Source organism: Momordica charantia, assembly GCF_013281855.1.
Source record: "Momordica charantia cultivar OHB3-1 chromosome 9 unlocalized genomic scaffold, Mcharantia_2.0 BLBB01000009.1, whole genome shotgun sequence".
Classification (NCBI taxonomy): domain Eukaryota; kingdom Viridiplantae; phylum Streptophyta; class Magnoliopsida; order Cucurbitales; family Cucurbitaceae; genus Momordica; species Momordica charantia.
The window spans coordinates 19,658,368-19,711,820 of record NW_028275167.1 but is presented as its reverse complement, the minus strand read 5'-3'; the positions used below and the strand labels follow the sequence as shown (position 1 = coordinate 19,711,820).

The 53,453-nt window shown below is 34.7% G+C and overlaps 1 long non-coding RNA gene and 1 other non-coding gene across 3 annotated transcripts; one reads left to right on the top strand and one right to left on the bottom strand.

The window, feature by feature from the left end:
- Positions 1 to 25,045: 25,045 nt before the first annotated feature.
- On the top strand, positions 25,046 to 30,648 carry LOC111023710 (uncharacterized). Its single transcript, XR_015787091.1, has 5 exons — positions 25,046 to 25,141; positions 26,941 to 29,416; positions 29,486 to 29,590; positions 29,678 to 30,321; positions 30,415 to 30,648. It is a non-coding gene; the product is annotated as an uncharacterized LOC111023710 (transcript).
- Positions 30,649 to 44,455: 13,807 nt separating this feature from the next.
- On the bottom strand, positions 44,456 to 46,116 carry LOC111023712 (uncharacterized). 2 transcript variants are annotated; one of them, XR_015787346.1, is made up of 3 exons: positions 45,901 to 46,116; positions 45,556 to 45,628; positions 44,456 to 44,772 (listed from the first exon to the last, which is right to left on the bottom strand). It is a non-coding gene; the product is annotated as an uncharacterized LOC111023712 (long non-coding RNA). The 2 variants fall into 2 exon arrangements; XR_002603188.2 differs by having other exon boundaries at positions 45,915 to 46,116.
- Positions 46,117 to 53,453: the final 7,337 nt, after the last annotated feature.

Genomic DNA, 53,453 nt, shown 5'->3' with positions numbered 1-53,453 from the left:
ATAATTACTTGAAAAATAGAGCTACTAATAATATGTTGCATGATGATTGTTGTGATGAAAAACATGCTTTGAATAGTGAAATGATTAAATCTCTTGAAAAAGAAAATGGAGATCTCAAATCTTTAACATGTGAATTAAAAATTGAATTAAATGATTTGAGAAATAAAAATGAGAAAATTGAATCTCTTTCTTCATAATTAAAAGATAAAATTGCTAGTTTGAAAAGTGAAATTGTTATTTTGGAAACTAGTAATATGTCTTTAGAAAAAGAGAAAATTTCTTGCATTGACAAAATTAAATTTCTTGAGTTTGATATTTGTGAGAAGAATGATCTTTTGCATATCGTTAAAGAAAAAGAAATGTTTGTCATTAAAGAGCTTGAAATTGCAAAAAAATCTATTAAGAAGTTGACAATAGGTACTCAAAGATTAGATAAAATAATTGAAGTAGGTAAAACTTTTGGTGATAAGAGAGGTTTAGACTACATAGATGAATGTTCTACCCCTTCAAGTTCTAAAATTATATTTGTTAAAGCATCTCCTATTGTGTTTAAGCTTAATATGTCTAGTGTTGTTTTCTAAGAATGCTAAAATTAATTTTGTGCTTATATGTCATCATTGTGATATTGAATGTCATATTAGACCTAAGTGCTTTAAATTGAAATATGCAGAAACTATTTCTTCGGGAAGAAATTTTTCTCAAAGAGCAAAGTCTCATAATGCTTCAAAAGAAAAATTCACATAGAAAAGTAGAGCGCATAAATTTGTTGAAAGGAATAAATCATTGCATAATGTTGTTTGTTCTTCATGTAGCAAGTATGGACATAAAACTTATTTTTGTTACTTGTCTAAATCCAATGCTTCAAATGTCATGTTAGGCCTAATTGTTTTAAATTGAAAAATTTTCCAAGAAAGAATTTCTCCATGAAACATAGTGTGCAAAATCAAATTGTTAAGAAGAAATTCTTGTCTAATGATTGTGGCAAAATTGATTATAATTTTGATATTTGTTTGCAAAAAATGAACACTAAAAATATTGGAAATAATTTGAAATGGATTCCAAAATCCTTGTTCACTAACAATGAAGGACCCACGAGATAGGTACCAAAATCTTTTGGTTGAGTTTTTTTTTTTTTTCTAGATGTGATTTCAATGAAGCAAATGGTTGCTTGGACTTCAAATTGAAAATTAATTCAAATGATGCAACATTATGGCTTGCTTGAACCTAACAAAAGGAAAATTACCTATTTGGTAACCTTTATTTTTTTTAGATTATTATGCTATTGATATAATTTAATGGAATAATTATATCTTCTTGATAGGTTAGAGAAGTTTGAATTTGTCTCTTGAACTTTATTATTGATTAGATCAAATGCCTTTGACTAAATTGAGAATATGTTTGGCACTTATGTATATTGATTGATTATCTATGGATTAGTGGATTAATGCTATTGAGTAAATTGCAAATATGTTTTTTTGGCATTAATCTTAATTGCTTGATTATTTTTCTTGAAAATATGTGGTAGATTTTGTTTAGATTTATCCATAATCTTTGTTGCTTATTATTTGAAATATTGGATTAATATGACATGAAGAAATTATTGAATATCTATTTTTAGCATGATATCGTGGAAATTGAGATTTGTGAAATATTGTTCTTGTTAGTTGAGATATATTGTCTATGTCTCTTGAGAAGAATTGTGCTTGCTTCTTTGATAAATTTAAAGTCTTGAATTTTTTGTCAATTAGAGGATTGTTATTTTGACAATTATGGTAATTGATAGTTTGATATATTTAATTTGAACAAGTTTGTTTTGTTGAGTTTTATGTCTTTTACATAAGAATCTTCTTTGGATGAGATTGACAAAATTTTGATTGAATTCTTTTTAGCCGTAATCTATGTGCTCTCTATGAAAATTAATTTCAAAATTTTGTTCATTGTTGAAAATTATTTGTTCTGAAATTTTGTTTGAAAAGAGTTGTTGAATGCATTTTCATAAGGGAGCATTTATGAAATATGTTTTTCCAAAACTTTTGTTAGGTTATTGCTCAAAAGTGTTTGATTGATTCTTGTGATTTTCTTTGTCTATATTTGATTTAACTCTTTTGTAGAGACATAAGTCAAATTAGACCTATAATCAAGTATAATTGGTATTTTTAATTAATCTTTTTATGATGTTATTTGCCTTTGTTTGTTTGAAATTTGTTTTCGTGGTAAAAATGGTGATATTATTGCTGTGTTATTAATGTTTGGTTGTTCTTTATTTTGTGCTTACTTTCTAACATTTGATATTTTTGTATCATGATGGTGTTTTAAATCTTGCATGGATTTGCTGTTAATTAATTTTTTTTTTTTTTGCTAGATAAGTTGATAAGTTCTATTGAGAGTACATTTATATATGAAAATTGTTGAGGTCAATCGTGAGAATTAAATTGCTCTATTGGAATTATACTTGTCTTATGCCATTTTTTCTTGTATGAAAATTTTGTGGAATATTTTGATAATTTGTTTAAGATAGATTGATATTCCATCATTTGTTTTTTATATATCTATCTTGTGCAAATTGTTGGGATAATTTTTGTTTGTATCCTTTTATCTCCTTGATATTTATTGATATGTCTTTTTAATAGGAGAATGCATAACTTTAGGTGGAGTTATAATACTTCATTTATGAATTTGATGAAATTGTTTCTACATATTGCTTTTTATTGTTTATGTGATTTTTTAAGAATATGTATAGTAATGGGAGTACTTACTCAAATTATTTAACTTCAATAAAGTTAAATTGCAAAAACTCTTATGAATACCTCCACATAAGCTTGACAAAAACTCTTATACATATTGTTTATCTTTTAGGTGGAGTAATTATCTTTGGAGTAATTATCTTAATAATTGATGCATCTTGATTTTCTTGTTAATTTTTTTTAAATGCATCTTGATAGGGAGAGATTTGTAAAATCTTGTGCTAAATGTTTTTTTTTTCCCTTATTAAGAGGAAGTGTTAAATTGCTTTATAAATGATGAGCTTGCATATCTTTATATATTTTTCTTACTTATTCCTTTTTTATTGATTCCAAAAGGGGGAGAGGTAATAAAAAAAATGAATAAATTTAAGAGAAATTAATTTTTGAATGAATTTCAAGTACGATTTTTATAGTGAGATGTTGGACTTAATGTTGTTATTATTTTATTGTCTATGCATTTTTCGTTACTAGTTTGTCATCATAGGGGAGATTGTTGGCTTTTTGGTCCTTAATCTCAAATTAATTAATTTTAATTAATTAATTAATTAATTTTTTGATGATAACATACTTAATTTTGTTATTTGACAATTTTTAGTATTTTAAAGTGTCCACATCATATAGTTCGATGCAATGATTCCAACGAATGTTGAATCACCCAAATTGAAGCTCAAATGAATAAATTATGGACATAAAAAGTTGGAAGGAAAAATACTCGGATGGATGTTGTGGCGGACGTGGACCAGTGAAATGTGACGTTGAAAATAAAAGGTTAAAAAAATAAAGAATTGAAAAAAAAAATAAAGAGAGAGAGAAGTGAAATGAAATGGAAAAACAACGTGAAAAAAAAAGTCGTTGTAAAAGGGAAAAAAAAAAGAAAAGAAAATCCCTGCATAGGCGTTGCCATGAGATTGGAATTAAAAAAAAAAAAGAAAAAAAAGTGGGCATGTAACCGTTTGAGAGAGAATTTTTTTAATTTATCATTATTATTTTATTCAATTATATAACAAGGTTTGATTTTTAATCATTTCAAATCTAATGGTCCAAATTTAATTTTGGATTTCAAATCCCAACTTTTCCTCCTCTATTTAAATCTCAATTCTCTCAAAAAATTTTAACAACATTTTCTCTCGCAATTTTCTCTCAAATTCATCTATTGTTCATTTTTCAAAAAGTTTCAATTTTCCTTTAAATTTGTTGTGGGAGATTTTATTTGAGAGATATTTGTGCTTCTAATTTTATTTCTTTTAGTCAAATTGAGGGTCTTATTTGTAAGAATTTTTCTTACAAATTTGTGAGCAAAAAATTTGTATATCTACTCTTTGAGAGAGTTTGTAAGTTCGTTCTTCAAATTTCAAATTTTTGTAAGAGTTGCTCTTGAGCCCGAAAAAGAGTGTTGTAACGGTTTGATCCTAAACCGTGGAAATGATCGGGTTTCTTCTTGCTCCCGAAAAAAAGAAGGCTTTGTACCGGTTTGACTCCTACCGTGGAAAGAGTCAAGTTTCTTAATCGAATACCCAAGAGGCGCTTGGGGAGTGGAGCAGGCCAATTGTTGCCGAACCACTATAAATTTCCGTTGTCATTTTCTCTAACCCTCCTTTATTTAATTTTTGCAATTAATTTTCTTTATTATAAATTGCAAGAAATTAATTGTTAGAATTTGTTATTCATGTTTATGGTCAATATTTATATTTGAATTATTTGGATGGTGAAATTAATTAAGGGTGTTAGTATTTTTAGTTTGTTGTTTAATTTTTGTGTTAAAATTACGTGTTCGTAAAAAGTTTACTTATTTGTTTAAATTGGGCCTACCGTGTTAAAAAGTTTATAAAGTTTCATTAAATCCTATTCACCCCCCTCTAGGATTTCATACCGATCCAACAGAAGAAGAGGATGGCAAGCCAGTTTGTAGGCATAGTTCGAATTGGTATCTCAAATTGGGGTCTGCGTGCGGTCAATCATTCCTCTGAACTCTGAAAATTGGTCAGATGTCAACCAAGACGATAAAAATGATATCATAAATAGACTTCAAGTAAGTTTCATTTAGTGGCATTTTTTAAAATTTCGTTTATATTGTGATTATCATTAACACGTCGTCTTTTTGTTGTTTATTGTTTGAACCAATTCATTATTGATCTCAATGATCCAATTGATTATCGTTATTTGGAGCATGAGATGAGTAGTAGGCATATAGATTTCCGATACAGGTTGCACAAACACTACATGCAATATTCTTGAGAAGAAGCACGAAATCACAAACATAAAGATATTGCATGAGATGAAGATTGGCGTCGCTTATGCAATCGCTGGGAAACAGAGAAGTTTAAGGTATGTATTGTAGATATGAATTAATTTTATTCTAAGTATTTTGCTACTATTTATTATATATATTTCAGAAAATTTCTGAAACAAACACTAGATCTTGAACGTCTGTAGCGTACGATCATACAGGAACGATCGCATTTTTACGTCACAGAGAAAACATTGTATGTATCTCTTTTCTTGTTATAATTTCAAAAATATTTCACTACTCATAACTTTGTTTGAATTATGTAGAAAACAAAGAGGGACGAGAGGTAGATAATATTGAACTTTTCGAAATAACACACAAAAGAGCGAACAACGAGTGGGTGAGCCCAGTGGCTAGTAAAAAACATGTAGGTAAAGCTGCTTATTTGATCTTCGTATTCTTTTATGTGTACTAATATTATTTATGGACATTGTAGGAACAAATTGTTGAACTGAAAAATGCACCAGTGGAAGAAGGTGCAAAACCTCCTTCAGCCCGATAAATCAGTGTTCAAGTACTAGGCAAGAGAGATGCACTTGGATGGGGACCACCGACGTCAACGGCTCAGAATGAACGAAGTTCTTGAAGAAATAGAGAGTCAAGATCAAATTGCTCAATTACAATCCGTTGTACAAACGCAATAAAGCCTACTTGAATCAGCAATGACTCAATTGAGTCAGTTGCAAGAAACTGTAAACAGGCTAAGCAATGTTGGAGAAGGATCATCACAAGGAGCCAATTCTCAAACGTCGAATGATGCTTAAAAAGGTATTCATACATATTGTCCATAGTGGATGAGTATTTAAGTAGATGATACTTTATAATAGATATTGGAATTGATGTGCTTTGAAGTGTTGTGACTATCCTGCAATTATGGTAGTCAAAGCTTATGTTATATCCATATGAATTTGTTAGTATATTCACATGTTAGGAGCACTTGAGTTGTTCATGATGTTAATACAAGTGTAGTTAGATATCTTATGCATGTACTTATGAAATACTGGTTTTGACGTAGTTAAGTGTTGTGGCTATCCTGCAGTTATGATAGTCATAACTTATATTGGGGTTTGTTAGTAAATTCAAATTTTAGGAACATTTGAGTTGTTTAAGATGTTAATAGAAGCATAACTAGATATTTGATGCATATACTTATAAATATTGATTTTGATGTAGTTGAAATGTCGTGATCTTGCAGTTATGGTAGTCATCACTTGTGTTGTATATATATACATATGAGTTTATTAGTATTTTATGAAGTTAGGAGCATTTGGGTTGTTTATAGGCTTGGATCTATATTGGTTTTGATGTCTGACTATTTCTCTTGTAGTGTTGGAACTTTGTTTGTTTTAAAATGATTTAGTAATTATTTCGTCTTATAGTCAATTTCGATTATGGATTTGAGGCTTGGATTTTGGAGTTCCAATAGACTACCTTTTGTTTATAAGGTTTAGTATTGTTCACTTTGTTTTTAATTATTTAGTAAGTTGATGTGTATATTGATAATATTTTCATGTTAAATAATTTGTGTTGTTAATTTTCATGAAGTTATGTTTAATTTTTTTACAGGATATAATTATGTCACCAAGAGCAGCTGTGCTAGATCATTCAGAAGAAGAACTTTGTGCACTGTTTTATTTTGTTATTTGTAATTGGACCAAATATACTACATAAGTTAAATTCTTATTTATAGTCAGATAATGCTTTTTTGTTATAACAGGTGTTACACATTTAGAGAACCTTATGTATTTTTTAATATTAAAAATACTTTTCAGTAACGTTCTATATATGTGTCATTTTAAATCACAGAAAATGAACAAAATTGAAGGTGAAGTTGGAACAAAGGCTGGAAAACAAGTATATATGGGGTCTCTAGAACCAATTTTTAGCGACATCATTGGATGTCGCTAAATATTATTTTCAGCGACATTGTCTTCTGTCGCTGGAAATTGTTTCAGTGACATCTGTCGTTGTCACTAAAAGAAAGTTTCAGCGACAAATCGGAGATGTGGCTGAAACTTTAAACGATGTGTTATCTACGACATTCTCGACGACGAACCAGCTATTGTCGCTGAAAGTTTTAGCGACATTTTTTGCGCGTCTCTGAACTCCTTTTTGTTGTAGTGATTGCTTTAGAGCACAACATTGTTGATCCATTTACAAAGTCTCTCACGGGTAAAGTGTTTGAGGGTCATCTAGATGAAGGGATGTGAATCTCAGAGCGGAAACAGATCTTCGTTGCTGATTTTCGGGATACAAAATCGAACTTTAAAGAAGAAAAATACAGGGGAAACCAAATACCTTTGAAGAACTTTTCTTCTACGGTTTCCCACGAACACCACCACTACGTCTTCCTCGCTATCCTCTTGGGTCTCGGGATCGTGCTTGTGGTAGCACCTTGATCGAAGAGAGGGAGAGATTGAGAGAGTTTTGAAAGAAATTGGATGGGAGATTTTCCTTGGTTCTGTTCTGTAACACCTTCTTCTCTTCTCGAACACCCTTGAAGAAGAAGAAGATGGATGACGTGCGGTAACTCCCCACGTCACAAAACCTCCTACTCCCCTGCAATTTTGCAGGGGAGTTAATATTAATATTAATATTAATATATATATATATATATATATAATAATAATAATAATTAAAAAATATATATAATAATATATATAATAATTAATATATATATATATATATAATTAATCAAATTAATTAATATAATTAATTATTAATCCAATTAATAATTAATAAATATATATACACATAAATAATTAACACTTAATTATTTATTATAAAATTAGAATCATATTCTAAAACATTTCTATCGTATAACCTATAGTTTAATGTACATCTTATACACATTATTTTTAACCTATAGTTTTAATATGAATCTTATTCATATTAATTTTATTTGAATCTCATTCAAATAATATCTCTCATAATATATAGTTTTAATTTACAATTAACTATATATTATAATGTATCAATATACATATAATCCCTTAAGTAATTTGAACAATTCAAATTCTTCCAAAAACTTGATCCTCGTTTTACCCGTTATGAACTAGCAAGGGGACCTAACGGACCTACAGATCCGAAGCTCCAACGATGCAAGATTAATCGGTCAAACTCATTGACCGAGTTAATCTAGATTCGTTAACTACGGGTCATTCCACTAAAGACCCGCAATTGCACTCTTCTCACTGCAGAATGTTTTCGTGTCCATGGATATACGACCATTAATGACGAGTCAATCCTTCACGAGTGTTCGTAACTGAAGTTGGGTCAAATTACCGTTTTACCCCTGAGTTACATCTTACTCCTTAAACATCACTGCTCCTCTAATGAACAACCCGGTTATGGTCCAACTAATAACCGGAAGTCCCTCTCGGCCAATGAGAGGGTGGGGCCCCTTGCTCAAGTCTCGGAGTCAGCATTTAAGGGAACACTCATCCACTCCCCTAAAGTCGGGGAGGAGTGAATTCCATCTTGTGAAGTTATGTTCCCAGCTCCCCACTCGGTCTTGTCCCCAAAATGGTAGGAATGTTGAGTCGGCGACTCAGGCCACTCTCACCCATACAGATCAAAGAACGAGCCCTCACGGGCAGGAGTCCATAACTCACTCAGGATTGAGAATGAGTTGCCTGGTCATCCTAAGAAATGGCAATCTATTAGTTAACGGTATTACAACTAAAGAATGCCTATTTCGTGGTCCGGTCTTATACAAACTCATTGTATAGGATACCCCCACTCGCATGTCTCCACACGAACGACCTGAATCGAGTCCTCTGTAACCTTTACAGAGTGGGCCGTATCCATAGTGTTGCCAGGATAAGGTACCCTGCCTTATCCATATACTACAATAGACCCTTTAGGTTATTCACAGGACATTATCCATTCATATATCAGGGGTATATCAAATATATACCCCGTATATCAACTATATACCCAGTATATATATTGTCCCGATTACATCATAAATAACCTTGGATGTTTAGTTTATTGGATTTTGGACAATGCAAAGCTATGATTCAACAACAAAATTTTTTAAAACTTTATTAAATAGACATTTGTTTTTACAAAATACAAACTACGAGTTTAGGGCAACACACCCAACACTAGAGAGTCTAGGTCTACGAGATATGCATCACCTTGTCTAAGGAAAGTGGGAGATGTGTTACTGAGTATAGTATATGCCCTAGTGATATGAACCAATGAGCTACCTTTGTTATGCCTCATGGACCGATTACAAGATCGAGAGCTAGGAAACTTCAACAAGCTTTGCTATTTCGTGTCGAAGCGTTCTTGAACTCGACAAGAGAAAAAAAGGAAGATGTGCAAGAAGTTGGAACTATGCACTTCAATTTGGTGCAAGTTATGCATTTTTAAGTGTTTTTAAGGCAAGTCAAAGTCCACTTGGTCAAGGTCAAAGTCAACTCCATCAAGCAAGTCAAAGTCAACTCATTCAATTCAAAAACCAAGTCAAACACTCACATCCCTCATTATGGACGGCATAACACTTATTTTGGTTGGCTTTCCATGTTCTTAACCTTTTCATTTGCTTGTCTTTCCATTTATTGAAGTTATGTCTTTTCATTTGCAAGCCTTTTCATTTCTTGTAAGTTATGTTTTTTCATTTACAAGTCTTTTCATTTCTTGTAAGTTACAAGTCTTTTCATTTGCTTAAGACTTTTCATATGGCTTGCTAGGATGATTATATATAGCCTTGAGATGTCTTGTTGTAAACACAATTTGAAGGTTAATGAAAAGTGAGTTTTCTCATTAGCTTGGTTGAGAGCTTTATCTCCTATTTCTTGTGCAATTTCTTGTGTCTTTAGAATTTGCATGTTAGGATCATTCAAGCGGTGTTGATCATACCTCTTGTGGAGTGATTCGAATCACAAGTTTAGAAACGAGTTTTCTCTACTCTTGATATTGATCATCAAGGTAATCCGTTCTTAAAATTTTCCTTGGGTTGATTCCATACATGTTTTCGAGGTTTTTGGGATTGAGTTCTATGGGTTTTGTTCGTTAGCAAGGTTCTTAGATCCAACTATCAAGGGTTTCTTAACATTTTGGTATCAGAGCATTAGGCTCTTTGATCGGATATATGTTTTCTTGCATTTATCTCTTTGAATTTCGTGTTCCTTGCTTATGTTTGATTATATCTAGGCATATGCATTCTATCAAAGAACTACAAAAAAAAGTATCAATTCCGTTCATCTTTTCCAATTTTCGTCTTCTGCATTCTTATAGATTTGGGTCTTATCAACAAATTTGTCTTCTTTGAAGTCTTCTAATTCGACATGCTTAAGGGTGAAATTCATGCACTTTGCTGATTGATTTAAAAAGAAAAAAAATGAATGTGAAAGCATTTATTGTTAACATTATAGTGCTTTTGCTGATCCATATCTGATAAAAAAAAAAAAAAAAGCATAGAAGACCCCATTTGTCATTACTTCTTTGTGTAGCCTTGCATTGAAATCTCATGCTACTTCCTTGTTTCTTAATTCCCAACCATCTTTATCTTTAACTCTATTTTCGTTTCTTTTTAGCTTCCATTATAATTATGTCCATTATTTTTTTTTCTTAACTTGTTTCGTTGTTGTTGTTCGGGTTACTCCTAAAATCACACTCTTGTTTGAGTTCTTATATGTTGTCTAAACCACTTGAAATGCACATAGCTTTTAACTTTGCTAGACTCACTTACTGATTTGTTTGAAGTGCATAAGAGTGTACTAAGTTGTGAGGGAGAGATTGTAAGGGAGCAATACATTATTTTGAGTGTTGAGTGTTAAACACGAGTGAACTTCACTAACGAGTGAATTAGTGAGGGAGTGCTTGTGAGGTCCATTTCTTGTCACTTTATTTTGTTTTACAACATGGCTAATCTTGGAGATGAAGGCAATATTTCTGATGCTCGGAGAAGAGAGGCACTAGAAGGAACTGTTGAACGAATGATTCGTAGCATGGAGGAATTGACAGAACGGATAGGAAGGTTGGAGACTCAAAACCAAGCTCATGAGAGAGTTCCACCACCTCTACCACCACGTGTTATGGATGAGGATGAGTATGAAGGTGATAGATTCGATCATTGGGAGGACGATCAAGCTACAGTTTTAGCGGCTCCAAGAGGGGGTGATAGACACGTTGGTCGTGGCTTTGATCGAAGGAGAGGCCGGGGAAGAGGCTATCATAATTTCCAAAGGAAAGCCCCACGAGCGAATGCTCAAGTTGATCGAAACTTGGGAAACATCAAACTAAAACTTCCGAAGTTCTATGATAAGACTGATCCGGAAGCGTACATTCAATGGGAGAAGAACTGGCGTTCGTGTTTGATTGCCACAATTTCAGGGAAGAAAAGAAGGTACGACTATGTCTGGCTCAATACAAAGATTATGAAGTAACATGGTAGGACAAATTAATGTCAATTAGGAGACGAAACCTTGAGGCGCCAATCGATTCATGGTATGAGTTCAAGGAGTTGTTGAGGAGGCTATTTGTTCGTAGACATTTCCACAAGGACACAACGTAAAAGCTCCAAGTGTTGGTATTAGGTAGTAAGTCTGTGGAGGACTATTACAAGGAGATGGATACGTTGATGAATCGGCTGGATCTTGAAGAGGACATGGAGAATCTCATGGCACGGTTTCTTAATGGCTTAAACAAGGAGATTGAGGATAAGGTTGATCTACAACCTTACTTTAACATCGAAGAGATGTTGCACCTTGCCATCAAAATTGAGAAGCAGCTTCAAAGGCGATCTCAAAGGTATTCTACTAAGCCTTTTTCCCATTCATCTTCTACATGGAAAATGGATAGTAAGAGTGCTGATTCTAAACTTAGAAATCGAGAGGCATATGAGAAACCAAAAGAAAAGTTGAGAAAGGAGAGAGTTCCAAGAAGGGGAAAGAGAAAGTTGATGAACCTAATGTGAGAAATCGGGATATTAATGCTGGAAATGTGAAGGAGTAGGACATTACAGTAGAGACTGCCTTAATAGAAGAACTATGATAATTAGAGAATGAGAGTTTGTAACAGAAGATGAGAAGGAAGATGAGGTAGAAGAGGACGACAATGGTGAATGTGAGAGTGAGGAGTATAGTGAAGAGGACCCTACACATATGTCCTTAGTCACTAGGAGAGCTCTAAGTACTCAAATTAAGGATGATGGCCTACACCAACGAGAGAACTTATTTCACACTAGGTGTCTTGTCCAAACTGTGCCTTGTAGTGTGATTATTGATAGTGGTAGTTGTACCAACGTTGTAAGTTCTATTCTGGTCAAGAGGCTTAACTTAGAGACAAAACCACATCCTAGACCAAGCTTCAATGGTTGAGTGATTGTGGGGAGGTAAAGGTGAGTAAGCAAGCTTTTGTTTCTTTTGCTATTGGAAAATATGCTGATGATGTTTTGTGTGATGTTGTACCTATGCATGTCGGGGATATATTGCTGGGTAGACCTTTGCAATTTGACCTTCGGGTAATGTATGATGGGTATGCCAATCGCTATTCTTTTACTCATAATGGTAGAAAAACTACTCTTGTACCTTTGTCACCAAAAGATGTGCATGTTGATCAATGCAAACTTGAAAAGAAGAGGCAAGAGGCCGATGCAAAAGCAAAAAGTGAAAAAGAAACAAAAGAAAATGAGTTGAGAGAAAAAAAGAGTTTGAGTGAAAAGCAAGAGAGTAGCAATCGACCTAGTGGGAAAAATGAGAGAAAAGCCACAACGGTGAGCTTGTATGCTAGTTCAAGTGAGGTTAGGAATGTTTTAATGGCGAAACAGACTGTTCTTGTATTTTTGTACAAAGGGTCTTGTTTTCTTACTAACGAGCTTAACACCTCCTTGCCTAGTATTTTTGTTTCTCTTTTACAGGAATTTGAGGACTTGTTTCCCGAGGAGATGCCCAAGGAATTGCCACCACTTCTTGGCATCGAGCATAAGATTGATTTCATTCCAGGTGTTACCATACCTAACCGACCAGCTTATAGGACTAATCCTACTGAAGCCAAAGAAATTCAAGCAAGTGGATGAATTGTTAGCTCATGGGTATGTACGCAAAAGCCTTAGTCCTTGTAGTGTGTCTGTTATTTTAGTGCCTAAAAAAGATGGAACTTGGAGAATGTGTGTAGACTGTAGGGCCATTAATAATATCACTGTTAAATATCGTCATCCTATTCCTAGGTTAGATGATATGTTAGATGAATTGCATGGCTATAGTCTCTTTACTAAGATTGATTTGAAATCTGGGTATCATCAAATTCGTATGAAGGTTGGAGATGAATGGAAAACTGCATTTAAGACCAAATATGGATTGTATGAGTGGCTTGTTATGCCTTTTGGTTTAACTAATGCTCCTAGTACTTTCATGAGGTTGATGAACCATGTATTGCGTGAAAATTTGGGAAAATTTGTGGTTGTTTATTTTGATGATATCCTTGTGTATTCGAAGTCTTTGGAAGATCATGTAATGCATGTGCGTGCTGTTTTGACTATACTTAGAAATGAGAAATTGTATGCTAACCTAAAGAAATGTAATTTTTGCATGGAAAGGGTTAATTTTATTGGTTTCCTAGTGTCTAGTCAAGGAGTTAAGGTGAGTGAGAAAGTTAAGGCTATTAGCGAATAGCCAACTCCTAAGAATGTTGGGGAGGTTCGAAGTTTTCATGGGCTAGCTAGTTTTTATAGGCATTTTATTAAGGACTTTAACACCCTAGCTTCACCTCTAAATGAATTGGTAAAGAAAAATGTTTCTTTTGTTTGGGGTACATCCTAAGAGCATGCTTTTAATGTTTTGAAGGATAAATTGTGCAACGCTCATCTACTTGCTTTACCGAACTTTGATTTGACTTTTGAAATTGAATGTGATGCAAGTGGGATTGGAATTGGGGCTGCACTAATGCAAAACCATAAGCCACTAATGTTTTTTAGTGAAAAGTTGAGTGATGCTTCTTTGCGGTACCCAACTTATGACAAAGAACTTTATGCTTTGATACGAGCTTTGCAAACTTGGCAGCATTATCTTTGGCCAAAGGAGTTCATCATTCATATGGATCATGAGAGCCTAAAGCAGTTGAGAGGGCAAAGCAAACTAAATCGCAGACATGCCAAGTGGTTGGAGTTTATAGAGACATTTCCATATGTGATTAAGTATAAACAAGGTAAGGAGAGCATTGTTGCAGATGCTTTATCACGAAGGTATGCTCTCTTTAATACTTTGAATGCTAAGATTATAGGATTTGAACATCTTAAGTCCTTGTATCCAGATGATGTGTTCTTTGCTCCTTTTGTTGAATCGTGTGAAAAAGGACTTTTTGTGGATGATTACATGTTGTTTGAAGGATTTTTGTTTCGAAAAGGAAAACTTTGCATTCCATGTTGTTCAATTCGTGAATTACTTGTAAAGGAAGCTCATGGGGGTAGTTTAATGGCTCATTTTGGTGTTTCTAAAACTTATGATATTCTTGCTAAACATTTTTATTGGCCTAAGATGAAGCATGATGTGCATAAAGTGTGTAAGCATTGTCTTTCATGTAAACAAGCTAAGTCTAGGTTACAACCACATGGTTTATATTCACTTTTCCTTTTCCTACTACTCCTTAAATTAATATTTCTATGGATTTTGTCCTTGGTTTACCGCGAACTCGGAAGGGTAGCGATAGTATATTTGTAGTGGTTGATAGGTTTAGCAAGATGGCGCATTTCATACCATTCCATAAAACTGATGATGCTAAATTGATTGCTGATTTGTTCTTTCGGGAAGTTGTTCGTTTGCATGGCATTCCTAGAACTATTGTTAGTGATCGAGATGTAAAATTTTTAAGTCATTTTTGGCGTGTGTTATGGGGAAAGTTGGGAACCAAACTTGTTTATTCTACTACTTGTCATCCCCAAATCGATGGACAAACTGAGGTAGTAAATAGGACAATGGTTACCATGCTTCGAGCAATCATAGATAAAAATCTTAAAACTTGGGAGGATTGTTTGCCATTGATTGAATTTGCATATAATAGGGTTGTCCATAGTACTACCAAATGCACACCATTTGAAATTGTATATGGTTTCAATCCTATCACTCCACTTGATTTGTTGCCTATGCCTCCTAATGAATTTGTGAGTTATGATGCTAGTATAAAAGTTGATCTTGTCCATAAGCTACATAAAGAAGTTACAAAAAGGATTGAAAAGCAAAACACTAAGGTTGCTTCCCGCATCAATAAAGGATGCAAGCTCCTCGTTTTCCAACCAGGGGATTGGGTTTGGGTACATTTGCGAAAGGAACGATTTCCAACTAAACGAAGGTCTAAGTTGCTACCACGAGGCGATGGTCATTTTCAAGTCCTTGAACGGATCAATGATAATGCTTATAAGATTGATTTGCCAGGTAAGTATGGGGTGAGTGCTACCTTTAATGTTTCCGATTTGTCTCCTTTTGATGTAGGTGATGAATTCGATTTGGGGATGAATCCTTCTGAAGATGGGGAGGATGATATGAACCAAGGAGCTACCTTTGTTATGCCTCATGGACCGATTACAAGATCGAGAGTTAGGAAACTTCAACAAGCTTTGTTACTTCGTGTCGAAGCGTTCTTGAACTCGACAAGAGAAAAAAAGGAAGATGTGCAAGAAGTTGGAACTATGCACTTCAATTTGGTGCAAGTTATGCATTTTTAAGTGTTTTTAAGGCAAGTCAAAGTCCACTTGGTCAAGGTCAAAGTCAACTCCATCAAGACAAGTCAAAAGTCAACTCATTCAATTCAAAAACCAATTCAAACACTCAAATCCCTCATTATGGACGGGATTGCACTTATTTTGGTTGACTTTCCATGTTCTTAACCTTTTCATTTGCTTGTCTTTCCATTTATTGAAGTTATGTCTTTTCATTTGCAAGCCTTTTCATTTTTTGTAAGTTATGTCTTTTCATTTACAAGTCTTTTCATTTCTTGTAAGTTACAAGTCTTTTCATTTGCTTAAGACTTTTCATATGGCTTGCTGGGATGGTTATATATAGCCTTGAGATGTCTTGTTGTAAACACAATTTGAAGTTTAATGAAAAGTGAGTTTTCTCATTAGCTTGGTTGAGAGTTTTATCTACCATTTCTTGTGCAATTTCTTGTGTCTTTAGAATTTGCATGTTATGATCATTCAAGCGGTGTTGATCATACCTCTTGTGGAGTGATTCGAATCACGAGTTTAGAAACGAGTTTTCTCTACTCTTGATATTGATCATTAAGGTAACCCATTCTTAAAATTTTCCTTGGATTGATTCCATACTTGTTTTCGGGGTTTTTGGGATTGAGTTCTATGGGTCTTGTTCGTTAGCAAGGTTCTTAGATCCAACTCTCAAGGATTTCTTAACACCTAGTTTATTGTATTAATTTGTACATCCCACTAGCTTTAGGTCAAATGGCAGATTGTTGGACTTTGTGCCCTAAACTCGTGGTTTGTATTGAGAACAAATTATTTATTCAATAAAATAATAGTTATTTTATTTGCATAACTCAAAATCCAATAAAGAAACATCCAAGGTTATTTGATGTAACTTGAGCAGTACGTGTGGTCGAATACGAGTGGATCATGTTCCAGTAATAACGTAGAGGGTCTATAATATATGGATATGGTTGGGTACCTTATCCTTGTGACACTATGAATACGATCCACTTTGCAATAGTTACAAACGATTTGATTCAAATCGTTCATGTGGAGACATGTGAGTGGAGGTATCCTATACAATGAGTTTGTATAAGATTGATTGACGAGATTAATATTTCATAGGGTGACCATATGTAACTTAATCTTAATTCTAAGCAAGGTATGGACCCCTGTCTATGAGGGATCGTCTTTTAATTTGTATGGGTGAGAGTGTCACGAGTTGCCGACTCAATAAGTCTACCATTTTGGACACGAGACCGAGAGGGGAGCTAGAAACATAGCTACGCAAGATAGAATTCACTTCTTGCCCTATTTAGGGTAAGTAGACGAGTTTTTCCCTTAAGGGTTGACTCCAGGTCTTGAACAATGGGGCCCCACCTCTCACTAGCCCGAGAGGGATTTAGTTTATTGTTGGACCATGAACAGATTATTCATTATAGGATGAGTAATACTTGAGAAGTGAGAAGTCATTACAGGGGTAAAACGGTAATTTGACCTAGCTATAATTACGAACGACTCGTGAAGGATCGACTTACTTGTAATGGTTATATCCATGGCGCAACATGTTCTACAGTGCATAAGAGTGCAACTAAAGTGCCCCATAGTTAATGAATGTTGATTAATTTAATTAATGAGTTTAATTAATTAATCTCGGTTCATTGAAGCTTATAATCTGTAGGTCCGTTATGTCCCCTTGCTAGCGCACAATGGGTAAAATGAGGATCAAAATTTATCAAAGAATTCGATATAAGGTGAATGTAGGTTAATTATATAGTATACAATTAATACAATGTGTATATAGATACATTATAATTTTGAATAAGATTTGAATTAAACTATATACTATGAGAGCTTTATTTGAATAAGATTCGAATAATAATTAATATGAATTGGATTCATATTAAAACTATAGCTTAAAATTAATTTGAATAAGATTCACATTAAAACTATAGGCTATATTAAAACTATAGGTTATGAGAGATTCGCATTTGAATTTGATTCAAATATATGACACCGATTAAATATATGATTTTTAATTAAAATTAATTAATTATTAAGTATTTAAATAATTAGTTATTAATTATTTAATAATTTAAATTAATTAATGAATATTAAATTAAATTAATCCACTCCCGTGCATTTTTGCAGGGGAGTAGAGGAATAGTGAGGTCCTCTGATAAATGGAGGAACCCTGCAAAAAAGATTTTTTTTTCTCTCTCTCTCAAAATCCTGCAAGTTAATTCCCTCTCTTTTGAAGAGATTCCCAGATCCTCACTAGAGAATAGCAAGGAAGACCTTTTGTTGGCGTTGGATTACTGTGATTTTGAAGAACGATCTTCAAAGGTAACTTTTCCACTTTTAGCATTTTTTTCCGTATTTTTCAAAAGGAAAAATCGAAGCACTGCGTTCAAACGCTTCTGTCGTGGGACTCGATCCCTTCACAATTAATATCAAATTTTTAGAGAATTCACCAACCAAATAGATGGAGAAGTTATACAATTTAATTGAAGTTTCTTTTATATGTAAATGTAATATATAAACCTACTTAATTGCATAGAGTTGTTTACTAGTGAATGAGTATATTAATTTATCTTAATTCTAAAATTAAAAATAAAAAAATTGATGAAATAAAATATATGAACAAAAGAATGAAAGACAAAAACCAATGAGAATATGTGATCAGCATAGGAATTTGTGAAACTTGTGTTTCAAAAGGGTGTCGAAAACATAAACATCTTAGATGTCTCCATTATATCCTAAAAATTTCCGAATATCCTACATTCCTATAAAACAAACGTGTGAATCCAGATGTTCGTCTCATGGTACACTATTATACAATTAAAGGACTTTTTAGATAGTCTTAAATTTTAGAAACCTATTAAACACCCTTCTAAAATAATCCAAGGATCAAATTTATAATAAATATATATAAGAATAATGAATGTAGCATTTTGAGATGCATTGATGTGATGTTTAAGTTATTTTAAATGATACAATTTCATATTTTCTCTTTTTTTCATGTTGCATGGTTCTTTGAAGAGTAAAACTATGTTTATTTGTTAGACCTATACCGTGGCGGATCTAGGATTCTATATCAAGAGAGGCACAAATACATATAAACATAATGGAAAAGTCAATTTTATACTAGAATTTGGCGATGTGTATCAATTTGCACCTTACAATTGGACAATGTTGTAATTTTCATCTTGAATTTAAAGATGTGTCACACAATTTACCATTCGACAGATTTTCATTTGAAAAATTGTTGGAAAAAATAATCTCATGTGTCAAATTAATCAAAAATAAATGTTTTAGTATGAAAATAATTGATAGGATTTAGACAAAATCGACATTAGAGTTGTTATAAATTTGTAAGTTTTGGCAGAGTTCTTTAACTGTGTATATTGTGCATTAATCAAAATTAATCTGAGAATTTTGATTTTTATTAAATTTGCAAGTTTTTGTGGATTTTTTAAATTAATGGAGCGAATTTAGAATAAACTTAATAGAAAGATACAAATTATAACATTTATCTTAGTTTATGGTTATGAACCTAAATTTATTAAACGAAATACATTCCACAATATAAATTTAATTATATATATTTAGTAAAAAAAATTAAAATTACTTTTTAAATGAAAATAATTGGACATATTTTTGTCCAATAAAAACATTTTAAAAAGAATTGAACATATTGTTGTAAAAAAAAATTGGTTAAAAAATACATTTAGTCCCTGAACTTTCGATAAAGTAACAATTTAGTCCTTGAACTTTCAAAAGTAACGATTTAATCCCTGTATTTTTAAATTGGTAACGATTTGGTCCCTATCGTTAAAAATTAGGTTAACAATTAACAGAATGTTGACGTGGCTGCCAAATAGGATTGATGTGTACAAATTAAAGAGCCACATGTGCATGTCGGTTCGGTTCGATTTGGTTTATATTTAAACCGGTTTAGGGCTTAAAAAAAAGTAATAACCAAATATTTAAATCTCAATCTCCCTGTTGACTATTCCCATATCTCATTGTTCAACGACTTTTGTGCAAACCTTCAAAACGACTTTTCCTTCTCCCGGCTTCTGCTCAAATTTTCGAAGGAGCCTTCTCGACAAAGTTTCAACGATAAAAACGATCATCCTTGACAGAATTTCTTGGCTAAAAAACGTGATTTTTTGGTTTACTCGAAGTAGAATTTCCAGCGTTCTATTTCTTAAGTTTCGCTTCTCTTTCCAAGTATAATATCATCTTTAGTTTTCCATTTTTAGAGAACCGTTGCATATTTCGGTCGTGCACTAGATTTCTCATTGCCTTTGTTTACGTGATGGGTTTTTTTTGTCTCTTTAAATTTTGTGTATTTTTTCCATTGAAGTGATGCTAGTTTTAGTTGTCATATTTATCTCTTTTTCTGTCTATTTTTCTGTCAAAGATAAAATGTGAATGTTATTCGATATTGTTATTTTTGTCATTTGATATTGTTATTGCCGTGATTTGAAAGAGAACACTGGTTCAATCAATATTGTATTCATAAAACAATGGTTCGATTAACAAGTAAAAGAAAAAAATTCACAAAACCAATTTTTTTTTTTTTGTTCGAGAACAACCAAAAAACAACTCTAGTTTTTTTTCTTTAGAAAATTTTTCAGCCCACTTGTAATCTCAATGTAAAAAAATATCTTTTAATCATCTCAAGTTAAATTATTATACTTTTTAGATATGAGTCAGTTCAAGTAAACTTCAAATAATTTACCTCTAATATTTATATTTTATTTTATTTGTAGAGATGACAACTTTTGTAGTAGAAGTACATCACAGTGGTTATTTTATGCATGAGTCGTATTTTCAGTACGTAAGTGGTAAGGTGGATCGTTATACAAATTTTGATCCAGATTATTGGTCTTTCTTTGAGGTAATTGACATTGTTGAACAATTGGGATATTATAATTATTTTAAATTGTGGGGTAGGGATCCAACAAAAGAAGTAGGTGGTTATTGAGTAATAAAATCTGATAAAGATGTTATGGAGTTAGCTAGTCTTTTAAGTGATGGAATGACATTTGAGATATACGTAGAACATAAATGCGAAGATGAAGCAATATTGTCAGACAATGATAGTGATGCATTACCTTATATGAGTGGCTGTGAATCTGAATTTAAAGATGATGATAATACATATTTTGATAAGAGTGTAGAGGGAACTTCAAAATCATTGGATATCATAAGAACATATGAGAATGTTGCGAAGAATGATGGAAGTGACATTGGCTTGAGTGACCTAATCTCATTGAAGGACTCGTCGATTCTGAAGGTAATGTTGGAACAAAATATCTTATTTATAGAGAAATAATGGGTGATGAGAAACCACACTTTGAACTAGGCATGTTATTTAACTCATTAAGTGAGTTCAAGAATGTCCTAGATGATTACGCTGTTAAGGGAGGATGGCATATACGATTTGTGAAAAATGATAAGATAAGAGTTAGAGCCAAATGCATGGATGGTTGTAAATGGTTGGCTTATGTAGCAAAGGTAAAAGGAGAAATGACTTATCAATTGAAGACCTATGTTGATGACCACTCATGTAGTAGATGCTTCAACAATCCGCGCCGAACATCTAGGTGGTTAAATAAGTAAATATTAAATGATGTGAAGGAACAACCGGATATGAGATCGTGCGCCATCCAAGAGAAGGTACAACGTAAGTACATTTCACAAATTAATAAAATGAAAGCATCTAGAGCAAAGAAATTAGCTTTAGATATAGTTCATGGATCACACAAAGAGCAGTATAATCGATTGTGGGAGTATTGTGAGGAGATACGTAGATCCAATCCTAGCAGTACTCTATTGAACTTGGATGTGCGACATGAACACGAAGAGGTTGACAGTCAACCAATTGGTAGAATTAGACAGATCAATGTTTTCCAACGGTTTTATATTTGTCTCGATGGATGTTGACGAGGTTTCATTGCTGGTTGTAGGCCATTTATTGGTTTAGATGCTTGCCATCTGAAAGGTCCTTCTGGTGGACAACTAATTGTAGCAGTTGGAAGAGATCCTAATGACCAATACTTTCCCTTAGCCTTTTCAGTTATTGAGGCAGAGACTAAGGACTCATGGACTTGGTTTTTGACTAAATTACTCATGGACATTGTGTTGGCTTTTTGGCCTTAATCTCAAATTAATTAATTTTAATTAATTAATTAATTACTGTTTTGATGATAACAAACTTAATTTTATTTATTGACAATTTTTGTATTTTAAAGTGTTCACAGTGTAGAGCTCGTTACAACGATTCCAACGACTGTTAGATCATCCAAATTGGAGCTCAAATGGAGAAGTTACGATCGAAACACTACCCGAGAAGATGACGTGGACAGTTCGTAAGCTAACAAGTGACAAGCTTCTTTTTAAAATATATATATATATATATATATATATTGAAAAAGAAAAGAAAAAGATTAAAAAAAAATCACTTCATATTAAATGCAGTGTCAGTATTTAAAAAAGATTATTTTGAAAAGTTTACCGCTCTCTCTCTCTCTCTCACACACACACACACATATATATATATATTATTCTTAATTTATTTTTTTAAAATTATCTCAACCCTTCATTCTTAATGATTAAGATCTAATGATTTAAAATTAAACTTGTTTTTTTTACCATTTTCTTCCCTCTATTTAAACTAAACTTCTCATTCAAAATCATACAACAATTCTCTTATTCTCAATCCTCCATAACTTCAAAATTTTCATTTTGCTAATCTCTCCAAGTTCTCAATTTTTCTTTCCATCTTATTTGTGAGAGAAATTTTATTGTTGTGAGGATTGAAATTTTTGTGAGCTCAAATTTGTATATTTACTCTATTTGAGAGTTTGTAAGTGTGTATTTCAAAATCTTCAACTCATTGTAACGGTGTGATCCTCACCGTGGAGAGGATCGTCTTTGCTCTTATGAAGAGCAGTGTACCGGTTTGACTCCTACTGTGGAAAGAGTCAGATTTTCAATTTACAACCCAAGAGGTGCTTGGGAAGTGGAGTAGGACATTTGTGCCGAACCACTATAAAATTTCCGGTGTCATTTTATCTAACCCTACTCTATTTAATTTTTGCAATTAATTTTCTTTATTACAAATTGCATAAAATTAATTGTTCGAATTTGTTATTCATATTTATGCTCAATGTTTATATTTGAATTATGTGGGTGGTGAAATTAATTAGGGTGTTTGTATTTCTAATTTATTGTTTAAATTGTGATAAAATTAATTGTTCCTAAAAAGTTTACTTATTTGTTTAAATTTGGGCCTACCGTAGTAAAAAGTTGTTTTGCTCTTCTACAAAAATTATTTTTCAAATTTTATCTTGATACTAAGTATCTTCTTAATTTTTGAAAAATTATTTGAAAAACTTAATTGCTAGGGCTATGACAACTTTAGATTTTCTTGAAAGTTATTGTATTTATAAACCTCCATTGTTTGATGGTAAAAAATATGGTATTTGGAGACATCGTATGAAAACATTCTTGTTGTCTATTGATTTTGATATTTTGTATATTTGTGAAAATGATGTATCTAAATTAAAATTAAGTGATGAAATGCTTTCTTTTAATGCCAAAATCATAAATATCATATGTTGTGCTTTAGATAGAAAAATATGCACTAGTAGAAAGTTGGCCTTCAATGACAGTTGTGAACAGTAAAAAAGTTTGAAGGAAAAAAAACTGTCATAAATGATGGGGGCGCGTTTTTGGAGGGAAAAAACGCTATTCTTCGGATTTTGTAAGTTTTATGACAGTTAAAAACTGTCACGGAAACCAAATTTTCAATGACAGTGAAAAATTGTCACGAAATGGTGGAGGCGCGATTTTGGCGGGAAAAAAGATAATTTACGAAAATTTTCATGCTTTTATGACATTTTATAATTGTCAAGAAAAATAAAAAAAAATTCCAAGTATTCGATGACAATTATCTAGACCATCTTGAGAATGTATGACATACAAAAAGTGTCACAAATGATTTTGAGTGCGTTTCATTTTTGTCGGAAAAACTGTAGTTCTGTTAACGATATTAATTATTTTGGGATTGTCCGGTCGAGTATAGATTTATGCTTAATAGTTTCTGCAAATACTTCATGAAACAAGTAGAAAATGATATTTGGTTTAGTGGTATGCTTATCCTGCGTAATTGTGTCGTTCCTCTCTTCGGTCCCAAGTTTGAGCCATATGAATTTAAATTATTTTTTCAACCCTCTATTAATATATTTTTATAAAAAATAATATAAGTTCATTCTAGTTTCACCAAGCATTTCGTAAACAAAATATTCATATTTAATTTATACCCGAGTTTTTTTTTATTGGAATGAAATGTAGTCAACTTAATCGAATGCTTATGAATTATTTTGGGTTTAAGTTGGAGACTATTTATCGCCGGCCACGTGTCGACAAAAGAAAGGTATTGTTATTTAAGAATATCTTTGATCAAGATACTATGTGCAAGTCTCTTCAGGTCGGAATGTTTTGCTGAGCTAAACTGTTCATTATATTTTATCGACCGACCTAAAAGGTTAGAGCCGACCTACGCGAAGATGTCCGCAGGAGTGTTGAATTACACATTAATCAGACAACACGCTGCGTTTTACGGGTAGTCGGATGACCGTTAAGCCATTGTCGGGAGTCTTGTTGGAGATCATCTCTATAAATAGAATTCAATTTTATTATTTATTGGGTGTGTATTTTTTTTATTATTTATTTTTGTAAGAATTCAATACATGCTCTTATCCTCATTTGCTGGCAAGGATGTTCAAGAAATGATTTTAAATTTCGTGATTTAAAGTCAGAGAAATTATTCAAATATCATTTTTACTACAAGAAATTGTTGTTGCCTTTGTAGACGTACACTTTTCACGTTTTGAAATTCTCACATTTTCTGTAATGCCCGCGTTCTCTGGCTCGTTTATTTCACACTACAACAATTATCACCTTTAATGTCAGTTGGTTGCTTGTAAACAATGATGGTTTGAGCTATAATGTCGGTTTTAAAAAGCCAGATCTTTAATGTCAGTTCAGAATTGACATCAAATATGAAGATACAATGTCAGTTGTTAAGTCACATCGAATATCAAAAAATAAATAAATAAAAATTAGAATTTAAAATACCATAAAAACTAAATTGGAAAAAATTTAGTAACCAAAGAAAACAAACAATTAAGATATTTAGCTAGGAGTAAAAATTAAAATACATAAACACCCCCGACCAATTAAAATAAAGTAAACAAACAATTAAAAAATAATAATTTTAAATTAATAATTAAATAATAAAAATAGAAAAATAGAAATAAAAAGTCACGTCGATCCCTTGTCTGATAACTCGTAGCCCAAGTTTGGGTTAACCCATCCCCTCTCTCTCTCTTCTCTGTTTTTGCAGTGCGAGAACTTTGGGGGATCCACTTTTCTCTTAAAGCTTAGGTAATTTCTTCAACTTATTTTCTAGGGTTCCCTTTTTCCTTCCTTTCTGCAATTCAATTCCCCAGTTTTAGCACTCAATACCGTTTTGCCTCTGCTGCATATTGTTTCTCTTTCTGAATTTTTGATTTAGACCCCCTTTTTCTTCCTCTTTTTCCCTTTTAAGTTGTGGGGTTTTACTTTTAATTGTTCTTAGTCTTGGTAGTGTGGAGGTTTTGGGGAATTTGAGAGGAATGGGAGGTTTTTGGATCTTTTTTTTGTTTTATGTTTGATTTCTGTGGCTTATTTGGAATGAAAATGTTAAGTTGAAGTGTGGAATTTAGTTTCCACTTTAGGTTTTTTTTTTTCACTTTCTTTTTTTGGTTGAAAATTTTCATTTCTTGCAATGAACTTGGTTCAATAAGTCTTTCAATTTTGTTATATTTAACTATAAGCTTCGGTGAAATTAATACCTTGAACTTGAATGAAAATATTAAGTTGATTTTTGTGACCTATTTGGAATGGAAATATTAAGTTAAGTTATGACTTTTGCAATGGGAACTCTTAAGTACTGTTATTGTTTTATGGAGTGTGGAATTTAGTTTCCACTTTAGTTTTTTTTTTCTATTTTTTTTTGGTGGAAATTTTTCATTTCTTGAGTGGGTTCAATGAGTCTTTCAATTCTGTTGAACTGACCTTCAATTTTGGTGACATTAATACATTGAACTAGTTTGAATGAAAATGTTTAGTTGATTTATGTGACTTATTTGGAATGGAAATATTAAGTTTAAGTTATGACTTTTGTAGTGGGAAACTCTTAAGTACTATTATTATTGTTTTATGGAATATTGAATTTAGTTTCCACTTTAGTTTCTTCTTTTTTTTGTGGTCATTTCTTTCAGGGAACTTGGTTCAACGAGTCCTTAAATTTTGTTATAGTGAACCACAAACTATGGTGAAATTGATACCCTCAACTAGTTGGAATGGAAATATCAAGTTGATTTATGTGACCTATTTGGAATGAAAATTTTAAGTTGAGTTGTGACATGTGTAGTGGAAGTACTGTTGTTATTAGTGTGGGCAGACTATGGAATTTAGTTTTTCATTTTTGTGGAAAAGTTTAATTCATTTTTGTGGAATTTAGTATTTTAAATTCTTGCCTTGGCCCAAGTCCTTCATCTCAAATTCACTTCTAAGTTCATATTTTATCTTCTCAATCTCGCTTTTTTCTTTAGAAGCTATCAAGATGTCATCGACATAGAGGAGTAGAACAAAGACATCACTAGTGATAACTTTCTTATATACACAACAATCATAATAATTTTTCTTCAATCCCTTTGCTATACACACAAGGAAAATGAGTGGGGAAGAAAAAAAAAACAAGTGCGTGTATTTGCTATATTTTAGGGAATATGAAATAGGAATAGGAATAAGAATAGGAAGGTTTCTATTTTTTTCATGTTAGTTTAGTTAAATTATACCTTATGAGAGTTGTCTAATTGTTAGACTAACCAAGTTAGATACTATATTTAGATATTTGCTAGCCTCCATATCTTTGCAAGTTTGTTTGTTTCTAGAAAACTTCTCCTTTTAATGACCATTATACGTCATGGTAGTTTCTTTATTGAGATGGTCCTCCCTACGCTGCCTTTCATGGGATGATCTCATGCTCTTGAAGTTTGACAACAAGTTTAATCATACTGTCCATATTTGATGTACTTCGAATAAACCTTAAAATTAGTCTCGACTTGTAGTTTCTTTCTTTTCCATATTATCATAAGCAAATTGTTTACCTCATCATTTAATAAGTTGTCTAATATCAGGACAATGGACAAATCATGGATGAAAAAAATAGATTGTCTGAAGATTATGAGTTAGGAGTCGAGTCATTCATTGAATTTGGGTTCCATCATGCAAATGGTTCTAAGGTTATACGTTGTCCCTGCTTGAAATGTGGAAACCGTATAGATAAGGATGCTGCAACCATTAGAAATCACTTGTACGAACACGGTATTGACCAGAGCTATAGGGTATGGTTCTGGCATGGTGAAGAACATGCACCTAGAACAGATGAGGATAGGTTGAATGGTGAGTTCAATAAGAATCATGAAGATGATAATGATTTGTTCGATGTGATTAACATGGTTCAGACTGTTTATGATGGAATTTCACATGTACCGAAATCGTTTGAAAATATGTTCGATAATGCTAAGAAACCATTATACCCTGGATGTAAAAGGTTCACGAAATTGTCAGCTTTAGTAAGATTATACAACCTGAAAGTACGATATTCATGGACCAATTCCAGTTTTTCAGAATTACTATTTGTAATTAGTGACCTCCTACCAGAGTTGAATGAAATGCCGAAATCCATGTACGAGGCGAAAAAAACATTGTGTTCTCTGGGTTTGAATTATGAGAAAATTGATGCATGTCCTAATGATTGTTGCTTATATAGAAAGGAATACGCACGCATGAACCGATGTCCTTTTTGTAGTTTGTCTAGGTGGAAATTAAATAAGGATACAACTAAGGAAAAAGAAGGAGTTCCCGCAAAGTAACTGTACTACTTTTCGATAATTCCAAGATTCCTTAGACTATTTAGGAGCTCCGCTCATGCTAAGAATTTGACATGGCACAGTACCGGTAGGAAAGTAGATGGGGTTTTGCGACATCCAGCTGCCTCTCCCTCTTGGAGGTTAATAGATCACCTTTGGCCGGATTTTGGTTTGGAATCAAGAAATTTACGTTTGCGCTTATCAACGGATGGTGTTAACCCATATGGGGATAGGAACAATAAATATAGTTGTTGGCCAGTGATAACTACAATATATAACCTTCCACCATGGTTGTGCACGAAGAGGAAGTTCTTGATGTTGACCATGTTAATTTCAGGACCGAAACAACCGGGGTACGATATAAATATATATCTAGCTCCGTTGATTGAGGACTTGAAACTTTTGTGGGAAGATGGAGTTCAGTGTTATGATGCGCACAAACAAGAATCGTTTATTCTAAAAGTTGTCTTGTTGTGGACTATTAACGACTTTCCAGCGTATGGAAACTTATGTGGATGCACTGTGAAGGGTTATAAAGCTTGTCCGATATGTGGCACTAACACTTCTTCAATACGGTTGGTTCATGGGAAAAAAATGTGTACATGGGACATAGAAGATTTTTACCAAGATATCATCCATACAGAAAACAAAAAAAGGCATTCAATGGTAGGCAAGAGCGTGCAAATGCTCCGCAACCTTTGTTGGGAGATGCTATTTTTAGAATACTTACTGACATGAACTTCCAAAGGGACAAGAAAGACGACAATAAGTTGAGTTGGCAAACTGCCAATAGGTATTGGAAGAGAAAATCTACATTCTTTGAACTCCCATATTGGAATAAGTTGCATGTTAGACATTGTCTGGATGTAATGCATATCGAGAAGAATGTGTGTATAAATATCATGGGAACATTATTGGACATTCCAGGAAAAGGTAAAGACGGAATAAATGCTAGGCTTGACCTGGTTGAGTTGAATATTCGCACTGAACTTGCACCAGTAACGAGAGGGAAAAGAACTTATATACCTCCTGCCTATCACACATTATCAAGAGAGGAGAAAATAACTTTATGTAAGACTTTGTATGATGTCAAAGTTCCTGAAGGGTACTCCTCCAACATTCGAAGTCTTGTCTCTCTAGAAGACTTGAAACTCAACCAGCTGAAATCTCATGATTGTCATGTTTTGATGCAACAACTACTTCCAATCGCGTTACGCTCAGTTCTACCCAAGCATGTGCGATATACCATTATCAGGTTGTGTTTATTCTTCAACCGAATATGTTCTAAAACTGTGGATGTTGAAGAATTGGATAAATTGCAAGATGATATAGTGGTTACATTATGTCTATTGGAGAAGTACTTCCCACCTTCATTTTTCGATGTAATGGTGCATCTTACTATTCACCTTGTGAGAGAAGTTAAACTTTGCGGGCCTGTCTATTTAAGGTGGATGTATCCATTTGAACGATATATGAAAGTATTGAAGGGATATGTGCAGAATAGAAACCGTCCTGAAGGAAGTATTGCACAGTCATATATAATGGAGGAAGCTGTTGAATTTTGTACTGAGTTTCTTTCTGGACTAGATGCAGTTGGACTTGGCTTGCAAAACAATGTAGAAGAGAGTCTCCGTGATAGGCCTTTATCAGCTGGATTATACGTAAAGCCGAGTGTTGAACATTTAAAGCAAGCTCATATTTACGTATTGGGGAACACTGAAGAAGTGGAACCATATCAAAGGTATTAAGATTTCAATCTCATAAGTATATTTCAGTTGAAGATTTTCATAACACTCAACATTTGTTGCAGACAACACATGAAACACTTGAAAGAGGAAAATCCGAATAGGTCAAATAATATGAAGTGGCTTCAGAATGAACACACCAGAAGTTCAGCAACTGGATACGTGATAAGGTGAACAATGTCCATAATTTAGATATCTTGTACACTTGATAGGCATGGAGTATAATCAGATGTGTCCCTTTTTTTTCCTTTCCATAGGTGATGAGCGAAATTACGGACGGTAAATGCATTTCGGAAACGTTGCGCTGGATGGCTCATGGGCCGAACCCAGAGGTTAGGATGTATGATGCCTATAGGATAAATGGATGTTCTTATAGCACAAAACGACGTGACAATATTAGAAGTTTCCAAAATAGTGGGGTAAGCTTAGTTGCCACGACAATTCAAGTGTCTAGTGCAAAAGATAAAAATCCAATAGTTGGAGACATGTCATTTTATGGGGTCATTCAAGAGATATGGGAGATTAGCTACAACACATTTAAACTTCCACTATTTAAATGTGATTGGGTTGAAAACCACAACGGTGTTAGAACAGACGAACTTGGATTTACACTAGTTGATCTGAATCGTATTGGACACACGTCAGATTCATTCATACTGGCATCACAAGCTAGACAGGTTTTCTATGTAGAAGATCCAAGTGATGTACAATGGTCAATCGTAGTGACACCCCCACTAAAAGACTTCAGTTACACTTATTCCGATGATGATCTTGATGATTCTTCGTTGCACTATACTTCAATCTCGAAGGACACACCATCAGCTGAAGTTGAAGAAAATGGCCCACTATATACAAGAGAAGATTGTGAAGGCACCTGGGTTGATATTTAATTATGTATTGAGTACGTGTATACAATATTTTAAAATTTTTTATTTGTTGTTGTGTTAATCAAATTCTAACACGTGTGTACTGTTGTCTTTTTTGTTTTTCATAGGCAATCGGTTCAAGCGGATATACTAGAAGACATTGTTTTAAATAATTTTCTTATCATGCATCGCTTTGTTCACATTAGACTATATTGAGTTCACGTATTCTATTTTATTTTGCTGTTTGTTAATGTAATATTAGTAATATTACTGAGTTTTTATTTTATTGTCTTATTTAATGTTCAATTACTATTATTGGTTATCTTCCACTTAACTAAAGAGAATTTGTACCAGAACGACAAAATGACAGATGTAGGCGAAACCAGCAAGACGAGGAAGAAGCGTGGACCTACGGGGTTGCACAAGATTACACGAATTAGCAGCGAAGGTCACCGTCGGGTTATTAAGTATAACGTGAAAGGGCAACCGATTGGACATAATGCGACAAAATTGAAGACTTTTATTGGAATAAGTGTGCAACACCATATTCCCACAATATACGAAACATGGAAATCGGTTCCATCCGAGACGAAGGAGAAAATCTATGACTTGATACAGGTATCTTTATAATTTTTGAAGTAGTTATACTTTGTTTACAAATAAACACTGATGTTAAACGATTTGTATTGGCCATATAGGGTGGATTTGTAGTTGATCATAGAACCAAAAAAAATCTAATTCAAGTGGCTGGGATTGCTTTTAGAAACTTTAAGTACAGGCTCACGAACAAGTTCATTAAGCCATTCATAAACGACAAGGATAAATTAAAAGCTCCTCCGGAAGACTACTCGCATATTTCGCATGAACATTGGGAGGTGTTCGTGAAATCTAGATTGACTAAAGACTTTGAGGTACGGATAAGAATCTGGATACTTTGCACATCATTTATCAATGTTCTATATCAAAAAATGTAGTACACCGATACATTAATGCCTTTATGCAGAGACAAAGTGAGACGAATAGAGAAAAACGTAAAAAGCACGTGTATAACCATTGCATGTTGCGGAAGGGTTATGCAAACCTTGCTGAGGAATTGGTACGTTATATATTTATTATAACAATTTAAGCAATACTTATTAACTAAATTTAACTATGTGTGTAGAAAATTGATGCATCACATGAGAGACCATCAGATCGTTGCATCTTATGGAAGAAGGCTCGAACGAATCGCGAGGGGAAGATTGTGCATGGACCGACACAGAAAGTCGTAGAGCGCATAGTAAGTGTTACATTAATCTTTAAGCACGTATAAGAATTGTTTGAACTTATATTTGCTATTACAATTATAGGATGATCTCATGATAACGCAAGACTTGCAAGAAGAGAATGTGGACAAATATGGGGATTTGTTATCCATCGCACTGGGCAGTCGGGATCGGCCCGGACTTGTTAAAGCAGTAGGTCAGGGCATAACAAAAACCCAATACTTCTATAATCCAACCAAACACTCAACGCCCCTAGTAGGAGAGAAAAAGGTGGACATCAAAGAGTATGATCGAATGGCAGCTCTTGTGAAAAAGAACTTGAAGTGAAACTGAAGAAGCATGAAAAAGGTTCCCCAAAATCAAAACATGGCACGCCAGCTAAGAAGACTCCAAAAAAATCTCCTAAACTGAAGCGTACCACACCATCTAAAAATGCTCCAAAGAAATCTCCTCGGTCGAAGCGTATCACACCATCAAAAAACGATCCAAAGAAATCTTCTCAGTCAATGCATACCACACCATCTAAAAATGCTTCAAAAAAATCTCCACAATCAAAGCGTGGTACTTTATCGAAGCATGAGTGAGATGGAAACGTTTTAAAAAAGGAGAATATAGATGAGGTAAGTGTTTTTGTTTACCAAGTTTTCTTATAAGAAATGTAATGCATGTAGTTACCGATACTTAACTGATGTTACTGTATGTGTTCACTTGAAGATATTGGACAAGGAAGAAACTTTGGAGTTCAAAGTAAGTGTTCACCAGCTTTTCAATTTAAGGAAACAAGAAATATAACGTCGTCAACTGCTTATAAATATTGTTTTCAATACAGGAGGGAACTCATTGTCGCCTGGCACTTGGATCCATCGATAATGTTGTCGCTGCGGACACTATATTTGAATCTGGGAGGAAGGATGGAAACGTGAAAGTGTCCATAGACGTGGTGGTTGATGACGACTCCCGACTTCCAATTCCGACGCATGGAGGAAACAATATTCTCTCACAAGAAATAGGTTCACATATATTATGGCCACAAAATCTAGTCATATCCGATAATGAGAAGGTAACATCTCGTAGTTGATTGTAAGAATTCATTAGTTCATCGTTAACAACCATATTAACTTGAATTGAAGGAAATAAAACATTCGAGGGAGCTGTTCAGTTTCGCAAGTGGAAAATCTCCAACACAACCTGCGCCCGTTAGTCTAACATGTTTAACTCGTGAGATAAACTACATTGGAAGGGCAATTCAAATGATTATATCGAAGGATGTGTTCGGTCATGAACATAAGTTGTTTATCATGGTGGAGGATGTACAGAAGTTGTTTCATATGGAACCGACAACTACTCCGTGCATTGATGCCTACACGACGTAAGCTAATTGCTTTCAAGTTGATTTTCTGTTGGTTGTAGAGTACGTTATGTTGATCAATATATTGCTTTATTAAATACTGAACTTTCAACGCCTTTGTGTAGGTTCTTACATAGATCGTTGGGCAACGAATATGAATCAAGCCCGTACAAGTTTCTAGATGCTGGGGCCACTTCCATAACTAACCTGTCTAAAGAAAACCGCGTGCAAGTATTGACTAAAAGACTCTCAGAATTGGAGTTGAACCAACTGCTGATGTTTCCATATCATTCCGGGTAAGTTTTCGTATTGGCCATAGATAAATATTTCGTACGTGCGAATAAGTAATTATTAACTTGGATTTGTAGAGATCATTGGACGTTAATAGTGATGTCTCCCGCAAAGAATATGACATTTTTTCTTGACTCGTGAGAAATCGCTTGACAGATGATATTCTTAGTGTCATCACCATGTAAGTGTACTGCATGCCTCCTCATGTAGTATTGAATATTTCTTAGCATATATAATGATGAAATATCTTATATGAGTCACTTGGTGTAGGGCTGTAAGAAATATACAGAAAAAACCATTTGCTCTGAAGCGTGTACCGGTAAAGCGTTTGTCGAGTTCAATTATTTGCCTGGATTTATATGTAAGTTATTAATTGCGGTGTATTATTTATATGTTATATTCACAGTGCCCAAAACAACCGAATGCAGTAGAATGTGGATACTATGTCATACGGTTCATGCGTGATATAGTCTTCGCTCGTAACACAACAATCCCAGAATGCGTACGTATATAGCCTAGTGTGAATGTTTGAATAACAATATATATTCTCACATTGCGTTGCTTTGACTTTGATATAAATATATATAGATGAAAGGGGCACCGCAGTGTTACACACAGGAGCATTTGGATGTGATTAGAAGGGAGTTGGCAGAGTTCAAACTCTCGCACATATACTTTTCGTAGTATATGTGCTATCTTGTTTTTTGGCTTCCCCGTTTATGTAACTCATTGTCGTTTTGTTGGCCGCCGCATGTTGGAGATCGAAAATTTTTGTTCAGTGAAGGGTTCCATCAAATACTTTTGGGCAATATCCTCGACATGAACCACATATACTGTAACGGTATATTGAGGTATGGTTCTCGATCACTGTTAACGCCTCATGTTATTGACTATATTCTTGAGCTGAAACATATCGTATGATCTTGAGAAGCATGTTGGTCATAGTAGAATTATTCGTTGTGTCATTTACCATCCCATAAAATTAGTTAAACATTATGTTTTCATGTCTTCTGAAAGAATGAAAAATGTACATATATAGTTTCCGTTTGTGTTTGTTAAAGCTATGTTGTTTAGATTGGTGTGTTCATATCATGTTTCTAGTTGTCGTTTTCTCCCGTTCTGGCTACTTATGTGGTCTCTTTTATGAATATCGTGCATTAATTTTAGGATTGACTTGCTTATGTAAGATTGTGCAAGTAGCAAATTACGACTTAGTGTTTATATGTATCATGCATATAGTATAACGTATCGTTGGATAATTGTGTGGTTTAAAGTTTAGTTGGATAATTGTGTGGCTATCCTGCAGCAAAGATAGCCAATTATGACTTATTGTTCATATTTGTGTCATGCATATAGTTGAAAGTCTAGTTGGATAATTTTCTGGCTATCCTACAGTAAAGATAGCCAATTTTCATTTCCGTTTGTGTTTGTTAAAGCTATGTTGTTTAGATTGGTGTGTTCATATCTTGTTTCTAGTTGTCTTTCTCTCCCGCTCTGGCTACTTACGTGGTCTCTTTTGTGAATATCATGCATTGATTTTAGGCTTGACTTGCTTATGTAAGATTGTGCAAGTATCCAATTAAGACTTAGTGTTTATATGTGTCATGCATATAGTATAATGTCTCGTTGGATAATTGTGTAGTTGAAAGTTTAGTTGGATAATTGTGTGACTATCTTGCAGCAAAGATAGCCAATTACGATTTAGATAAGTAGATTGTTTTTGTTTGTTAGTGTTCAACATCTGTGTTGTTCCTAAATCAGTTTTATTTGGGTAAAGTCTTTAGTATTTTAAGAATTTCAAAAACCGTTTGATATTGCCTTTTTGCGCCTTTGTTTTTGTGAGAGAAGGGTTTTGTACGAGTGATTTGAAGGAAAGAAAAATATCTTAGGTGCGTATTGTGATTGTTAGCTCTCTGGCACTGCATAAATGTTATGAAAGTGTGTTGATTCCGAAGGTCTGAAATATATTTTTCTTTTCTACTATGCTAACCTTTACAATGAGTAGAAAGAGGAAGTAAACTCAGTGTAAGAGATTTGAAAGTTTAGGTTCTCCACTTTTGTGGAGCGAGGATTGAAGGAAGCAGGGCCGAGCGTTTCTGTAATATGTTAGCTGCATTTTGTAGTTTGACCTTTCACGTTTACATGGTATGAACTCTAACAACATATAATAGTAATATGTTAGCTACATTTTGTAGTTTTGCATTTACTATTGTGAAATATTTGAGGTTTTTGTCCATTGCTTAGGTCTTGCAAGAAGAGCCTGGAGAACCACGACAAGTAGCTACTTGGAATATCTAAAAGATGATTGTTCGGCCATTTTTTGTTGGGTTAGTAGTTACTTGGTATAGTTTGTTTATATACGAGGTTGATGGACATGAAAACCTTTGTTCATGTATATATAATTTACTATATGTATACACTTTATATTTGTAGGTGGGTTGGTGTACTAATGGATATATGTTCTTGTATGTAAAATACATTACAATTGACAGGCACAGGTACAACTATGGAAAGCGATTTTAAGAAACATTTCAAAACAAGTTTATATGAAAATTACATTTATAAATGTCAACAAAATAGGTTTCGTGACAAAAAAAAATTAAAACTGTTTCTTGACAATTAAATGTTGACATTATCAAGTACATCATGATAGTTCTAAATTGTCGTTGTAAACCTTTACGTGACATTTATCGAATGTCATTATTTAATGTTGCATGACATTTTTAAGTTGTCATTATACAATTTTTCGTGATTGTTAAAACTGGCAATATTGACTATTAAAACTATCACTACAAAAGTTTTCATGACAGTTATAAATAATCGTTAAAAAAAAATCAGGTCAATCTTTAACTGTCGTTAAAAACTAGTTCATGACAATTTATAAACTGTCGTCTTTAGGTATTTATTGACAAAATGACAAAAATATTTGATTATTTTAGTGACAGTTATAAATTGTAATTAAATGATTTTTCCTGAAATTTATTAATTGTAATGGAAAATCTATTAATGACAGAGTATAACTGTAGTTGAAAATGCATTGATGACAATTTTTCAAATTTGTCATCTTCTCCTCTTTCTTGATGCCTTAATAGATGACAATTACATAATTGTCATGAATGATGTTAATGACAGAATTTAACTGTCATTGAAGACCAACTTTCTACTAGTGATGTGATAAAATTTTAGATTTTACATATGCATATGATATTTGGAATTTTCTTGATAATATGTATAGTGTTGAAAATTCTCCTTGTACTACTAATGATTTATTTGATGTGAAGGAGAATTCTAATTCTCAAAATCAAGAAAAATTCCATGAAGTGGAAAAAGAAAAATATGATCGATCCTTCTTGTGTTTGATGGCTCATTCAGACAATGGGAGCGATCTTGAAAGTGATGTAATGAGGTAATCATAAACCCCCTTCATATGATGAATTGTTTGATGCATTTGAAAGCATGCAATGTGATTTAGAAAAAGTTAGTTCTAAATATGTTAAACTATCAAAGAAGTATAAGACATTATCCATAGAGAATAAATCTTTGATAGATGAAAATTCTTGTTTGAAAAATAGAGCTACTAATGATATGCTGTTGCATGAAAATATTGATGATTGTTATAATGGGAAAAATATCTTGAATGATAGGATTAAATTTCTTGAAAAGGAAAATGAGGATCTCAAATCTTTAGCATGTGAATTAAAATTAGATTTAAATGATTCGAGAAACAAAAATGAGAAAATTGAATTTTTTTTCTTTGGAGTTAAAAGATAAAATTACTAGTTTGGAAAGTGAAATTGTTAATTTAGAAACTAGCAATATATCTTTAGAAAAAGAGAAAATTTCTTTTATTGACAAAATTAAATTTCTTGAATGTGATAGTCATGAGAAAAGTGATCTTTTGCATGTGCTTAAGGAAAAAGAAATGCTTGCAATTAAAGAGCTTGAAATTGCAAAAGAGTCTATTAAGAAGTTGACAATAGGTAGTCAACGATTATATAAAATAATTGAAGTAGGCAAACCTTTTGGTGATAAGAGAGGTTTAGGCTATATAGATGAATGTTCTACTCCTTCAAGTTCTAAAACTATCTTTGTTAAAGCATCACCTATTGTGTCTAAGCTTAATATGCCTAATGTTGTTTATAAAAATGCTAAATCTAGTTTTGTGCCTATATGTCATCATTGTGGTATTGAAGGGCATATTAGACCCAAGTGTTTTAAATTGAAATATGCACGAACTACTTCTTCTAGAAGAAATTTTTCTCAAATAGCAAAGTCTCACAATGCTCCAAAAGAAAATTTCCCAAAGAAAAGTAGAGTGCACAAATTTGTTGAAATAAATAAATCATTGTATAATGTTAATTGTTCATCAAGTGGCAAGTATGGACATAAAACTTATTCTTGTCACTTGCCTAAATCTAAAGCTTCAAATGTAACTGCAAGTTCTAAATTTATGCCTAAGCATGGAAAGACAAATATGCATGTAGAATCAAAATTTGTACCTAAACATGCTTATGTTAGAACTAATTATATACATAGTGCTAAACTTGTGTCTAAGCATGTTCATGGAAAATCAAATTATATGCATAATGACAAATTTGTGCCTACATGTCATTTTTGTGGAGTTAAAGGTCATACTAGGCCTAATTGCTTTAAATTGAAAAATACTCCAAGGAAGAATTTCTATAAGAAAACTATTGTGCCAGATCATTCTGTTAAAAAGAAATTCTTGCCTAATGTTGTTTGTTTTTCATGTGGCAAGTATAGACATAAATCTTATTCTTGTTACTTGTCTAAATCTTATGCTTTCAATAAAAATGCAAAAATGAAATGGATCCCCAAATTTGTTAATGCTAACCTTCTAGGACCCAAACAAGTATGAGTACCAAAGGATCAAATTTAAATTTTTGTATTTGTAGGTTTGTTTGAAAGCTTCCAAGAAAAGTAAGTGGTACTTCGATAGTGGTTGCTCAAGGCACATGATGGGAGACCAATCCAAGTTTGTCACCTTCTCCAAAAAGGATGGAGGTTTTGTAACCTTTGGTGATAACAAGAAAGGTAAAATAATAGGTAAGGGTAGTATAGGTAATGAATCTTCTATTTTGATTGAAGATGTACTTTTGGTTGATGGTTTAAAGCATGACTTACTTAGTATTAGTCAATTGTGTGATAAAGGATTTAGAGTTGTGTTTGATTAAAAGAATTGCATCATTGAAAATGCTAGTGATAGAAAAGTTTTATTTGTGGGAAATAGAGATGAAAATGTGTATATTATTGATTTGAATGATTGTCCTATTAGTGATAAATGTTTATAGGGCTTGCATGATGATTCTTGGTTATGGCATAGAAGACTAGGACATGCTAGCATGCACTTAATTTCAAATATTTCCAAGAATTCTTTGGTTAGAGGTCTTCCCAAGTTTAAATTTGAAAAAGATAAAGTTTGTGATGCTTGTCAAATGGGTAAGCAAACCAAGTCTTCTTTCAAATCTAAAAATATGATCTCGACTACAAGACCCCTACAACTATTACACATGGACTTATTTGGCCCTTCTAGAATTGCTAGTTTTGGAGGGAACTATTATGCCTTTGTGATAGTTGATAATTTTTCAAGATTTACTTGGGTTTTGATGCTAAAACATAAGAATGATGCTTTGAAAAGTTTTTCTAGTTTTGCCAAAAGAGTTCAAATGAAAAAAAATTTTTGATCTCTAAAATTAGGAGTGATCATGGAGGAGAATTTGATAGTAATGCTTTTGAAAATTTTTGTGAAGAAAATGAATTTTCTCATAACTTCTCCGCTCCAAGAACTCCTCAACAAAATGGTATGGTTGAAAGGAAAAATCGTACTTTGCAAGAATTTGCTAGGTCAATGTTATATGAGTATGGTTTACCTTCTTATTTTTGGGCAGAGACCGTTAATACCGCTTGTTATGTTTTAAATAAAGTTTTAATTAGACCTTCTTTAGATAAAACTCCTTATGAACTTTGACATAACAAAAGTCCAAATATTGGGTACTTCAAAGTTTTTTGTTGCAAATGTTTCATTTTGAATAACAAAGAAAAGCTTAGAAAATTTGATTCTAAGATGGATGTTGGTATTTTCCTTGGTTATTCCTCTACTAGTAAAGGTTATAGAGTTTTCAATAAAATAACTTTGATAGTTGAGGAATCTATGCATGTGGTATTTGATAAATCTTGCAATGTTGTTTCTAATGATTCTTTTTGTAGTGATTCTTTAGAAAGAAATTTTGGAGATTTACTTGTTAGTGACAAAAGCAAAGAGATTGCTTCAAGTAAGCAAGAAGTGAGCATCAACGAAAATAAGGTGGACGGTTTTTCATCCATGCCTAAGGCGTGGAAGTATGCTTCATCCCATCCTAAGGGTTTAATTCTTGGTGATCCCGAACAAGGTGTGAAAACTCGTTATTCCCTTAATATGTTTAATAACATTGCTTTTGTTTCTCAAATTGAACCAAAAAATTTTAAAGATGCCGAAAGTGATGAATTTTGGATTTTAGCTATGCAAGAAGAATTAAATCAATTTGAAAGAAAAAAAGTTTGGGAATTAGTCCCTAGGCCTTCTAATGCTTCTATAATTGGGACTAAATGGGTCTTTAGAAATAAAATGGATGAAAATGGAAATATCATTAGAAATAAAGCTAGACTTGTAGCTCAAGGTTATTGTCAAGAAGAAGGAATAGATTATGAGGAAACTTTTGCACCCGTTGCTAGATTACAAGCCATTAGAATGTTACTTGCTTTTGCTTCTTATAAGAATTTTATTTTGTACCAAATGGATGTGAAAAGTGCTTTTTTAAATAGTTATATTATGGAAGAAGTTTATGTGGAACAACCTCTGGGATTTGAAAGTTTTGATTTTCCAAATCATGTTTTTAAGTTGAAAAAGGCTCTTTATGGTTTAAAACAAGCTCCAAGAGCTTGGTATGATAGACTTAGTAATTTTCTTATTGAGAATGGTTTTAAAATGGGTAAAATTGACACTACTCTCTTTATTAAGTCTAAAGAAAATGATATGCTTCTAGTGCAAATATATGTGGATGATATTATTTTTTGTTCTACTAATCCTTCTATGTGTGAAGAATTTTCTAAATGCATGCATAATGAGTTTGAAATGAGTATGATGGGAGAACTTAGCTTCTTCCTTGGACTCCAAATCAAACAACTCAAGGATGATATCTTCATAAGTCAAGAGAAATACACAAGGGATTTGCTCAAACGGTTCGAATTCAATGAAGGTAAAATTGCCAAAACTCCTATGAGCACATCCACTAAGCTTGACAAGGATGAGAAAGATAAATGTGTGGATGTAAAGACTTATCGAGGTATGATTGGCTCTTTACTTTATTTAACTACTAGTAGACCCGATATTATGTTTAGTGTATGTGTTTGTGCTAGATTTCAATCTTGTCCTAAAGAATCTCATGTGCATGCCGTTAAAAGAATTTTTAAATATTTGCTTGGAACTATTGATTTAGGCTTGTGGTATCCTAGAAATGTGAATTTAATTTGGTAGGATATTTCGATGCGGATTTTGCAGGTAGTTTACTTGACCGAAAGAGTACTAGTGGGACTTGCCAATTTCTTGGTAGTTCCTTAGTTTCTTGGTTTAGTAAAAAGCAAAATTTGGTTGCTTTATCAACTACCAAAGCGGAATATATTGCGGTTGCTAATTGTTGTGCTCAAATTCTTTGGATGAAACAAACTCTTTGTGATTTTGGATTAAAGTTTGAAAATGTGCCTATATTTTGTGATAATACAAGTGCCATAAATTTGACTAAAAATCCTATACATCATTCTAGGACTAAGCGTATTGATATTAGACATCACTTTATAAGAGAGCATGTGCAAAATGGTCATATTACTCCTGAATTTGTAAGCTCAAATAATCAATTAGCAGATATTTTTACCAAGCCTTTAAATGAATAATGCTTTAGCAAAATTAGGCTTGAACTTGGTATTATTCGTTGTGATGCATCTTGATTTTGTATTTGTTATTTTTTTAAAATGCATATTGATAGGGAGAGCATTTATGCAAAATTGTGTTCATATTTTTAGGGGGAGCTTTTTATGTTATTAATTATTTTTTTTTTGATGATTCCAAAGGGGGAGAAGTTTAAGAAAAATTTGTTCTAAAAATGTTTCATGATTTATTGGTTTATTAATCCATGGATGTATCAATTGAGGGGGAGAAATTAATCTTTGAATGTTTTTTAAGTAAAGTATGATATTTTGGATGTACTATGATGTCTATGTATTTTTCTTTGGAAGTTTGTCATCATCAAAAAGGGGGAGATTGTTGGCTTTTTGGCCTTAATCTCAAATTAATTGATTTTAATTAATTAATGTTTTGATGATAACAAACTTAATTTTATTTATTGACATTTTTTGTATTTTAAAGTGTCCAAAGTGTAGAGCTCGTTACAACGATTCCAACGACTGTTAGATCATCCAAATCGGAGCTCAAATGGAGAAGTTACGATCGAAACAAATTGGAAGGAAAAATACCCGAGAAGATGACGTGGACAGTTCGTAAGCTAACAAGTGACAAGTTTCGTTTTAAAATATATATATATATTGAAAAAGAAAAGAAAAAGATTAAAAAAAACCACTTCATATTAAATGCAGTGTCAGTATTTAAAAAAAAAATTGAAAAGTTTACCGTTTTCTCACATATATATATAATTAAAAAAAACTTGTCACAACTGTCACATCTCTGTTTTATATATATATATATATATATTATTCTTAATTTATTTTTTTAAAATTATCTCAACCCTTCATTCTTAATGATTAAGATCTAATGGTTTAAAATTAAACTTGATTTTTTTTACCATTTTCTTCCCTCTATTTAAACTAAACTTCTCATTCAAAATCATACAACAATTCTCTTATTCTCAATCCTCCATAACTTCAAAATTTTCATTTTGCTAATCTCTCCAAGTTCTCAATTTTTCTTTCCATCTTATTTGTGAGAGAAATTTTATTGTTGTGAGGATTGAAATTTTTGTGAGCTCAAATTTGTATATTTACTCTATTTGAGAGTTTGTAAGTGTGTGTTTCAAAATCTTCAACTCATTGTAACGGTGTGATCCTCACCGTAGAGAAGATCGTCTTTGCTCTTGTGAAGAGCAGTGTACCGGTTTGACTCCTACCGTGGAAAGAGTCAGATTTTCAATTTACAACCCAAGAGGTGTTTGGGAAGTGGAGTAGGACAGTTGTGCCGAACCACTATAAAATTTCCGGTGTCATTTTATCTAACCCTACTCTATTTAATTTTTGCAATTAATTTTCTTTATTACAAATTGCATAAAATTAATTGTTCGAATTTGTTATTCATATTTATGCTCAATGTTTATATTTGAATTATTTGGGTGGTGAAATTAATTAGGGTGTTTGTATTTCTAATTTATTGTTTAATTTGTGATAAAATTAATTGTTCCTAAAATGTTTACTTATTTGTTTAAATTTGGGCCCACCGTAGTAAAAAGTTTATAAAGTTTAATTAAACCCTATTCACCCCCTCTAGGGTTGTCATACCGATCCAACACATTGAAGGTAAAAAAGTTACATTTATATCTGATCAACAAAAGGCAATCTTATTATTTGTTAGACTTATAATTTCAGGGTTTAGTACCAGTCTTCAGTGGATTAATTCCAAACTCATAACATCGCTTTTGTGTGAGACATATCTGTAGCAACATGAGAAATAGGTTTCCTGGACAGCAGTTGAAAGAGTTTTTTTGGGAGCAGCCAATGCAACATATTACAATCAATGGGAGAGGGAGATGCAAAAAATGAAGAAAGTAGATGAAGGTGCATACAAGTGGGTGTTGGCATTTCCTCATGAGAAATGGAGTAAGCATGCATTTAGTTGCGGGTCTAAATGTGATTCTCTAGTTAATAATCTATGTGAGGTATTTAATGCTACCATCCTTGAAGCTAGAGACCAACCAATTATTTCTCTATGTAAATGGATTAGAACTTATCTAATGAGAAGATTTCAAAATAATAGAGAGAAAGTTGACAAGTTTAAAGGCGATGTGTGTCCCAAAATGAAAAAGAAAATTGAAGAAGAGAAATTGCATAGCAGGAATTGGTTACCTGTGTAGGCTGGTGATTTAAAATTTGAGGTTAGGAATGGTTGGGGTGATAAGTGTGTTGTAGACCTTGATGCAAGGACTTGTAGTTGTAGAAAATGGGATCTAAGTGGCTTACCATGTCATCAAGCCATTAGTTGTATTTTCTATAAACGATATAAAGTTGAGACATATGTTGAAGATTGCTATAAAAAGAAGGCCTACATTGCATGCTACGAGCCTCTTATTTACCCAACCAATGGTCCAAACTTGTGGACAAGTACAAATTTTAGTATTATTAATCCACCTCATCTTAGAAGAGCTCCTGGTAGGCCAAAGAAATTACGAAGAAGAGAGCCTGATGAACCCAAAAAAAGTAGCACAATTGGTAGAAGAAAATTATCTATGAAATACACTAAATGTAACCAATTTGACCACAACAAAAGGAGTTGTAAAGGGCCAATGGATAAAGAAAAACTTCTCCAGATTAGTAATTCAAATAACTCTTGACTTAAATTTTATTTCTATAATATCATGGTTGTAAATCTATTTTTTTTCTTACTTCTTAACGATTTAGTAGGAAAGTTCGTCATCTCAAACCATTCAAATGAATAAACGGTCAAAGTTGCCTATAAAAGTTCGAAGAGAGTAGAACTTTTAACTGAGATTACTGAGATTAAGCTACTTATAGATTTTTACAATGATAGATGTGAAAGTGTGAGAAACTAGTTTGTTTTGTTATGACACTAGGATTTTGGAAAGGAGTATTTTTTGTAATATCAGTTGTGAAAATTTTTTTTGTGATGACAGTTACGTTGCAGAAGTTTTTATATTTTAAAGTGACTTACTATGTCTTTTGTGTTCTTTATCCATAGAGATTGAGATTTATGTTTAGTAAATTATTTATTGGAGTAGTGAATATGATTAGTGCTAATAGATTAATATTGCAATTATGATATCATTCCCAGAGACCCAAACTAAAAACAAAAAAGAATTAAGCAACATGATTGTACTTGCTTATTTGTTTGTCTAATAGACAAACTATCATCAATTTTGAACCTTTTAATCTCTTTGACAAAAAGGAGGCGAGCATTGCACAACTACTAAACTAAAATAAGTTTGATCTATGCCAAGGTTTGAATCTAAGGTTAAAAAACAGACCAGAAAATTGAATATATGAGTATGATGTATATTTTCTGTATTATTTCCAAAAAAAAATTTGATCAAATACAAGCTGCTCTTTCTGTTTTAAAAGAGAGTGTAGAAAGAATAACTAATGGTTAAATGTGTAAGTGTTGCTATCCAATAGCTGGCGGATGTGCTGGAGGCTTCACTGATGCTCCTAATGTTGTCGAGTCGTGATAAATTATTGAGATACGACTCATCTCTTTTAACCAAGTATTTTCTCTAAAACGTAAACCCCTCCATAAGTTTACAATGTTTATTAATTTGAATTTGATATTCTTCAAACTTCTTGGCAATTACCTACAGAAATCAATAACAACTTTAGTATAAAATTGACGAACTTAGAAAATTTATAAACATAGTATGAGGTATGATTGCATTAACTTCGTCAAAGAAAATCAAGATTCTAGCTCAGAAATATGGTGACTAACAGATGCTACTTTAAAAACTCACATTTTTTTAAACTCCCACTTGAAAAAAAAAATTATTAGTCAGAACAGAGATAGACATCAAATAGTCAATCATTCAATGACAGGCCACGAGTTCGAACACCAGGCAAGGCATATCCAAATATTCCAGTTCAGGATTTGTGATGTCCAAGAGGACATGAAAATGAAAATAGGGATAAAAACTTACCAGACGCCATGTCCATGTTTATGTTCAAAATATAGATTAAATGGCAAGCTAAAAAGTCTTTGACACTCTTACGAAGATATGAATTCTAACCCATAATGAGACCGGTTGCAATTTGATTTAATTTGAAAATTCCTCCAATGAAATCAAAAGTCAAAATTATAGAATTAAATGAAGAGTTGCAGTTAGAGTGGTTGGTGATGGTTTAGTACTCCAGCTCGAAATGAATCTTAATCATCTACGAACTAACTAAACAACACAGAGACTGTTGCACTAAAATTCTGACCAATTCAACTGTTAAGCTAAAATAGGAGAGGAAGATAATCATCGGAGAAAATTAAAACAGCTCATGTATCTTATTGAGAATGAGAAAAATCCAACAAAATAAAAAAAAAACACGAACATAATCAAATGCCTAACTTAGAAAAGAAGAAAGAACATGTCACATACCGTTCCGGCAACTCTCTTGTTCTCTTTGGGCAAAATAGTCGGATACACACGTCCTTTAATGCTAAATCTGTGACTGCAAATTCAAAACAACAAAATTTATCCCAAATTGGCGCATGTAATCCATAAACGATAAGACGATGAACATTCAAAAGCAACATGGCAGGCTCCTTTTGTTCATTAGTTTAGTACCAATTATGCAATAAACAACAGTATTTATTAACCTAAGAAATTAGGAAATCAGATTCCTACAAAAAATCGCTCCAATCATTTTGGATCATTCTCATTTAAGAAGAAGCAATAAAGCGACTATGGATAGAAAAGAGTTGGTAAGAACAGGTGACTAGCCATTGGAGCAGTACATGACGATTGAGGAATGCGCCTCGAGAGAACACGAACGACATCATCTGCTAAGAGATTTCCATAGACGAAAATTTTGTGAAGGCTGTGCAATTTATCAGAGGAGAAGCCGCAACCACGAGCGACGACGGCACCGTCGAACTAATCTTTCGCCGGAAGCGCGATTGAGAGAGAATTGTAGATCGTCCATTCCACGAATTTTCTTTCTTTCTTCTTTTTCTTTAAGCCCTAGACCGAATCAAATTTGAACCGGACCTAACTTGAACCAACCCATAAATATGTACACATGGCTTTTTAATATGTACACGTGTATCCTAGTTGGCGGCCATGTCAATTTTCTGTTAAATCTAACTTTAACATTTAACAGTAGGGACTAAATCGTTACCAATTTAAAAGTACAGGGATTAAATCGTTATTTTTGAAAATTCATAGACTAAATTGTTATTTTAACGAAAGTTCAGGGACTAAATGTACTTTTTAACCAAAAAAATAAATAAGTAAAATATGCAAAACGTAAAATTTGATCCGAAAAGACATTTCGACACAAAGGTAGGTTAATGCATATTTTATCAAGAAAAGACATTGGGGTAGGTTAAGAAATATATTGTTAGGAAGAAAAAAGAAAGAAACAAAACAGAAAAAGGGAATAGGGTAAAAAACAAACGAAACAAAAAAAAAAGGCAAATTGGGATTCGAACTAGGGAACAGGGGAGGGGCACGTCAATAAACCACATACTTTTCTTTTCTTTTTTTTTTTCAATACATGCTAAATAATATTTCATTAAAAATTCACCTTCGTAGATTCGCCCGTGGACCTATATAGTTGTGTGATTACAAGGATGTATTTTTGTGAAAGTTTATAGTGGCAATTATCCTCTCTCTATCTTACTTATTGTCATGAATACGTAATTACAAATGTGCTTTGCTAAATAAGACTCTACTCTATTAATTAATAGTAAATTTGGAATGCCTTATCAAAAATCAAGTGTACAATGAAATAAACTGGTATTTGGTAAACATAATTATAAAATAAACAAAGTCATTGGCCTCCAAAATATGTTCTCCAAACTCAGCCTTGCTTGTATCGACTTTTTAATATTTGTTCTAGTAATGTTTATATAATTTATTATAACTATAATTATTATTCTTTTTTTCTTTTTAGCTGGAGAAGAGATTCAAACTTCAACTTTTAAGAAAGTTAACAAAAATCTTTGCGTGTTAATCTTATTCCATTGTACTATATATATACTAGTCAGAAACACGTGCGATGCACGAAAAATTTCATAGTTTTATTTTAGAGTTTAAAAGTATAAAAATTAATTAAACAATTAAAAAGTTTACTACAATTTGACTTTTTTCTCTCAACGTTTTTATCTCACCAACATGTTATTCTCCACTTACGACGTTGTAGTAAATCCCATCACCCAAATTTATTGACTAAAAAAATTGAGAAACATTGTTACTTAAAAATTTTTCATAAGTGAAATACACTAAGAAAAATAAGTGAAATACATCAAGAAAGAATAAATAATTTAACACATATTCTTAAATTTTCACCATTTTTTGTTCATAAAAATAACAATTTCTAAAAGAAATAAAACTTTATGTTGGTTTCTTGTTTGAGTCATTGAAAAGAAAGTAAATATGTCATTTTTGAGTTTTTTCTAATAAATTACTTATTGTATGTAATAAGTCTTTGTAACAATTATTCACGTTGCATTATAATTAAAAGAAAAATTAAAAATTGAAGGTTCAAACAATCTAACTAAAATATGAAAAAAAAAAATCAAGACATAAGAAAACATTCGAATGAAAAAAAAAAAGAGAAAGAGTTACCAAACTTTTCAACTTTTCAACTTATTAATTATAAATAAGCCATAACTTCTTTTAATATTTTTTTTTTCGAAACATCAACTTTTTTTTAATTAATTTATAGAAATAAAAATTTACACATTTTAATTATGTGAAATTTTATTATTAATTATAATTAAAAACAACTATAATTTTTTCAATTAATATTATAGAAACAAAGAGACAAAACTTGACCTATCCTACCTTAATTTTTAATATTATCTTAACTCTTTATTTTTACTCAATAATTAATAGTTCTTTTGATGATTCAATAATTAATGAAAAAATTAATTTGAGAAAAAAAAATAATTGACAAAATAATATAGAGGGTGTGTATTAATTGGAGGAACCTGGACCGAGAGACACATCTATAGACAATAGATTAGAGAGATATTTGTATTTAGAAATCAAAATTGTCCTAATAATAGTGAAATTTTTTGAAATAGAAGGATAAAATTAACGTAAAAGTTTTATTTTGTGCATTTTTCTTTTTTCTCAAAAGCTCTTGATCACATTTTATATTACCAACCTATGTTCTTAATTTACTATTTCTTTTCCTTAATTATTATCATTATATTACATTTTAAGTTTGTTAATTTTTTAACGCTGTTTGGGGAAGGGTATACTCGGGACACGTGGAAGACCCCTATTGGTGCCCCAAGATGACTCATGAATCACGCCCAGCTCGGAAGGCCGAGATGCCCGCCACCAACGCCGACAAATGCCAAGTGTGAGGGCCGAGGTGAGCCCGGCTCAGGTCCGACCCACCGGGGAGCCCGGTATGGGCCGAGATGCGCAACTGTCTGCGGCGTGATTATCGGGCGTAACCGTCGGTCCCGAGATTACCGGATGTAACCGACGGTCCCGAGATTACCGAATGTAACGGTCGCTAGATTAGCGGGACCACCACCCATAAGTAGGGGACCTCACTCCCCGATCAGGTACGATGATTTCTGGCTTCAAACTAGACTTGGAATTCGACCTATACTGACTCGATCGTCGGAGTGCTCACCTTTTTGTGCAGGTCCGCCCAAGTGGTCAGGTCGGTCCGGAGGCCGGGTTCGAGCTACAACCAGAAACACACTGTTGTGCAAATCTTTGCATAAACATTTGGCGCCGTCTGTGGGAACCGACTGACAATCTGAGTCATCCCAATTCCTTTAAACCAACACGCGAGCGAACATGGTTCAACCAGCGAATTCGACCAATACGACGGATCGAAGGACTCTGGCTGCCAGCGATGCCCACCAGAGGGAGGTCGGAGCAGCGGCGGAGAGGGGCAAGGTCACGACGGCCTAGCAGCGGAACCCCTCCGCAGGTCGGCACGAATCACCGCGCCTGCCCTGCCGCCTGCACACCCGAGGACGTCCAAGGCCACCCGTGGTCGAGGTGGGACTTCTAAGAAGGGCGCCCGGGGTCCAGCCCCGGCTCCAACAAGCGAGGATTTTGATGCGCTCCAGAGAGAGATGGAGGCAATGCGCACGCAAATGCGCTCCATGGAGGCGATGTATAACGAAATGGTGCTAGCTACAGGCGCGGGGTCCCGATCTGAAAATCGGGCGATGCGCATGGACGTACGCGAGCAAAGGGGCTCCCACCTCGGCCCGACCGAGGAGGAACGTCCCGAAGACAACGGGAGTGAGGGGTACACTCGCCAGAGGGGAGACCTCCGCGAGCATCTCAACCGAAAGAGAGGCTCGTCTCTCCAAAAAGGGCAGTCGCCATCCCGCTCCCACAGGAGCTCCTACCAGCAGGCTGAATCCTCTCAGAACCCCGCAGGGATGATCACAAGGGAGGAGTTCGACCAGCTGAGGGGGGAGCTCGATGCTCAAGTGGAGGCCTTAAAGGCCAAATGTGAGCAGAAAGACGATTCACTGAACGATGGCGACTTGGGAGAATCGCCTTTCACCTCGGACGTTTTGGAAGCACCGATCCCCCCGAAGTTCAAAGCTCCTACCGTGAAGCCTTATGACGGGACGAAGGACCCCAAGGACTATGTTGAAGTCTTTGAAGGCCTCATGGACTTCCAAGCGGCATCAGACGCAATCAAATGCCGCGCCTTCCAGATCGCGCTTACTGGCAGCGCGCGATTGTGGTACCGGAGACTGCCAGCCAGGTCGATCTCGACCTACTCCCAGCTGAGAAGGGAGTTCCTCGCCCAGTTCTCTTCTCGGCACTACGACAAAAAGACAGCGACCCATCTCGCCACCATCAGGCAGAAGGAGGGGGAGACGCTGCGGGAGTATGTCACCAGATTCCAGGAGGAGCAATTGAAGGTCGCACACTGCTCCGATGACTCGGCCATGTGCTATTTCCTCACAGGTCTAGTCGATGAGGCCCTCACGGTGAAACTTGGAGAGGAGGCCCCGGCCACCTTCGCTGAGGTGCTCCAGAAGGCAAAGAAAGTCATCGATGGACAGGAGCTCCTCCGAACCAAAACCGGCCGACCTGAACGAAAGATCGACCGGGGCAGAAGTGGAAAAGATGAAAGGGCAGATCCCAAGTCCAAGGACAAGGGATCCTTCTCCAGCGGTCGAGCTGAGTATCGAAGGGCGGAGAACGGACCTACCAGGAGCCGACCCTACGAGCGCTTCACCCCAACAACGATTCCAATCTCCGAGATCCTAACGAACATCGAGGATTCTGGAATGGAAAAACTACTCAAGCGTCCGGAGAAACTTCGGGGAGCCCCGGAGAGGCGCAGTAAGGACAAGTATTGCCGCTTTCATCGGGAGCACGGCCACAACACGTCAGACTGCTGGGAATTGAAGCGTCAAATTGAAGATCTGATTCAAGACGGCTACTTCAAGAAGTTTGTGGGAAAGCCCGGGACCGGCTCAGCAGAGAAAAAGGAGGAGCGAAAGCGTTCAAGGACGCCACCCCGGCGCACCGACCGACCTGCGGTCATCAATACCATCTTTGGAGGGCCAAGCGGGGGTCAATCCGGACATAAAAGAAAGGAGTTAGCCCGTGCAGCCGACGCGAGGTGTGAGTCATCAGGGAGCAGGGGCTGACCTGCCCAATCACCTTCGACGGTGTAGACTTGGAGGAGGTACACCTGCCCCACAATGATGCCCTTGTGATTGCTCCCTTGATTGATCATGTGGTGGTCAGGAGAGTGCTGGTAGACGGGGGCGCATCCGCCAACATCCTGTCCTTACCGACCTACCTCGCCTTGGGCTGGACGAGGTCGCAATTGAAGAGAAGCCTGACGCCGCTGGTTGGGTTCTCTGGAGAGTCGGTCATCCCAGAGGGTTGCATCGACTTGCCGGTCACGCTGGGGCAGAACCAAACCCGGATCACTGAAATGGCCGAGTTCGTGGTAGTTGACGGTAGGTCGGCCTATAACGCCATCTTTGGGAGACCCATCATCCACTCCTTTCGGGCCATTCCTTCAACACTTCATCAAGTTTTGAAGTATCCCACCCCCAACGGCGTGGGCACGGTCCGAGGAGAACAAGCCGCTTCGAGGGAGTGTTATGCCGCCGCACTCAAAGGCCCATCGGTCTGCGCCCTCGAAACTCTCAGGGATGGGACGCTCGAGTTCGAGGCCGACCTGCCGAGGAAGGAGTTTGCCGCACCCACTGAGGAGCTCGAGCTTGTTCCTCTGCTTAGTCCCGAGAAGCAGGTAAGCATAGGAACCAAGCTGGGGGCCACCGACAGAGAGAAGCTAATCCACTTCCTCAGATCCAACTCGGACGTCTTTGCATGGTCCCATGAGGACATGTTTGGCATTGACCCGCGAATTATGACGCATCGCCTCAGCATAGATCCATCATTCCGACCTGTGAAACAAAAGAGAAGACCTATAAACAAGGAGAGGAGTGATGTAATTGTTGAGGAAGTTAACAAACTTTTGAAAGCTGAATACATAAGAGAAATTTTGTATCCCGAGTGGCTCTCCAATGTTGTATTAGTTAAAAAATCTAACGGCAAGTGGAGAATGTGCGTAGATTTTACGAACTTAAATAAGGCATGCCCGAAAGATTGCTTCCCACTGCCGAGGATCGATCAGCTCGTGGACGCCACAGCCGGGCACGAACTGCTCACTTTCATGGACGCCTACTCTGGGTACAACCAAATCAAGATGCATGTCCCAGATGAAGGTCATACCGCTTTCATAACAGACCAAGGTCTGTATTGCTACAAGGTCATGCCCTTCGGGTTAAAGAACGCAGGAGCGACCTACCAGAGAATGGTGAACAAAATGTTCGCCAAGCAGATCGGCCGGAATATGGAAGTGTATGTGGACGACATGCTTGTCAAGAGCAAGCAGTCTAAGTCGCATCTCTCCGACCTGGCCGAAGCCTTCGAGGTTCTGAGGTAAACAACCGGGGAAGTGTGCCTTTGGAGTCTCCTCGGGAAAATTCCTTGGCTTCATGGTAAACAACCGGGGAATCGAGGCCAACCCCGAAAAGATTAAAGCCGTGATCGAGATGGAGGCACCTAAAACGCTGAAACAGCTTCAGTGCCTCAATGGCAGGATTGCGGCCCTGAACCGATTTGTTTCAAGGGCAAAGGACAAGTGCCTCCCTTTCTTCAAGGTCTTACGAAAGAAAGGGCCGTTTGAATGGACGGCGGAGTGCGAGCAAGCGTTTCAGCAATTGAAGAACTACCTCTGTTCGGCACCCTTGCTTGCCAAGCCTATGCCGGGGGACAAGCTCCAATTATACCTAGCAGTGTCTGACAGTGCCGTCAGCTCGGCCCTAGTCCGGCAAGAAGAAGCGCAGCAAAACCCGGTCTACTACACAAGCAAGGCTATGACCGAAGCCGAGGCTAGATACCCTCAGATGGAGAAGTTGGCTCTCTCTTTGGTCACCTCGGCCCGACGACTTAGACCATACTTCCAAGCCCATTCGGTGGTGGTGCTCACTAACTCGCCCCTTAAAAGTATCTTCCACAAGCCGGAAGCTTCCGGACGCCTAATGAAGTGGGCGATAGAGTTAAGTGAGTACGACATCCAGTTCGAACCCAGAACTGCGTTGAAAGGGCAAGCAGCGGCAGATTTCATAGCCGAGCTCACACCACCTTCCGAGCTGAGCGGGTCCGACCTGCCTTGGACAGTCTACGTCGACGGATCCTCCAATGAGAAGGGGTGCGGAGCCGGGGTCCTCCTCGGACCAGGGGGTGAACGATTTGAGTATGCCTTGCGGTTCAGCTTCCGGACTTCTAACAACGAGGCTGAGTATGAAGCATTTATTGCTAGCCTGCGAATCGCTCGAGCATTGGGGGCCTCTTGTGTTAAGGTCTTCAGTGACTCCCAGCTGGTTGTGAGCCAGATCAAGGACGAATACCAAGCCAAAGACACCCGAATGGAGAAGTATTTGGGCAAGGTCAGATCATACCTCGCCCAGTTCCGAACTTACGAAGTAAGCCGGATTCCGCGGGCGGAAAATTCTAATGCTGACGCCTTGGCCAAGTTAGCATCCGTGTACGAGACCGACCTGGCCAGGTCGGTCCCCGTCGAGATCCTAGATAATCCCTCGATCTCAGAGCCAGATCTGATGGAGATCGGCGCTCCAGAACCCTCATGGATGGACCCGATCGCGGACTTCATTAGGGGCAACTCACCACAAGACCCCAAGGAGCGCAGAAAGTTGGCAAGAAGGGCAGCTCGGTTCGTGATCCGAGATGCGGCATTGTACCGACGTGGCTTTTCCCTGCCTCTGTTGAAATGCCTAACCTCTGAA